Genomic DNA, 72,089 nt, shown 5'->3' on the forward strand with positions numbered 1-72,089 from the left:
TTTTTTTCCGAGACACGGTTTCCCTGTGGCTTTGTAGGCTGTCCTAGTACTAGCTCTTGTAGACCAGGCTGGTCTTGAACTCACAGAGATCTGCCTACCTCTGCCTCCCGAGTGCTAGGACTCAAGGCATGTGCCACCACTGCCCAGCTAGAAGTAATTTATGTAAGAAAAAGTTCTGGGTATTTATCCTAAACACTAAATAGTAAGTGCATACGTGGTCCAACTCCCATCTTTTACTATAGCCAATTACATTGTAGAGTCATTGATTGTGCCATTATTTCTAAAAAAAAAGGACTTTAAATAAACTGTTGCTAAAATATTTGTATCTAGAGAGCTACTGAGCTCTAGATATACCATCTTGTGAAAGTATTCATAAAAATACTAGCCAGTGCTAAAACTGATAATTGGGTAAACTGGTCTCTTGTCCCTTGGAGCAGCCATAAATTCCTATACAATGTGTTCCTTCAATGCTATGAGAAAAGCCTGACTACTGAACTGCTAACTCTCAGCTTCTGTAAACAAAGCTTGCTTGCTGCAGATATCCACAGCTGTCTTTTTGTATGTGTCAGTTATAGCTTTTGCCTTTAAATACTCAAAAAAAAATGGAGGTCTTTGATGCTGCTTCCCACTATACTGCCTAGAACAGCCCCAGTGGTGGTAAATAAATGCTCCATATCACTTAGCCAGGCATCTCAGGAGTTTTTCTCTTCCGGTATCCCATCACATTATCACTTTTGCCTTAAATTAACTGAAACAAACTTTTTTTTCTTGGTTTTTGAAACAGGGTTTCTCTGTATTGTTTTGGAGACTGTCGGTCCAGCCTGGCCTCGAACTCACAGAGATCCGCCTGCCACTGCCTCCCAAGTGCTGGGATTAAAGGCGTGCACCACCACCGCCCGGCAACTGAAACAAACTTGAGCCCTGAAGCAAAATTTAAAATCAGTTAAAAGGTTTAGATATGTTGTCCTATGCTTGTCTATATGTGTTTCTCTGTGTGTGTTTGTACCTGTGTTTTTGTGTCTCTGTCTGTGCTTTTGTAAGTCTGTGGGTAACAAAAAATAGGATCTTTATATATCATACCCAAAAACTGTGTGTGAATCTAAAATTGTCTTAGGAATTTCAATTGCAATTATTAATTGGAGAAAAAACATTAATATTTGAAGGGTCGTTTCAGCAAAGACTCGGGGGTTAACCCATGTAAAGATGCTCTTTGACTGTATCCTTTGAGCAAAGCAAGTTACTGTCTAACTGAAATACCACTGTGTAGGACCAATGTGAATACAATTCCAAAAAGACAAACAGCAAAAAGTGGGGATTAGGGCATGTAGAAAATGTGGCTTTCATGCAATATTGGCAGGGATGCAAAATGAGAAAACAATCCCCTCCAAAAATAGTTTGGCATTATTTTATAAGCTATAAAATTCATATCATGTAATATAGTCCACCTCACATTTGGGTTGTGTCCAATGGGAATGGAAATAGGCTTGTATACAGAGACAAACATACGTATTTGGCAATTATTTGGCAATTTGGATACTACTTAGAATAATCCAAAAGTGGAAACAATTAAATGCCCATAAAATGACAAATGATGAATAAATAGCACTGGATATAAGCATAGAATAGGAAACTATGAAGTAATAAAAATGATAGGGTGGTATTTTTAGTATTGAAGTTCCTGAAAGTAACCCTTTTATATTCCTGTTTGAGACCACTGTAAAAACTCATTGGTTTACCAAGCAATTATTACTTTGGTCTATAATGGGTTCCTTTCTCTGATGAATAGGGTATGTGTTATTTGTCCGGAAAATACCTCTAAAGAATTCATATATCTATTTTTATGTTTCAGCTTTTGACATTCAAGAAAACATGTCAAACATTAGCTGTCAGGGTTGGACAGATGACTCAGCCATCAAGGTGGGTTTCCCCAGAAGCATGAAGACCTGAGTTTGCATGTCCAGAACCCATGTAAAGAGCTACATATGACAGTATGTACCTATAATCTCAGCACTGGGGAGGCAGGATGATCATGGAAGCACTCCAAGTTCAATGAGGGATCCTGTCCAAAACATAACATGGAGAGTGACTGAAGAAGATCCCGCATAACACTTGCTGGTTTATATACACACGTTTACACAGAGACACATATACACAAATAAACATTAGCTGGCAGGCAAAACACAGCTCAGGTCTTTACAATAATGAAATAAAGACAATTTTCAATTGAATCCACAGTGATATTATCAATGGTGTATTTGTACATAGCTACTATAATGGCCAGTTTTGCCTTTTTCAAACATCTGCTTTCTCAGTTAGTTTCAGATTAAATAATTTTGCAGTTCTTCCAAACACTAGGTCTAACATTTTTGCTTCTGTGGAAATGAAATCATTTAGTTTTGCTAGTTTTCACTATTTTATTCTAGGCATGGTATTAAGCCTAATATATAATGAACAAAACATAACCCCTCACACACACCCTTCATGTTCATAAAGTGATGGAGTCATGTTACTTCATAACAGAAGTACCATGGAGGGTAATGTACAACTCAGTCTGGCTTTGATGGAGCTTACAGAAAGTTCTCATCCATATTGGGAATGAGTCTGAAGCAAAGAGAAGTTAACTTCAGAGGAAGGGGTTCACTCATTTGGATATGAAAATTTCAGCAAAGACTGTGTCTTAGTTACTATTATATTGCTGTGAAGAGACATCATGACCATGGCAATTCTAATAAAAGAAAACATTTAATTGGGGGCTTGCTTACAGTTCCAGAGGCCTAGTCCATGATCATCATGGCACTAGAGAAGTAGCTGAGAATTTTACCTCCTGACCCACAGAGACACGGGATTTTAAAATCTCAAAGTCAACTCACAGCGACACACCTCCACCAACATGGTCATACCTACTCCAGCAAGGCACCACCAGCTAATCCTTCTTAAAACAGTTTCACTCTGTTGTGACAAAGAAGTTAAACACATGAGTCTATGGCGGCATTCTTATTCAAGCCCCCACATCCTAAGTGTCAGGCAGAGGAGGCAGAAGAGGCTTAGGCAGAAGGAGATGCTGCTGTCTTCCAAACACATGTTTCTCAATACATTGTTTCTACTCCCCCTCCCAGCTGTATCTCCAAAGACACAAAATGGATTTGGTAGGCAATTGGTCAAGAGGACCCTGAAACAACTTGAAGTTTTATATACAAACACACACACACACACACACACACACATATACATGCATATACATATATGCATATATATATATATCCATTAAGAAGGAGAAGGGGAATTTTTCTACCATGCAAGCAATGTAATAAGTTGCCACCCAAGGCCAAGGCATCAGTAATTTAAACAACAAATATAAGAACAATAATAGGCTGCCAAAAATATCCTCTGCTAACTACATGTTATTGAGTACTAAAAGGATAATATTCATTGCATTAAGTGCTTCTAAATATTAGGCAGGTAGTCAATGACTTATCCTTGTGTTCCATCCCAGGAAACACACTAGAAGTTGAAAATATCATAAATTTAAAATGTTATGCAATTAACCTACTCTACATTGTAGCTTAAACATACTCAGAATCTAGATGAGCAAAGTCATCTAACAGAAAACCCAATTTTTCATGGAGGTTGACTACCCCACATGATTTAATGAATACAATGAACATAGAGTACTGGTTATCTGCCCCTGTGACGATAGAAGCCATGGCTCTCTCTGCTGCTGGCCATCCTGAAAGAATGTCTTGTGACTCATGAGTAACCCCTGGAAATAGCCAAGTTAGAAATTGAAAGCTCTGCTGAGAATGAATGCTTTCATGTCATTGTAAAACTTATAAGTATTGAAGCACATCTGAATCGCAAGTTGCCGACAGAGAGAGAACAAGACTAGGCCAGGGGTGGGCTTTTGAAACCTCCTCCAACATAGCCATATCTCTTAATCCTTCCTATAGAGTCTACCAACTGGAGAACAAGCATTCAAATGTATGAGTCTATGCGGGTGATTCTCACTTAAACCACCATGCTGGAGAAGGTTCACAAAGAAAGACACTCCCAAATCTTTGTCTAGGCCTTACAGAATCACTCTTGTACAACTCCTAAAGCATCCTGTGATTATAATATTCACTGAGGCTTAAAAGGATTGGTCAGTTGCAATTGAAAATGTGGTAATCTAAATCTTACAAGAGAGTCAAGCTAAAGGCATATGGGAAGCCCAGTAAGTTATGGACTTGTGGGAAAGGGGTAGACAGAATCTCACTAATGCACCTGGATTAATATTCTCATCATTTTCAAATGTTCACTTCAAGTCATAGCCATCGATTCTAAAAGAAGTTGATTTTTTTGTGTGTAATATAAGAGCTTCTGATGCCTCTTACCCATGAATGCTGTGGGTGGCAAGGTTAGCTACTTGAAGTTTGCTGAGGACAACGATCCAGCAAGTCTCACAATCTCTGCTGTGTGAACAAAATGTCCCATCCTCCAAGAACCATGTGTCAGTCATGAAGACATGTCTGTGCTACCCTGAAAATCTGCATGTGTAGAGATATGCCTTGTCCTCCCCAGCACTGAAAGTAAGAGGCTAAACAGGGCCTTCATCTGGATTTATTTTCCTGTTAAGGATAAGTAATTGTTTAGGGCATGGCACTATATATCATTTATTCCACATATTCTCAGTTCCTAGAGCACTGTTTGGGATGTAAAAGGTGCATAGAAATTGTGTGATAACTGAACAAATGATTTGTAATTCAGAACTGCTTTCCGACTCCTAAGTCTGGAATTGATCTTCCACTGATGTGTTTCCCTTGCTCCAGGTATGAACACACACTCTCAGGAAAGTAGAGAAGAGGTAAATAGTGAAAACAAAAGACAAATGTGTGTCACAAAGATGCTGGAACAGAAGTTCATGTGCAACGTCATTCTCTCATTTTCTGGTCAGACAATGGAGCTCACAGAACTGGGCAGATGAGGACATGTCTGCCCAGAGCTAGACTCAATACATCAGTAGTTGTCATTTTCAAGTGGTGCTCTTTGTCATGAAGGACAGTTTCTCTGCCAGGTTTAAAAAACAAAACAAAACAACAACAACAACAAAAACCCACTTTCAAGGTCACTGTCACTGTCACTACTGAGATCTATATCCTGTCATGCCTAGCTTCTCAAGTTAATTAAGTCCCCTAGCCCCACCTCCCCTAGAGTGTGAGCCCTGGCTGCACTCTGGATTCTTAGCCCTAAGTCCTGGTGATGTTCCCTGAGTACAGTCACTTTTCCTGTCTCTCTGGACCTGAGTCACATGCTCTGACCTTATGCCCCATGAACTGGCACACTGCTTCAGACACTGAATTCCTGATGACTGCCCTGCTGCAACTGAGCTATTTGTGTCATTACCTTAAAGAACACTCCAGAAGGAAAACTGTGAACTAACCTGTGGCCAAAGTCCAGAATCGGACATTGATTTGTGCCTATCAAAAATAAGACAACAAATGAATGAATGGACCCCACTTAAAAACTGAGGGATTATATCAAATTGCATGCCTGTCTTCTGCCAGTTCCTTTAAAATGCCCTTCCTGAGTTCAAAGGAGGTCAGTTCCAGAAACACAATTAGCTGACCACAAACCTTAGATGTGACAAGGGTCCACACAAGCCTCTGCCTTGCCTTCACTACTGTCAGGACTGGACTGAGCTTTCTTACCTAGGTAAGGCAGCTGGGGGAAGTTGTTTTCACAGAGAACAAAGGAACAAGGGATGTGTACATTTGAAAGACCCCCCACTAAGTCTAGCCTAGGATGGGAGCTGATCTGCAGCTTGGCCTAGAGAGGTGGACACAGTTCATCTCATTACCTATCCTATGCACTGTTTCACTGTTTAATAGACTGGCTTGGAGGAATGTAGAAAGTACATGGCCCCAGGGCTGAGACTTGGTGGCTTTCAATCTTTTATTCTTTTACTTATACCCTCTCTGTAACAACCCTCTCATGACACGCATACACTTAGAACGATGTCCAGATATCTCTGTCTGCAATATGCACAGCCATTACAAGATAAAGCCATTTACAGACAGGTACAACAGACATAAAAGCAATCCAGTCACAAACTACCAGATGGATCCGTGTGCGCTACAGCTGCAGATGTGTTTGAAGTAATAGGCTGGGTGCTTTTGTAAAGCTAGAATAGAATGTTTCTTTTTTAAATTAATTTTTTCGTAAATTAAAAACAATCTTATTTTACATGCCAATCCCAGTTCACTCTCTCTCCTCTCCTCCCATCCTCCACCCCAACCACCACCACCAACAGCTCCTCATAAAATAGAATATTTACTCAAACAAGCAACTGGTTTGCTTGGTTAGGATCGATGTTACCAGTGTCTACACACCAACTTTGTTTTAAACAACTATGCAACTATAAGAGACTCTTGTTGTAATCCCTTTTTTTTTTTTAATGGAGTATGAAAAGAAAACAAAAAGGAAAGCGCTAACTACTCTAAACTGTCAGAACATGTCCTCTACATGAAATCCATCAACAAGGGCTTGGAATCACCCCCACGGAGTCCCACCAGTGATGGGGGATTCTGGCCAGAACAGAGTTTTCATGGAGACACCCGAAGGTGGGTCTGGGAAATCCTGAGTCCATTGCTGTCTTTTGCACACTATGGGGATGGGAAGAGCGGGGGCAGTTAAACTTGGGAATGAGCTTAGGGTCAGGAGCCCTTCATTCTAAGGCAGCAGCAGGTGACTTAGGATGGGAACATGGACTTGGACAAGTGTTGGCTCTGAGCCCTTGCACCCAGCTCCACTCTAGGGCACCGTCCGCGGCTCCCGCCCAGCGCCGCTTTGCTCTGACGTCCATCTCCTGAGCTCTGACGATCGCCCCCGCCCGTCGCTCTTATAAAGAGACTTTTCCCAATACCCCAATCGATCGCCTTGCCCCACGCAGCCCTCGGCGTGCTCCCCACCGAGCCCCTCCACTCACCCCGCGCCTCCCTCCCTCGTTGCCCCGCACAGCGGCAGGATCAGGGAGCGCCTGGACCCCCAGAGCAGCTCCGGGGTGACGCCCAGGTAAGAGCCAGGAGCGCGAGCTGTGTCAGAGCCCTCGGGGGCTCTGGGAGGAGGGACGGACTCTGCCTGGTGGGGATGCACCCTCCGCAAGGTTGAAAAGCACTTGTGGCTGCAGATTCTGGGTTCTGGAGACTCAGGACAAGGGGAAGCCGGGGCAGCTGAGCGCCTGGGAGCTTGGGCTGAGGGGGAATTTGTTGACTCTGTGTTCCCGTAGGCGGGGCCCACCAGGTCCAGGCTCCCCAGAGCTCCCTGGTATCCCGGAGGTGAGTGCTTGTACTCAGCGCCTCAACACCCAATTTGCAAAGCACAGACTCCCACAGAAACTTAAGCATGTGAATTGGGTGCAGGAAATAGCTCAGGTAGTGCGAGACAGGAAAGACCAAGAATTCCGTAGGATGAAGCTTTAACTCAGAATTTGACACCAGTCCTCTTGGTTTCACTCTTAGTATCTGTGACTGTGGTTTATACACTGCCTGATTTAAATTCCTTTTCTCAAAGAGACCAGGAAGAGGCAACAAGGCAAAGGGTGGGGACATGATAGGAACTAAGGACAAAGGAAGATTGAGAGGGTGGAGGGTCATTCATTTAAACAATGAAAACATATTTGGTTGTCACAGTAAATTAAACCACAACTGATGTATTTTAAATGGGTTACTTTTGGACCTGTTCCCTGAAGTCCTCTGAAAGGATAAGTAGATGTTGAATAGTGAACACACACACACACACACACACACACACACACACACACACACATTCTTGGAGTATTCCTTTAGGATACACTTAAATTAACAAACAGTTATGAAATAACGACTTGGTTTCAAAGGGCAAATACAGGAATACTCGTTGCCAACGATCTCTTGACAGAAGAACTTAGTTATAATACAAATCAGACTTAATTTCAACTTGAAAGAATTTATACAATAGAAAAATTATTATAATTGTGTTTGTGTTCACTCCTTTTTTTCTGTTTCTTCAGAATTCAAAGCATTAACTTGTTAAGCAGAAGCAGACCCATGTAGTGGACACTTGTTGGCCACGACTAGTTTAAGGGAATTTCAATGCAAGCTTTTTTTTTAAGGGATGTCTGGAGCCAGCTGCTTATACTTGGCAGCCTGTGTAGGCATAGAGCTTGGCTGCTTAATAATGCATTGCTGTATTTTCTCCAGAAGGCTTGATGAAGTAGCCCACTGCGGAAGGATCTGCACGTTACCTTAAATAAAAATGGCTTTCCATGTAGAAGGACTGGTAGCTATCATCCTGTTCTACCTCCTTATATTTCTGGTTGGAATATGGGCAGCATGGAAAACCAAAAACAGCGGCAATGCAGGAGAGCGCAGCGAAGCCATCATAGTTGGGGGTCGAGACATTGGTTTGTTGGTTGGTGGTTTTACCATGACAGGTAGGTGTTCCCATGCTTCCTTCTCATGCTGGCTTGTGTTCTGGATGAGAAAGCAAACATTGCTTTTTGTTCTTTGGAGTTCTTTCAGCCAACTACTTATGTATTTTAAAGTAACTTCATGCTTAATTTAAATGAAAAAGGTTTAATCTTAGTGGTACTCGACAAAAATGAATTTAAAATAAATCACTGGACTAAATATTAGCAAAGCAATTCAGTCCCTCTTGACTAGCTAGTGGTAAAACAAAGGGGTGTAGGAATGCAGAGTCATAGGCTTTCAAGTTGTGAATCTGTTATTTAATGTCATGGTGTCTCAATACATCCATTAATACAAGCATGAGGTTGTGACTGAGTTCGCTTAAATGACAAGGGAATACTAACTAGTTGTGATTTTTAGCCTGAATAAATCATTTTGGAGTCACTACAATTCCAGTCTAATTAATGCCTGTTAGAAGCCTACCTTCTCACTCAATAACCATTTTCCTTAAAAGAAGCAATCTACAACACTAAAAGTAAGGTTTCCAGGATCCTTGATATCAAAAGAAAAAGGTCAGGGTGTGTCCTCAAAGAAAACTCCCAGATCAGCATCTGCATTTCTCTTCCTTTATAATTTTCTTTGTGTTAGGAGAGGCCTTTGATCTTTCTTCCTTTGATCTCAGAGTGATTTCTTTGGTTTTTCAAATTTGTCTTGGTCATTGAAAATAATTGTGAAAACAATATAAACTTGTAAAGGACTGGCAACACTTACGTCTGAGCCTCAATTAGTGAATATTTAACACTTGCAAGAATCTGCTTTAACTGGAACTCTTGACATCTCATGAGGAAAATATCTTACTAGAAATCATATCCAAATGAAATATCCCTTTCTGTGTAGAAGTGTCGTTTAAAGACAGTCACACTCTGTGTCAGCTAGGGACCTAAGTATCCCATGAAACTGGTCCCCATGTTTGGAACACCTTCATTTTGGCCATCTGAAATCTACAGCATCCTGTATGGACAGTAGATTTTTATCTGTCAAGTAAAAATGCATTGTGAATTCAGGCATTCACTCACCACCTATTCATGTGATCTTTACCGTGGACACTATGCAAGGGCTGCAGAGTTAAAGGGAGTCTCCCGAGTTGATTAGTTAGCTAAGATCAGGGCCAAGTCTGGCTGGCCATGCTCTGGATCCCTCCATGCTGTGCTGTGTCCAGCTCTCTCACTGGTATGCTCTGTCTCTTTAAAAAAAAGCACTTTGTTTCCAAAAAAATTGTGAGAATAAGAAGCTGTTGAATGACCAATCATTTTATTCATTGCTGATTGCTACAATATTCTACTACTTTATAATCTATTTCATAGAGTCATACAATATTGAAGAATTTGTTCTTACATGACATACAGAATTTTTAAAAATATGACAGAATTAAAGACTATAAAAATCACCAAATGAGGCTGTTTCTTGTAAAGTGTTATCATAGTCTAGCTGATGTGCTAACAATTCTTTCTCCAAGTTCAGAAGACCCTTAGTCAATATGACCATTCATTTCAAATCTGAACCATATTATTTGAGCCTCACTAGATTCACTTATTATGTGCATTCCATAAGAAATAGAGAGTGAAATGTAGATTCCTTTAAAATATATATCTTATATGTTCTTGCTCATTATTTGAAACAAATATACGTAAACGTGGAACCAAATTGTGGCCTAGAAAGGACTAACCCCATAACAAATGGGAAAGACTGTTTGACATCATGGTGAGTGACCATGTTTTCAGTTCTATAATAAGGGCAATCTCTCAGGCACAGATTTGATTTTTTGGATGAGGGACTGCAAAGTCATGAATTGAAAAGTCATTGCTAAGAAGCTCTGTGCTCCTAAGATCTTGGAGCCATTTTCAATCTGTGCCAAGGTATGGCTGGCATGTTATTGGTTTCAGCCATTTTAGCTCGAAGATGAAATCTCAGATTCTGAACCTTGTAAGCGTACATTTCTCTGGATCCTTGTTACTAACTCTGTGTGCCTGGTAGAGAATAAAAACTCTAAAATTTTAACAGGATCTAGAATGAGAAAATGAACAAATGGCAGTGTTTATTTGCCTGCACTATAGGTCTGGAAGCTTATGTGAAGATGGGAGTGGCTGCTATACATTTCCTGCTCTCTTCAGGGTTTAGTACCTAAACTTCATGTTAAATGTGCCTAAAGTTTCTCACCAGAAAAGTCTTCTCAAGCTAATAATTATTTCTTTCATTTATGAAATTGTAATACAGTTGTATAATTATATCATTTCTCACTTCATTTTCCTCACTCCAAACGTTCCCATGTATCCTTGCTTGTTCTCTTTGATATTCAAGGCTTCTTTTTCCTTTAAGTGCTGTTTTATGTACACGAACACACACAGTCTCTCTCTCTCTCTCTCTCTCTCTCTCTCTCTCTCTCTCTCTCTCTCTCTCTCTCTCTCTCTCCTCACCCTTTTTTGCCTCTTGGATTAAAAGGGAGACAAAATCTGGCATGAAAACAGCCAATCACATCTCAGTGGTATGGACAAGATTTCTATACATAGAGATGTATTCTTTTCTGTTGCATTCTTTCTGTGATGACTCAGTCTCCTGTCTGATGAGAGTATTAAGAGCTTGGGACCTTCATCATCCCACATACATTGTGCACAGTGGTCACTTTGAATCTTTCTGTTATACTCTTAGAAGTACAGAAATTACAAAATATTGGAGTTCTGATGACTCTGATTTTCCCAGTACGAATAAAGTATTATGGGTCTAGGAGGCATTAGGGGAAGGTGTGGGGCTGAATATGATAAAAATTCATTATATGAAATTCTGGAAGAATTAATAAAACATTATATTGAAAAATGCATGATCAGATTTGTTAGGAGAATTAGTAAAGCTTGTCTGTCAGTCTTGGCTTGCGTTTGCTTAGCAAAAGTCTGCATTTCCTTGCCTGCTTTAATATAGCTGAAAAAACATATCTAACAGAATACTGCATTGCAGAGTCTATATGGCCACATGAAGCCAGTGGCCACTGTGTTGGACGGTTAGGCCCAGGGCACAGCAAGTGAAGAGAGCATTATAACCCTGCTGTTTGTTCTATTTCAGCCACCTGGGTTGGAGGAGGTTACATCAATGGGACAGCTGAAGCAGTTTATGGACCAGGCTGTGGTCTAGCATGGGCTCAGGCACCCATTGGATATTCTCTGAGTCTGATTTTAGGTAAGTGGGTGTTGAGATCCCAGTGACACATTCAGTGCTCAGCACAAAGTGTAAATAATAAGTCAAATGATGTGAACAACTATTGTGGAGAAAATTCCTAAGTAGCAATTACCGGAAATTGTTATGTAGCAGAACACCACTGATGCTAGGATTATTAATCTCCTGATTACGAACTGTATAGAAACCTCTTTGATCCTGTGGCTACTAGAACAGCTTAAGAATTTCTTGAACAACTGTGATTTATTTCTTTCAAAAAAGTACTATGGATATGTCATTAAAACCTAATCAACTCTATTGTTCCTTTGTTCCTTTCAGTAAGTTAAACTACTAAAATTTTGAATATTATATAAGAGAGGTCCCCATTTTGCTACACAAAATGCTTTTATTGGAGTTTGTACTGACACAAAGTGTCTAAATGTTGAATTGTGTGACACAAATTCATCTAAGTATTTTAATGCACATGAACCTGGTCCATGTCTTTCAATTCACATGCTTCATTTATGTCATCCAATTGCCCATTGGACACTGAACTGTTTGATGCACTAAGGAATTTACATTAGGTTGCTAAATATTTCTTGGTAAAATATTTGTAAGACATGTAAAAAAGGTTTCTTAGTACATAAAGATACCTTAAAAATTCATTGTCTTAGAGGGAAACAGATATATAGTAAAAGGTATGTATCATGCCTTTGGTCTCACAAGCACTTGTTTGATTTGTTTTAGGTGGTCTCTTCTTTGCAAAACCTATGCGTTCCAAGGGGTATGTGACCATGTTAGACCCATTTCAACAGATTTACGGAAAGCGCATGGGTGGCCTGCTATTCATCCCTGCACTGATGGGAGAGATGTTCTGGGCTGCAGCAATTTTCTCTGCGTTAGGTAAGAAGATATATCTACTGAGTATCCAGTGCCTGAACATAGGGTTTGGCCTCTTAGAATCTCTTTGAAGCCATATCCAAATTGTATTTATTCTTGTGAAATCTCAATAGAAGTTCTATACTTAGTGAAGTATTGCTGTAGAGGTGAAGCCTGATCTCAGCTTTATTTGTTTTGAGTATGAATCACATCATTACAGTGTGGCCAGGTGTTATAAAGTTGCTTTTGTAGGATATTTATGATCTAGAAAGCAATTGAGCTCAACTTAATTAAATTAATTAAACACAACTAAAAGGTACAGTTTGGATTAGAACTTTAAAATATCGCCCATGAGTCAAAGACTAAGGGGAATCTGTGGTATTAAATAAATTTAAATAAACTATTATCTTTATTCACCTGGTAACTATCTTAATTTTGTCTCTTCCCATTTTCCCTATTAGTGACTGTCATGCTAAAACTGATAAACATAGGTAAAACTAAACTCCTTAAACATTTTTTTAAAATTAGTAACAGTGTTAGGTAATGTTTGTCCTATTAAAGGCAAGTACAAAATAATGTGTGACTCCCAACACTAAGTAACATTTGTAGAGAAATGGGACCTCACAGCCTGTGGACAGAACAGACAAGGCATTCAAGCAAAGCCATCCAACTTGACACATCAATGTCAGTTTTTGTGAAAGCAAAATACTATGGCCAATTAATGACAAAACTGAGACTAACAGAACACAGCGAGGATTCTCTCATGAGTTTAAGTGGTTTTTATGTTTGCTTGTTTGTTTGTTTTTGCTTTTTATAGTTAGCTTATGAAAAGTTTCCAGTCCCCAGCTTCTTTTGACCCCAGTCTACTCTTGAAGATGCAGATTTAGAGGTGAAAACAATCATGGCCAGTTGCTAACACATGAACAGCCTAAGGCTCTCGAGGGAACTGGAGATGCAAACCCTGGAGAAGCTGTGCACAATATCAAGTGCATTCTGCCAGTCAAATCAGCTCTCAGATCATTCTTAGCTGTTCACTTCTCCTTCTGGCTGTCACTCACCCTCCTGGCCTCTGTCCACCTCTCCCTCTTCCTTGCCTCAGCCACGCCTTCCTCACAGGAGCCAGTGCAGAGGTCTTTCTGCTTTCAGTTCTGTCCTCCTCTGGTAGCCAACTCTCTAAATTCAGGCTTCTTGACTCTCTTCTCTTTTGAAACCAAAAATCTCAACAGGATCTACAGACATGTTAGTGCCTTTGCTCTCTCTTCTCATTACGTCCCTGTGTATTTCTCCTCCAGAATTGTGACCCTTCCATCTTGCCTCTGACACTTTACAAACCCACTTGCCAGGACTTTGGATTCACCTCCCACGTTTTCAGTGGGACTATGGAAGATCTTCAATGTCACTCCACTGCCTTTATATCCAAAGCAGGCCTGTTCTAGGCTACCCTGTGTGGAGCTGGTGAACCGCTGAGGAGCTGGACCCCCACAGCCCTATTCAATGGGTCAGGTGGCCATATCCAGGCACTGTCCTAAACAGGGTTCCCCATCTCTTCTCCAAGGCTTAAGTCCACAGCCAGGCACTAGGTGATTAGAGAAAAGGGAATGATCTTCTATGTTATGTGTGACAGACCACAAGCTTGTCTCCTGGCTCCAGTATTATCTTATGTAGCCTCTGTACCATCAGAGATTAGTTCATACCAACTGTCTCCCTGTCCTCTCAACTTCCTATACACCCTAAGATCATGGTCTTGGTCTCTAACTACGGAAGGAAAGAAGCAATAGTGAGATAAAAAAGACTATTTGTTAGTTTATAAAATACTCCAATAACTCAGTAAAAATGGCACTCCCCTATGCTAGACAACAGTCCTCAACTAAAAGCCTAATGACATAATGTATAAAAAGAACAGTCTCCCCCAACCTCATTCTCATTAGCTGAGAAACAAGTGGAGTTTGTTTGCCACCAGTTTTGACACCAGAAATTCCAGGTTAAAGAAAAGACTACCTGCTGAGGTATGACAGAAAGGAGTGGGCTAAATAACAGAATAGAAAATGCTTGTTCTGGCTGAACAAAGTTCCGAACAAAAGTCCTGAAAGTAGAATAGAATTAATGAGCTGAAGTTTCTATGGCATTTTATGCAAAATACAGCAGATAAACTCTGTACTTTGATATAATGATATAATTACTACTGCTGATATGTGTCTATGTCAGTACCTATATTTCAGGTATATGAAAATATGTTAACAATCTCTGGCTACATACACACAGTTACGAAGTAACACACATACACTTATATTATAATCAACAACTATATACATGCATACATACATACATACATACATGCATAGATACATACACACATACTACTGCCCTCAGTAGAAATCTATGCTCTAGCAGTACATGTGTACTATAACCTTATTGCCTTTGTTCTTTAATTGCTGGATGTGTTTCAAAAGTAGTGATTGTAAGAAATAATCTTGGGACACTAAAGAACAAGTATAAAATCTACCTGCATTCATTTTTGCCTCAGTATGAATGAGCATGGGAACTGAAAGCATAGGAAAATCGTTCCTCTGTAATCACAACAGATATTGACTTAAGGTAACACAGCTACGAAAGAGATCATTCTCACTGTGCATTCTGGGTAGGAGCAGCTTCACAGAGGCCCTCGAGGATGTTTGCAGTCACAGGCTTATGTGCACCGTCACTTCTACATCTGGTCTTCTCTCACTTTTCTCTCCTGAATAACCTCTTCCAGGCATGACTCAAGCGTTTATCCTTCCCATGTTTTGTCCCCTGCATTAAGCAAAACTATGTTGCCTTGACGCAATCCATCAGTCGCTAATGGGTAACACTGACATCCTGAAAGTTCCCGAAACCTTTGGCTTTTATTACTTCTTCTTCCTTACTTATTGTGTCCTCTCACCTGACACCAAATTGCTGAATCATGCTGCATTGTGATACCAACCAATTCCAGTGAGGACCAGTTAATACCAGCCTAGTGCTGCCAGGCTATGTCTGATTATCATTTTTAGCCAGGAACCTGAGGATGCTTGAATGGAATGTGTGCTTATATTTCTAGTAGCTAATTTCAATAATTTGTTTCATAACTTCACACCAGGAGGTTGGAAGATGCAGTTTTTCCTCACTACAATTAATGTAATCATATAGAAAATATTTTCGTAAAAAATTGAACCCAAATGTAGTTGTGATAGAAAGGAAGGTAACTTCTCTAAAGTCACAGAGTTGCCACCAATGTAATATCTCCAAAGACAAGTGCTATGAAATTTGCCTGTGATTAAATTGCTTATAATTCATGGTATTATTACTTGGAAATGTTATAAAAGCACAACACTTTGTCCAAAAAAATAAATAACAAGAGATTTGCAACTAAAATTCCAGCATGAAAAACAAGCCTTAGAAAAAGAAAAAAAAATACCCTGTTAAAGGTCCATACAGTAACTCTACCATTTATTAAAAGCACTGATAATTGGCCTCTTTTGCATTTAAATCATACTTCTTTATAATATTGCTCTTTCCATTCAAGGAAAGTGTCCTATTAGCATAGTTAAAGCAAAAAAATTATATTGCTGTTTTAGAACAATGTGAGTTGCCCTTTACATAATAAATGTTTCTCCCTGGTAGGTGGTATACACAGTGAGCATGCCTGTTAAGGAGTAGAAAGAGACAGCAGTGTTTCAAACTGCCCATTCATAAAATTCTCAGTGGAAAGATGAGCACCAGCAAACAATGCCATAAGGCAAGAAAGCAAAAATATTGAAGATGGAAGATACTAAAAGTATAATTTTCTTTTTTTTAATTTATAATTGTTTATTTGTGTTTTTGAATATTTTGCTTGCATATATGTATGTGCACGGTGTGCCTGGTGCTGATGGAGGTCAGAAGAGGATGTAAGATCTCCTAGACCTGGAGTTATGGATGGTTGTTAGCCAGCATTTGGGTGCTGTGAACTGATTCAGGGTCCTCTGCAAGATCAATCTGTGTTCTTACCCACTGACCCATCTTTCCAGTCCCAAAACTATGATTTTTCAGAGCCAAGATTATTCAGCATGCTCTGGGTAGAAGCCACACATTTACCAACTAAACAATTTAAAGATACCTCTGGAGTCTTCGAGAGAGAAAAGAAGTTGATAACCCAATTTATCAAATTTATTAGTTTCTCCTATAAATCTGATTCAGTTATTTGGTATCTTGTAGGGTTTGCTCATTATTGTGGGCTAGCAGAAGGCAAAATAGAAATAAATATTCATTGTAAATTATGGAAATGGGTGTTCATGCCTCTCAGAAAGACTTCTTTATGGCTGTAAAGAAGTCTGTTGTACATGTTTAATTAAGTCACAATTTCATACAGTTAAAACATTACAAGTTCTGGCAATGGAGCTGTTTTTATCCATATTTCTAGTTGTGCTGTTGTTATGTGTTTTAGATATGTCTTACACAGATTAACTAGCAAAACACCAACATTAAGAACATTTTTGACACCTGCTCTATGTAAATATAAACATACTTCATTTACTAAGACATAAATTTTCTAACATAATAGTCCTTTTCCACGTTGTTATTCTGTACACCTTACAAGGCCCTGGGACAAATCTGCTGGGATTTCACTTTGGAAGCAGAAGTGTCCCTTCATCACTGAGATGCCTGGTCATTTTCTTCTAGGAGCCACCATCAGCGTGATCATAGATGTGGATGTGAACGCATCGGTCATTGTCTCTGCACTCATTGCCATTCTTTACACCCTAGTGGGCGGGCTCTACTCTGTGGCATATACTGATGTTGTACAACTCTTCTGCATTTTTATTGGACTGGTAAGTGACACCACCTAATTTTTTTTATCTCCTCCCTTCTTTCCTCCCTCCCTCTCTTCCTCCCTTCCTCTCTCCCTCCCTGTCTTATCCTTCTAAAAAAATATTTACTGTAACTCAGAAAAACATCAGTGTATATATGAGTTTTCCATCTTCAAAAATACACAGTAGATATAATACTACTTGAAATACTGATTTTTCTATGAACTAGTTAAATAAAAAATCCTGGATATTTTTGTGTTTGACAGAAAGGTATGCTCTAGTTCTAACTCTAACTACTACAAATTCCTGGATCCTGCTTCCCACCACTATTAGTTTAAATCAAAATACCCTTTTGGTATTCATCAGCAACACTGTCATCTCCTGATCAAAATTAATTCAGTGGCAATGTGGGCAAAGTATGTCTCCTTGTCTTCTGTTAGTTACTACAGGGTGACTGACAGGACATAGAAACTATAACAGGGATCTAAAGATGAGGGGCTTATTTACATAAGCGATTAGCAAGATTTACTATTTCTGTTATTCCCAGCTAAATCAGATCACACATGTGTCTTATTAAGTAAGGAATACTATCACCATGAAGCATGAGTAGTATTAGGATGACAGTGAAAGCACTTGTGAGCATGTTCAATACATCCTAGTCTACTTTTGAAACTTTGCATCCTCAAGTCTTAAAGTGCAAAATAACAATTGCATTTATGACAGTGTACAGCACCCAATTCATATAAAAGAGACATAAATGGGAAGGTGTGTCCATTCTGTTTCATGGGCCCATGTGCACAGTCTCATTTAAATGAAAGCATCATGCCAGCTGTCCTTGTACAGAGCCACAGAGAAAGCATGCATACTCATTTTCCCAATAAGGATCAAAATAGGTTTGATTTTCTTCTGTTATTTACTTTTCTGATAGCAAAAATATCCACTATTTTAAATTTTATCATCCATGTTTGGAAATGAAAAAAAATGACTCTCACAACTTCTTATTGTAACTTTATGTCGTCAGCAATAATATCCCAGAGTAATTCATTAACTGCAAACTGTAAATGTTAATTCCCATATATTCACAAAACCCGCATTTCCCATTCTTCTCCTAGACACTGTTTGTGTTATGAAATATCATTCACACATTACAAATTTAACAAAATTTCATTTGCTCAAGAATTCCCACTTTTTATTTTTAAACTGCCCAAACTAAGCAGATGTGCAGTGTTCTGGTTTTTACCCCACATCATCATAGCCATCCATAAAGGAAGCAGACAACACAAAAGCAGTTCTCAGGAGTGTCAGAGGCGAGGTCAGTGAGGCAATGGCAACTCTCATAATTGATGCTCTTGTTATCCCAAGAAGCCCAACCCCAGGGGAGAGTCTGTCTACCAACGAAGTATATCCTGCCGCATTGCTTTACATGAGACCAGAACTTATGGCATACAGACTTATGAGTCAAGTGTGTTGCTATAGGAACAGAAAAGCAAATTATTTAGGGATATATTTTGGAAATTTTGGCCATAAAGCATGACTAAGCGGATAATTTATGGGAGTTAACTAGTCTTTTTATTCCTAGACTAAATTTGATCATGTGTGTATTATTTAGTAAGGAATACTACTTAATTATGGGTTTCTTAATTAAACCACTATAGAATTGGCTGTCTAAATATAATTTTCCCAGATTTAGTTCCTATACACACATACATAATCAATCTATACCTTAACGATACCTTCTCAGACTCTGTAATTCTGTGGGTTTTACAATAATCCTTGGAGATCTGAACCTGAACACTTGGTTTACTTAGTTTTCCCTTTCTGACTCCTGTTGCCTGCTCAGGAATTCCTGCTCAGGAATTCTAACACAGAGACGGCTGACTCTGCCACCCTGTTCTTACTAAACATCATTCAACTCCCAACATCACTGCTGGTTGTCAGAACTTTGTCAGGAGGCATAGGAGACCTGCTGCACTCCCATTTGTTCTTGTTTTGAAATATCCATGACATTAAATCGAAATATTTGCCAAACTTCAGAGAATGTCATCTGGCTTTGATTTATCTACAAAAAAATTAAAATCCTTTAGCATGAAACTCAAGATTTTCTTCTTGAGTCTGTCTTCGTCTCTAATTTCCAGAATTCACTCCTCTGCCAGCAAGCTCTGTTGCCCAACACACACACACACACACACACACACACACACACACACACACATACACACACACGGAGCATATGTAAATGATCCTTTAACTGAGATACTTCCATTTAGGATATTTGATTTTACAATGGTTCAAAAGCCAACCACAATCAAGAGAAGCATCTATTTGAAGTTTCGTTTTGCCTCTTTTCCTGTGCTTGCCAAGTTGAGTTCAATCCTCCCTGATGCTCAGCAGTGGCAGACAACTGCAGATCCGTGTTAGCCATACAATTACACAAGGAAATGACCAACACATTTCTGCACACTTTGCTGCCCAGCAGTGGTATTTGGTAGGTTCTGTGACTTAAAAGCATTTTCATCTTACAGTGACTTCACTCCACGTAACCTGCTGTAAGTTGAATAGTCTCTGTGTGCTTCTTTTTGTCCCATTTCCCCCTAAATCCTTCAGCTCTGGCCCTGTCTACCAGTGTGGGGCACATCTTTCAAAAACCTCTTTCCCTAAGATATTAATGGATATATATCTTTGACCAATTCACTGAAAACAAAAGTGAGTGGTGTGTGTGTGTGTGTGTGTGTGTGTGTGTGTGTGTGTGTGTGTGTGTGTGTGTGTGTGTATGTGATGGAATGGTTCTTTCCCCAAATTTTCAGCTGACTGCTTCTATGGTATATATGATGCAACATAGTCAAACCCATGAGTACTCAATGTGTGTTTTCACTGTTTTCTAAGTCCATGTTTCATGGCTTCCTATAAACAACATAATTTCTGGCCTTCTCTGTCTGAGAAAGAGCAACTTATCAAGCTGTGTCACTTCTGAGAAAGATGAACTAGGAACATGCATATCCTGGTCAGTTAAGCTCATAACCAATGCTCTAATGTCACTCTTTGTTCCAGTGGATCAGTGTCCCCTTTGCCCTGTCACATCCTGCAGTCACAGACATTGGATTCACTGCTGTACATGCCAAATACCAGAGTCCCTGGCTGGGAACCATTGAACCAATTGAAATCTACACCTGGCTTGATAATTTTCTGCTGTTGGTAAGTCACACTGTGATTCGAGAAATGCGGCCTAATTGTTCATAAAAATCAAAGACATGTTTAAGATTTCACATGTGTATTTAGAGCTTCACCTGCTGGTTCATAGCCATATCTGAATTGACTCCCATCTTGGAAGACTGGAGTCACATGTCTTGGCCCTCAGTGCATGAGGTAAGTTGGAAAACATTAATAGGGAATGATTCCAAAGGAAGAGACCTCAAAAGGTAGAGGTGGCTCAAAAAACATGAAACCTTGGTGTGACTGTCAGAGAAGTTCATAGAGGAAATCATGGCAGAGAGCAGGTCAAGGAAGAAGGAAGAACCATGCAAACCCAACCAGATTTTATGATCCTGCTAACTAAAGAGATTATATATGGAGATAGCACGTTGCATCTGATTTCAAGGCAAGAAATTGGTTATAGTGAAGGGAAAATTGGTTATTTTTGTTTCCTCGTTAGAGGGTTTGTAATATTTTATGAGTTTATGTGTTTGCCACTTTACTGAATATTAACAATTCCTCAACACCCAAACTGCTTTTGTCTTTCCCAATAAAGAATTTCCCAGTAAGAAGCAGGAAAACTTGGGGGAAAGCATGCTTACAATAGTGGTTTCACTCATAAGGATTGCTAAGAAATCCCTTGGCTTTCTTTCTACTGGGATACATTGTAACTATGAATATAAAAAGTGAGTTGTGACATGGCACCTGCCTTCCAGTGTGTTTATAGTTACATGGAGATAATAAAAGGCAAAAGCAGACAACTTGTTGTCTGTCAACCTTGTGCCTGTGCTAGGAATTAAAGCAGAGCATCGGAGTCTCAAGGTCCTTTCCCCCATACCACATTGAAGTCCTCATAAGACACATCTGTAAAATAAAACATTATATTCAGTTCTTTAATCAGACTTATGATCCCAATTGTTGGACATCAAATACCATGTGTTCAGTGAAAGGAGAAACCATAGAACTCAGCTTTGCATTGTAGCCCTGATGGTCTTTGGTCTTCTGATTATTTTCCACATATCTATTTGAACATGATTCTTAAGTCTGACCAATGGCACTAGAGGCCTTTCTCAGTCCTACCATCCCTACCTGGCTCTACATTAGGCCTAAAGCCTCCTTACCTTGGTTTCCCTACTGTCATTCTTCCACACTCATTTTTCAAATTGCCCTGTCTTCATCAGTAGGGCTACCACAACAAAGTAACCACTTACAGAGATTTATTTCTCAAGAATCTAGAAGTAGACCCTAAGGTCAGGGCACCAGGTGGGTTCTGTCAAATGTTCTTCTCAAGTTCTGGGCTGCTTACTTCTCACCATGCCTTGCCATGGTGTAAAGAATAAGTAAATAATTCAGGGGTCACCAATCTCTTTTGGAATAGCTCCACTCTTACCATCTGATTATGTCTGCCAAATCTCAATTCAGTTCCAAATACCAACAAATTGGCATTAGGTTTTCAGTGTATAAATTTGTCTCTTTGAAAACACAGCTAGATTTTACTTTACTTAGAAACTATGAATGTTCAGGGTGGTATGTTCCTAAAAGTGCATAAATTCCTATCACTTGTGGACTTAGGGGCTGCTAATGACATATTAACCTATAGGTTTAAAAAGAAAGAAAAATATTTTTAGAAGAATATAGATTTGAGGAATAGAATTATGGATTTGGGAATTTATTTTCAACTGTTTGTTTTTAATTTTTAAAAGTGTGACTTGTACAGGAAGGGAAATTACTCTAGATTCAGTATATCATGAACTGTTCTTGACAAGACTAAGATAAATAAGACAGCCACACCAGAGTTAAATCCCTGAAGGAAAGATACAAGGTCACATAGCAAGCTCCTTCATCTATTCCCTTATTTTTATACTACTTTGTGAATATCAACTTTCTACCATTCTAACAATAGAAGAAGTGTCAATACTTCAGGGGAAAGTCAATTACCTTCCATGTTTTTCTCTGACCACTACTCTGTACCCTGAACACTACTAATTTCTTATATACAGTGATCCCACAGCTGCCTGAGTATCATGGTGATGTAGGCAGTGGTCCCACAGTGCCTGGTTATCATGGTGTTTTTACTTTTTTCATATTATCATCTCTTCAAGAGACTCCCATTTTCCTACATGTCCAACTCAGATGTCACTTCAGCGGACTTAACTGATTTCTATGTAGGCATCCACATATCACCTTTTCTCATAACCCCAAATAATTGTTTCTCAGTTTTGTTTCCATGCATGTGTCTTGTAGCCAATTACACAGCAGCTCAACACCATCAATCTTTTTTATTTTGTGTCTTCAATTTTAAGCATACTTCTTGTGTATCTATGTACATTTACCAGTTGTTTACATATTCTTTGTTAACATAAATGCTATTTAATTGAAAAATCATATCACCATAAGGTATTCATTAAAAATGAATATAGACAAAAGTTGTGATACTCTCTTTAAAGTTTCTGAGCTTTCTATACACCCCCCTTAGTAAAATACCACAATGCATTGACTCTCCTAGAAGAGTGTGAAAACAGTGTCTTTCCACACAATTCTCTTGTGATTAATGTCTATAGATATTCATTGGGCTACATTACATATTTTCAGACTCTCAATTAGTTTTTTTATTATGACGGTTGGAATTTCTGACTCAATATAAACTGAAGACTTCTGGGTAATTTTAAGGCAGCTAAGAACAGGTAAACTAAGGAAAAGAAAAGACTGTCTAGTGTAGTCATAAAGAGAAACAATGCAAGGAGTCCAGTGTTTAAAAAAATCACCATTAGATGGGCAGTGGTAGCCCACACCTTTACTTCAGGAAGAAGGGACAAGCAGATCTCTGTGAGTCTGAGGGCAGCTTGGTCTACAGAGTGAATTCCGGGACAGCTAGGACTGTTTCAGAGAGAAACCGTGACAGAGGGGAAAAAGTCACCAGTGACGTGCATTGAGATCCTCTGGCTGCTTTAACAAGCTGGCTTGAAACCAACAAAATTTTTTTTCACAGTCTGAATATGAAGTCCAGGACCGAGGCACTGGCAGGCTGTGTTTTGTGTGGGCTGACCCTTCATAGACAGAACATTCTTGCTGTGTCCTTACTTGATAGAAAAGGCAATCAACCTCCCTTATGTTTTTTTTTATTGCTCTTCTGTTTGTTTTATTAACAAGGACACTAACTAGACTCATGCTGACTCCATTTTCATGCTACAATGAATTCACCCAGAGCCGATAATGACATGGATTCCTTTGCCCAGAAGACCAGAATTTAAGCTGACAAACGTGGAAGTGGCCACAACTTCACAATTCAGCAAACACAGTTACAGCAGTTAGGATTTGTGGTCTGTGGAGGGCATTGCACAGTTCACAACTCTGCTAAAACTGTTTGAAATACAATTGGTTGATGCAGTGTTTAAAGCTCCTGGAAAATAATCCTTCTATTCGCCTCCTCCTTCATTTGACTTACTCTGAATCCCTGGGTTCTCATGCAGATGCTGGGTGGAATTCCATGGCAAGCCTACTTCCAGAGGGTTCTCTCTTCATCCTCAGCCACCTATGCTCAGGTGCTGTCCTTCCTCGCAGCTTTTGGGTGCCTGGTGATGGCTCTGCCGTCCATATGCATTGGAGCCATTGGAGCCTCCACAGGTAAACCTCTTGCACTTTTGTCACATTTGCAAGGTAGGGTGTGTCAAGCCCCTAAAAGGCTGTCTCTATCTCATATCCCATTCCCCCCACACACATTAAACTAATTCTTTCTGCATGACCCTACTATGCCTTGGCTATAGCATTCAACAAATGGAGTTCTAGTTCCAAGATCTTTACCTGGTCCTTGTTACTCACTCGATAATGAAACATTTGGAAACACCCAACTTTGGTCTATTGGCCACCATATTCAGGTCAAACAGGAGATTAATTGCGATTCACAAAGTAGAACCTGAGGGGAGGGGTGGGACTTAAAAATACCATTCCATTTGGCTCCTCCTTGGTGAGTTTAACTATAAATGGTAGAAATGGACACTGAAAACTTTCTATATGCTCCCCAAAGCCCCTGCCTGATGAGTCAAAGAAAAGTAAAAATTGTAAGCCACCGGATTAAGAGACAATCCTCCCACTCTCATCCTGGTCTCCATGGACCACTGTGAACCTGAGAGTTTAGGCTTTTCTTTTTGTTTTTTTGCAATAGTTTGCTAACCAAGAGGGATATTTACTTTTCCTGCAGAAACTAAGCAATACATATATTGGTTAAGATAAACCAAATGCTAAGACAACAAAAAAGAGAAACATAAAATATTTATTTCCCCTTTGGCCTCTATGAAACATTTCAGAAGTCTTGCCTTTATTTTTCTTGAACTTAATCATTCCTGTCTCTCATGTTTCTCCCATGGAAGAAAGGGGGAGCAAGATTCCCTGTAAGAGCACTGACCATGGTTAGGAGGGCTCTACTTTCCTTCCTAGTCACCTCCCTGCCTGATATCAATAACATTACCTTGAGGATTGAGGATTCAAAGACCCAGAGGAGGTATAAACATAAGATCATAAAAGTGGAATGGCAGAAACTGAGATCTGTGGTCAGTAGAGCATTTTATGAACTGCAGAACTAAGTTACAGCTGTCTTAAGTGTGATTATGAGGCAGTTTTTAACACATGGGATAAAATATGTAATATTAACCCATCCTGGGAAGCATTCTCTATGTAGAGATAATTAAAATAGATTAGGAAGGGTTTACCATCCACCCAATTGTCTCTTAAAAAGTAATGCCAGTTTTTGAATTATTTTTATTTATTTTCATTTCAGTTTTTAAAACAGGAGTCATGATTTTTCACATAATCTTCCCCTTCCATGTTCCTACATGGCATAAAATAAACTAAATAACAAAAACATTGGCAAACTGTCTCGTCAGTGTCTGCTTCTGTAAAAAGAAAATATGGTTTGCTTTACAAGGGCAGATGGACCCACTGCCTCGTGTGTGTGTATGTGTGTGTGTGTGTGTGTGTGTGTGTGTGTGTGTGTGTGTGTGTGTGTAAGCTGGGTAACAGAAACCAGCAAACAGCTTCCTGTTTTCTTGGATTGAGTGTACATTCCTGGTTATGATTTCTAGAGACTTAATTTCTCAGTTGAAGTTTTAGCCCTGTCAGCAAGTAGGCATGGCTTTAATGGTGACGGTAACCAGAAGTGGGGGAATGACAGCATCCAAGAAAACCACTACTGCTTAGCTCTGACATTACAACATCAAGGAAGATCACCAAATATCAAAGAAGCCAACTAATTTATAAGTGTACAAATCCAGGTCCCTTGTTTTCTTCAACACAGGGTGCAACCAAACCAAACAACACAGGGACAGTGACATAGCCCAAGGGTAAAGACAGTTGCCAGTGAACTTTATAACCCAAGTTCCATCCTTGGAACAAATGGTAGAAAGAGTGAACTGAACTCTGCAAACTGTCTTTTGACCTCCATTCTCATATGCTGTAGCACTTGAGGGATATACATGTATGGGTACACGTACACACACACACACACACACACACACACACACACAATAACAAAGTGGAAGCAGTATATTCGAAGATAAACTTACCTTTCAAGTCATTATATTAGACCAAGTTCAAAGACCTCCAAGAAACCTGAACCTCATGAATGAAAAGAGGCAGTCTTTAGCATGACCTGCCCTCCTTTCTCCTAAAGAAAATCCTATGCAAGACAGAATTGCTTAGGAGAAAACTAACTCAAACGCAGCACCAAGGCTGTTACATTATCTTCAGAGGTTGCTATAATATCTTCCAGAAAAGGATGAGGGGGGGTGGTTATGTTCTCTTTGTGTGCACAGGTCCCTAAAGCTCACATAATGAGCTTCAGGCATCCACTCAGCTCCAAGTGGTCTGAAGGAGATATTCAGTTTAGGGAAGTTTGTTGTTTGTGATTCTGAATACACACCAACTGCACGCAAAGAATATCTGCATGCCAGGGCCCCACAGGTGTGACTAAGTCTGAATGCTAACAACCCTCGAAGGAGCCAGGCAGTGCAGACATCTTACATTAGCAGCATAGGGATTTCCCACCTCAGTGGACCACACAGGGACTCTCAATTGTGATGGTTGTTTCTGTTCCACAGACTGGAACCAGACTGCCTATGGGTTTCCAGATCCCAAGACCAAGGAGGAAGGAGACATGATTCTCCCAATTGTTCTGCAGTACCTCTGCCCTGGGTACATTTCTTTCTTTGGTCTCGGGGCTGTTTCTGCTGCTGTTATGTCCTCAGCCGACTCTTCCATCCTGTCAGCGAGTTCCATGTTTGCTCGGAATATCTACCAGCTGTCCTTCAGACAAAATGTAAGACCAGCCCTTTAATCTGTCATTATTATTTTGTCATTGCCACTATATTTGCTTATTTATTATGTATATACTATTATGGGTTGAATCTCCATCAGCTGAAATGGTAAATTTGGTATTGTCCAATCTCCAAAACTTTTTCAAAATCAGCAAGTGGGTGGTCCCATATTCTGAAACCTGGTTTCAGTCTCAAAATTACAAAATTACTTTCATGCCATACCTGCAAGGTATGTATGAAATGTGAATTAATTTCCATTTAAACTTGAGTTTCATTCCCAAGTACCTTATTAGGAACATATAAATATTCCAAAATGCAAAAATAAACCTGTCTGGATATAAAACACATCTGCTCTCAAGCACTTTGGATAAAGGATACTCAATCTGTGCATGCACATTGAATATATATTGCAATCCAGCCCTTATATGGGTTAAATACACATATTACACATATTTAAAGGTAGTGAATTCATTTATCCAGCAAAGGAATCACAGCAGTGTATGCTGTTGTTTGTTTTCACACTAAAACGAATGTATTAGTGTAACTATTTCCTGAGAAACTGCCATGTTACTGTAGCTTAAATTTATTGTTTTTCTGGTAAAAGAAAATGCAGCTTCCAAAATTTTAGGAAAACATTTAATCTGATTAAATATGTTAGAATCATAGAGAGTTCTGGCAGCCATAAGTCATGGTGAGCTACTTCACACTATTTTTTTTAATCACTGCTGCGGTCTTTGAATTCCAAAGGATACTTTCAACATATGGTAGCCTTCCAATTTGATTTTCCTTCTGGATCCAAATGGTTGTAGGATAGTTTGCTACTATGGTCTTTGAAGGACAATGAACCCCGGTCAAGAGCTTTTCTCTATCTATCATGTAAAACTTGGCTTCTCACCAGGTTTCCTAGATCAGAGTCAGCAAAATATACCCACTGGAGCCAATAAGATGGCTCAGGAGAGGAAATGTGCTTCCCACCAAGCTTGATGACCCAAGTTCCATCCCTGGGACCCACATGGTCAGAACTGACTCTTGCAAATTGTCCTTTGACCTCGTCACATGCACCATAGCATGTTTATTTGCACACACATATGTACGTGTACAAATTGTACCGAGAGAATTTCCAAGAGACACCTGGTTTAAGGCACCAAAAAAGTAGTTTATCTTTGAAAATGGTAGGACTCCTACAAAGGCAAGCCTTAAGGGTGTACATACTCTCAGTGTCTCATGTAGGTGAGATCTTACCTTGCTATATTTTATGTATGACATCCATTCTTAGCTCATCTCAGCTTAATCTCCTTACATTCGGAGAAAAGCTCTATGCCTGACATCATATGATATAGGAAGTCCTTGTATCCAAGTCCATAGGTTACATCAGCTTTGGACATGGGCGACTGTGTAAAATCAGTTTTAAGCATGGACTTTTATTCTGTTCATCACTTAAAGAGCCAGCACGGTGTTTGCAAAGTTGACCCTGCATTGATTCCTCACAGGCATCAGACAAAGAAATTGTGTGGATCATGAGGATCACCGTGTTTGTGTTTGGAGCATCTGCAACAGCCATGGCCTTGCTGACCAAGACTGTGTATGGGCTCTGGTACCTGAGTTCTGACCTGGTGTACATCATCATCTTCCCACAGCTGCTCTGTGTACTCTTCATCAAAGGAACCAACACTTATGGGGCTGTTGCAGGTTACATCTTTGGACTTTTCCTGAGAATTACTGGAGGGGAGCCATATCTATATTTGCAGCCCCTAATCTTATACCCTGGTTATTACACTGACAAGAATGGCATATACAATCAGAGATTCCCCTTTAAAACTCTCTCCATGGTTACCTCTTTCTTGACCAACATCTGTGTTTCTTATCTAGCCAAATATCTATTTGAAAGTGGAACCTTGCCTCCAAAACTAGATGTCTTCGATGCCGTCGTTTCGAGGCACAGTGAAGAGAACATGGACAAGACTATTCTAGTCAGAAATGAAAACATCAAGTTAAATGAACTTGCACCTGTGAAACCTCGACAGAGCCTAACTCTCAGCTCAACTTTCACCAATAAAGAGGCTCTCCTTGATGTTGATTCCAGTCCAGAGGGATCTGGGACTGAAGATAACTTACAATGACCCCATCTAAACTATATAGAGCAGAGCACTGCTGTAGGGTAGGCCTGGAAAGAAGGTTCGGAGCATATCTAACACCTATTAAAATATAAATGTTTAAGGGGGAAAGCTTTGCAGGAATAAAATAAGTTATAATGGACGAGTTCAGGAAAAGTATCAATTGCACAGTGAAAAGGAAGTGAGTGTGAAAGCAACAGCTTTATTTCTCATCATAGCACTTTTAATTTTGAATAGCTTTGTTAAGCATATAAAGATTAATAATCCCCAGCCAAAGAAAGTGGCCAAATATTACTTTTGTCTGTTATGGAAAGAGAAAGTGTATATTAATGAGCCTATCAAAAGGAGACTAGTGCACTGGGTGCCAGTTTAATTACTGCAACATGTAGGCTGTGCGTTTATTCACTATCAGTACTGTAAATTAAGGAGTTAACCAGTTCACTTCTCTCCATGTGTGGATTAACCTGCTCTTCCATGATCTGAATGTGGCATTTGCTCAATTTTCAATGTGTGCTCTCTTACCCTTTCTTGTTCTTCCGTGTGCACACTATCTTCATCCATTTTTCCATGCTCCCCTCCCTCTCTCTGCCCCCTTCTCCATTTTCCTCTCTCCTTCCCTCACTCCACTCTCCCCTTACTCTCCCTCTCTCCCATCCCTTTCTCTCTTCAGATTTTATTTTGCGTGGTGCTGGAGCTCCGTGGCAGGGCCTTGCGCATGCTAGGTAAGGGCTCACCTTCTGAACAACACCCCTAGCCCCACAATCTGTTTTTTTTTCCCAGTGATGCCATATATTATTCTAAGCACAAGCAACAGAAACAAAAATTTACTTAATAGTGAGATTTTTAGGTGTCAATGATGGAAAATAGAGTTCATGTTGGGATGGGAAAACAAAAGCACTTAGCTCTTTGGGGATGTCCACAATTGCCATATGCTCAAGGAAAGGTGTCCAAGGCAAAGCATGGAAGGTTATTGGGAAGTATTACAGCAATAAGTCAAGAAGAAAATTAAGAAAAGGGGAAGAGGAAAAACAGATTTCTATCTCCAACTCTAGTATATTAAGTGTTGTCAAACCTTACAAATATAATATCTTGGCTTATTTTCTATGTCAGAATTGGAAGCCAAGTTGAGCCATCTGTAAAGAAAGATCATTGTCTAACACCTGTTGCAGGTGGTAATTGCTGCAACAGCATGCATTCACTGCATATTTATTACCAGCACTTCCCAAACAACTCACCAAGAGACTGGACAACAAGCCCCACTCATTTTTGGACATTCATTAGTAGAATAGTTTATAGTGTTAAGGATCTACTCTGGGTTCTTTTCCACATAAGCCATTTTTAGGGACTAGACAGTTCCCCCACAAGTGTATATATTAAACTTCAAGATGTAATAGAAAACAAAAAGGAGACACAAGTCCTAAAGAGAAGAAGCCATTGTTTTTAATATCTGGTGTGTACATGTCTTTCAAGAAGTCCATTATTAAATATAATTTTGCCCCTGTTGGTAGTATTCTGCATTAAGTACAAACCTTGTGCTCTGGGCCCTAGAATTCTTGGTTGCAATTGGAACTTTCTCAAAGCATCAACAGGTGTACCTCCTTTATCTAATGTGGATTAAAATCCCAGTGCAATTTTCAAAATGTAAAGTTAGATGATTTTACATATTGTAATGTTCTATTGTTCAGTGTTGTATCGATACTTGAACCACTATATCTAATCATGTACATACCTGAGGAACAGAGAATTCCTTCATCCATCAGTTTTTCTTAAAATAAATTCAGTAACTGCAGAGTACTTGCAAGTAAGGAGTCAGAGATTCTCAAATATGGGGTGAGAGAAGAGTCAAGGAAAACACAGACAAAAAAAGAGATGACTTGGCGTGAAAATGTATTAATGACAGGGATGCAATTTCTGGCGAACACACTATCTCAGACCCATCAGGTCGCCCAACACAGATGAAAGAGTGGATTTTTTACACCTCATCATCGTGTGTCCTCCCCTCAGATGGTTGAGGTGTGTGCTTCCGTTATGCACTTCATGAAGTCTCATTCATTCTGTAGAGGCCACAGCAAATCAGGCTCCTGTCACAAGCATTACAGTTTATAATGTTCTCAGTCAACAATTGTCCAAATAACCTAATTTAATTACTGTGAAAAAATAATATTAGTGGTAAGTAGGAGATAAACATTTGCCTTACCCAAAATATTAAACCTAACTAAAGAGCTTAAACTAATAAACAGGGCATTTTGTTTTGTTTTTGAAGATCTTAAATACACTGTCAAAAGTTACCAAAAATCACATACCCATAAAATTTGCTAAAGATAAGCAAGATGATATTTAAAGTATTAAAATCCCAAATGAATGAGTGAAGAATCCCAAGACATTCATCATACACTCTGTCATGAATTCTCCCTGATTTCCAAGCAAGGGAAAAAGCTTCAAGGTGCAGAATGTCTGCTCTGTTTTGGCATGAAGATGTCTGTAAGTTATTCCAGACTCAAGCAATGGACCTCATTTTCAAATCCGGAAATGAAAATAACCCAGGTGTTTCACTCCCACTTAGATAGGAGTTTCACTCCCATACTTTACCAATGATTGTACCATGTTCCTTAGGTAAATTGTGTCCCCCTCCACATGTTCAGAGTGATATGTCCACAAGCTGTCAAATGCTCAGTGCCAAATCCAATTTCATTGCTAAACTTAAGTAATGAATTTTCTGTGAATATCATATGAATGTAAGCTTGACATGAGTGAATTTAATATAATGTGTATAGAAATTTTTATTTGTAAATAATGAATTAGCATTATATTTTAAACATAAATCATCATTTTCCTTTTTAATCCTTCTACAAAATTTAATCTAGTATCATATGTAATTCATTATTAGTTCGCCATAATGTATGTTTGCTACTGCATAGACAAATACATATAATGGTTCAAAAACCTATATTTTTATCTGTTAAAATATTATATAAAGTTGTACTCAAAATAAGTAGATTTACAAGTATATATGTATGTATTTAAATGTAATGATATTGTATTAAATTATACCATTGCAATTAAGGATATCATGTCTAGATTTGATGTTGGGTGGAACTTTCTTTAGATATGAATGGTGCTTGAAGACAATTACACAATGGAAGTGAAATAAACAATACATAGAAAGATACTTAAATGTCAAGTGGGAAAACTGTAATCCGTAAACTTTTGGGGAAACCTATGCATCTTATCTCATAAGAAGATGCACATTTTCTTAGATTAAGCATTTTACACAGGTCCTTCCTTTGAGTTTAATAGATCAATAAACTGTCCATTCTATTAATATAAAAATACATATTTAAAGAAAGGCTGTCTGATCACTGTTGATGCAGGACAAACAGCCAATACACAATGACAAACCTGTTCTCAATATGCCCCATGGCCATTCTCCAGTTTCTTGTCTAACCCTTTCAGGGATTTTTTAAAATTGAGATTATACCTAGCCTCAGAAGAACTTTGATCTCTTAGGCCTTAAATATAAGTATTATGTCTGTAGACATGTATAAGGTGGTAGTATATAAATGTTTATGGAAGAATGAAAGGTATGTCTGACAGGGAAATAGGACATGTTTATCCACCAGTGCAAGATATTTTTCCATGCATCCATAATTGGCTTATAATTCTGCTTTATCTCAAACATGCTTCAATGGGAAATATTAGAAATTAAAATACAGAAAGCAGAACAGAAAAGACAAACTGGTGACACAGTCCTGAAAGCCCAGGAGGCTAAGGCAGAAAATTGGAAATAAAAGGCCTGCCTAGGCTACAGAGTGAGCCCAAGGCCACCCTGGGCAGTTTAGTGAGTCTTTATCTAAATCGCTGGTTTTCAGCCTTCTTAATGCTGAGGCCCTTTAATACAGTTCTTCATATTGTGGTGACAGCCAAACACAAAATTGATTTTCCTTGCTACTTCATAACTGTATTTTGCTCTGTTAATCATAATATAAATATTTGTGCTTTCAGATGATCTTAGGCAACCCCTGTGAAAGGATAGTCTGATCCCAAAGGGGTCGTGACCCACACGAGGATTTAAAAAAGATGGCTGGGGATATAGTTCACTAGGAAGCATGATTGCCTAGCCTGTATGAAATCCCAGGTTCAGTCACTATTCTTGTGGGTGGGAGTGGAAATTCTAGAGAAACCTAAGAAGCTAGAGGAAAGTAATGTTTCTCCCAAGACTATACCATCAGCAAATGAAGTTCACACAGTGCAGTGAAAATAACCATACTGACTTATGTTATTTGTAGAATCTCAAATAAGATTTAGATTCTCCAAAATAAATAATAAATCATGATGATTGCGTTTTGATTTTTAGTTGTAAGACTATAGTGACCTGTTTTTCAAAGGTACTGTGTGATGTATCTTAGAGCCAAACATTGATTTAACCGTTTGTTATCTGGAAGCAACAAAACACATAAACCAAGGACAATTTGAATGTAATGACAGATTTTGTAGTAGTAGATACAGTGAAAGAAGTAACTTCAAGCAAACTCCAACAGCACAGGATGCAGCTGAACTAACTCACAGGAAACAAAACCTAGGAATCTTGCTTACTGTCACAAGGAAATTCTTAGAATTATTGACATTCTAGAGGACTGTTTCAGCTATGTAGTACTTTTGATTTGAGCATCTTTATGTTCTAGAAGTCTCTCTCTGGTTCGGTTATGCTCTATTCAATTGGATACAACATAACATGATAGGCAGCTATTATGATAAGCACCACAGAAGAAAGCATATGCTTTGACAGCTGTGTGCTTTTTACCACTTACACACTTGTGTGGGTCTCCATCTTGCTGAAAAGCATATGTGCGGTAGGGGTGGGAACATGTACCTCTTATTAGTAAGCTATAAGATATACACAAGTTCATATGGTAGACAAATCTTAAAACAGGAAGATAGAGAACCATGAGCTCTGCTCTCCAACTGAGAAAACTGTGACAAAATACATCCAGCTACTTTGTCCCCATTGTCTTTATGGAATCTACAAATGGACGAAGAAGCTAGAGTCCCATTTCAGTGTTCATTGGCTTACAGGTCATATTTGCTTTGCAGACACAGCTGAACAGAGCTTTCTGGCCCCATATTCACCCAAATTGAACTCTGTGCATAAAGTAAGAAGGCTGAGTTCACCCCACTGTGGATGGTGGCTTTTTGGTCAATACCATCTGTTGAGTCAAGAGTACTTTGGGTGAAAAGGAAGAAAGCAAACCTGGAAAAGGCCCTTGGAGCTTTGGGGGTGGCAGTGAAAAACGTTTAGTTTAATTGCCATACGTGTTGCTGATTGTTTGAATGAGAGCATGAAATGCTTTAAAATTTCTTTTTTATTTGAGGCATGGGTCTCACATAGCCCAGGCTGACAATGTAGCTGAGGATGTCCTCCTGCTTCCCTCTTCCCAATGCTAGGATTATAGGTATGTATCTCCATATCCTACTTACAGAATTGTTAAAAGAAGTAAAAGTGATATGAGATTGATAAAATTTAAATTTGGTAGCTAACCAAATATAGCCTTGAAAGCGTATGTGTGGTGGGGGTGGGGACAAGTGCTGATGGCCACCAAACAATTACTTGAAATTAAAAACAAAAATCACGGTCAAGAAAATATTGTGAATTGTCTAATTCTATGTAGGTTAAAATGTCCCGGACACAGATAGCCATCGGCATCAACTGTGAGCTCTGCCTAAGTGCAGAGAACAATGGAGGCTGAGCCAATGAGAGAATGTTGCTGTCCCAAACCATTTGTGTTCACAGAGCCAAAGTGCATAGCGGATACCATGTGTCTGAGTCAACCTCAAGTTCACATTCAGCCCTGAGGAGAAACCTAACCTATATAGGCCCATTTTATAGCAGATTTCTCATCATTTTACTCCATCCCATATAGTTAAATGTTTAGCAAAGATTTGCCTCTAGGAGAAACTGTAGCCAGCCTGCCCAAGCCACAGTCGCCCAGTCCCTGGTCCCCAGGTTAGCCCACATGCGCATGTGCATGCGATGTTCAGCATGCAAGTCTGAACGAAGCCATCAAACCTGTCTCAAGGCCCAGAGACTGCTGACAGAGAGACACCTGACCCAGAGATACCAATGAGGAAAAGATAGGCCTGAACAACAGGACCTTGGGAGGGAGTAAAAAGGCAGGCCCAACTTCTTTAACAAAGGAGTCTGTAGCACACTCACTGACTCCCTGTGCTTAAGTCCTTGGGGCTTAATCTTCTCACCCCTCCTCCAAGAGGTATCCAAGTAGGGTAACCTGAAATATTTGGCACCTAAACGTGGAACTTGTGGATCCTGTTCCATCGCCGAGGCTGTTTTTTGTTTGTTTGTTTGTTTGGACCCTGATCTTTCCCTTTTGTTGCTGGTGGTGTGTCTTCGAATCCTATATCAGTACACATTCACTTTTTCTATCTGTACCCTTTCGGACTCCTCTTCATTCTCGCAGTGCATTTTAGCATCCCCTCTTTGGTGACTTGTTCTGGGAAGCATGCCCAGGTGGAAGAAATGCCTGTTAAACTGATGCCTCGGGAGTTTCTGTGAGCTAGGCCCAAGAGATCTCCCAAAGAGTGCCACATTCTGGATTTCAAAATGCCAGGAGAACCAGGAAACACACTGTAGGAAACGCTTAAAGAGAATGATCAGTAATAAGGCAATACTCCAATCAAAGCATAGGAAAAAGGGGGTGACTCCTGAGCCGACCTCACACTTCCAGGCAAGAAAGAGCACATGAATCCAGAGGTCAGGCTCCCACATGTTTTCGGGAAAAATCCAGGAGGCCAGCACCATGGCCTCATCCCCCAAATACTCCAGATCTGAAGTCTTAGCCTTAAGGTACCTGGTGACCAATATTGATTTTAATGCCTTCACCTGAGGCTCCTTTCAATGGCATGGTAATTTCCCCCATTCTCTTAATGGCAGGAGACATAGACAAGAACAAAGTTTAAAACAGACCAAGACAGACTCAAACAAACACAGCAAGTGTGTCTGACCTAAGTGTAGAGGATGTTCCTACCTAATGCACCAGGGGAACCAGACAGAAAAGGAGATTCCCTATGCTCACCTTCTCGAGGACAAAGGACATGAAATACACAGGGACCAAATCACCAGAACAAGTATCAAAAGTTCAAAGCCAGCCAGAACCCTCTCCCCTCTCATATTTGGCTCAACCTCTTCTTCCTTCCTTCCTTTCTTAAATTTTATTTTTTGGGGGGGGGGATAGGTGAGATATGGAACATGATGTGAAAGACATAAAGGATAAATAAAAAGGAAGTTGAAAAAGATGAGTGGGCACTTTTATGGATACATTCTTATATCTCTAGTATTATAAGTGGACATTCTGGATTGTTGAATTTCTCTCCAAAAAGTAAAATTTGGGAAGATGTTATGAGATACCCTGCTCGGACACCCTTTGGGAGGTGGGGAGCAACTGTGGTTTGGGTAGACTGGCTGCCCTTTATGTCTTTCCTTCCTTCCTTCTTTTTTTTTTTGTCTATTACATGCAAAACAATTCAGATACCACAGTTATTCAGAAACATAACTATCAAAAGGAAAAAACACTAAAATCCATCATTTGAATGCACTCTACTTCCTAATTCAAGACTTAATAGTTAAAAGCTTTAAAAACAACATCCAATATGAAAGCAGGTTTATTATTCATCTGACTAGCCCATTAGCAGGTTCTGTAGAGACTAATTCTGTTATTTTAGCTCCTGTATTAGGAGATACTGCTCTCAATTATTCTTTGTCTCTTAACTATTTGATATTGAGTGATGAATTGATGCTTCTTGATTTCATATCATTTTCTGTAAATATTAATAAATAAGCTTTACAATGTTTCTGCCTTGAAATTGAACAAATGCACTGGTCAATATCTCTCCATGTCTGCCCAGACACATTGTTATTCATGTCTGCCATCTCACATTGAGTATTGCTGTGACTTGAAGTGTTCTCATCCTCATTTTTTAACAACTGTTTAATGAAGATTCATTAGTCCTTCAATGAGAGGACTGGTATCACTAAGAAAATATCACCAACCCCTTCTTTTCACATCCCATCATCAGAGATGAATAGTCTGGTTATATGTTCAGACTATCTGCTGATGCTAGCAGCATATAGCTAAGACCTTCTAAAACTGTACCTTCATCTGACCTAGTCAGTTTTAAAAAATGTAAGGTATTGAACAATTCCAGGCTATACAATTGATGTTTGTAAAACATGACAAAAGTTCCCTTTTGTTTAGTGCAGATAATGTTTTTTCCATGTTTTTCATTCACAGTCAGTTGAACTCACAGATGCAGAAATTGAAGATTCAGAGAGCTGACTACATTCAGTTTGAACTGATTATGTAGCTTCCAGGTAGTAGAATCTAGTAACCATTAGGATCTGTGGTTCATGTGCTTAAGGCCACATAAATAATTAAGACTAATTATTTATGAAAACAGTCTAGTTAAGGTTCCTATTGCTGTGATAAAATGTAATGACCAGAGCAACTTTGGAAGGAAGAGGTTAATTTCAGCTTTCAACACTCAGGTCACACTTCAACACTGAGGCAAGTCAGGACAGGAACTGAAACTAAGGGCTAGAGGGGTTGCTGCTTATTGCCTTAATCATTGTAATCTAAAATCCCACAAACCTTATGCTGAGCTCTGAGCTCTAACAGCCAGCCTGAAGTTCAGAAGTGCCCCTATCACCACCCTCTCATAATCAGGTCTGTCACAGGAATGCCCCAATCCTGGTACCAATTTCTGTCTTAGTTAAAGTTGTTATTGCTATGATAAAACACCATGACCAAAAGTGACTTGTGAAAGAAGGGTTTTGCTGTGTGTGTGCGTATGTTTTGTTTTCAGCTAATGGATCCACATCAAACTCTATCACTGAGAAAAGTCAAAGCAGGAACTCAAACAGGGAAAGAATCAGAAGGAGGTCACACATGAGTACTACATACTGTATTGCTCCTTCTGGCTCATGTAGCTTGCTTTCTTATACACCCAGGATTACCTTCAAAGGAGTGGTCTCATGTACAATGGGCTGGGACCTCCTCTCCCCCATCAATCACTAATGAAGGAAATGCCCCCACTTGCCCTGAAGCTCCTTATCTCTGGAATTGTACAGGTTGGGTATATCCGTTATGATCCTGGTACATTTGGTCATTTACAGATGTAGAAGATTGTCTTAGTTATTGTTTCTGTTTCTGTGAAAAAACACTATGGTCACAGAACTCTTATAAATGAAAGCATTTAATTTGGGCTTCTCTTGTAAATCAACAAATGAAATAAAAGGAGGACATGACTACTCCTAAAGTTAGGAGAAGATATTAATTACAGATATAAAGGAGAAAGCAGACAGAGGGAAGATTCCAGGCTGAATCTGGCTGGCAAACAAAACCAAACCATGAGAGGAGAGAACAGGAGGTGGGGAGGGGAGGGGAGAAGAGATATGGACCAAGAAAGGTGGCCAAGGTCAAGAGGCCAAGAAACCAGGGTAGCCAGTAGCCAAAATGACTGGATTGTATAAGGATCACACAGGGGGAAGTGAAGCAGAAACCTGACCCCTGGGAGGGAGAAGTTTAGGGTAGTGAATCGGGTGAGATGTGCTAGGAGAAGCCTCAGATACTGAGGATCCTGGTAGAGTTGGACAGCATCGCTTTGATATGTTAATAGGCACCTCAGTTATCCACCTGTCCAGGATTTCTGAGACTTAACGCCCTGCAATCTACCGAAGTCATTTCCACCTCTCTATAAAAGGGCTCCTCCCATATTCCTCTTTAGGCATTTTAGACATCTGCATAAGTGTGTGACAAAATGCCCCTTCACTGAGAAGATGATGGGGGAAAGTTTAACGGTGGGCATTATCTAATTAATATTTAGAGATAATTTGAGGTATTATATGGAACATTGGATGATTATATGTAATGATAAACTTTTACTTTTCTTTTAGAAAGGGGTACTTTTATTCTGAATATTAAAGAGATTAACAAAAAAATGCCCCTCCACCATAAATAAACTTAAGATCAGACCAAGACTCTTCCTGCCTTTAATCTCTACAATTGCTTCCTTTTAAATTAATCTTATAGCTGTTACCTGTGAACCTTAAAGGATTAGCTTTGTTTGTTGGTTGCCAGTGTTGGTGACACTTGGCAGGAAAACTTTTAGGTCCTCTTTAGTAGGCAGCAAATGTGTCATGTAGAAACTGTATCAAAATGAAAACTTTAAAATTAAAAACTAAACACTTGGAAATCTGATCTTTTTTTTAGTCCAATATAAAAGGGGTGTGGTGATCCCCAGGAGACTCAGTGGGATCATGAAATTTTATTGGGTGCTGACATTTTGGTTTGTACCATGTGGTAATATTAGCCAAGATGGTAGTGAAGCCACATGATACTTTCAGCCTTTCTTATGATATCATTAGCAAAGATGATAGCCAGGTCACATGGTTGCATCCATCTCAATGACCTCCCTTAGCCAAGATGACAGCAAACCACATGTATTCTGCTCTGGGTGAATTCAGTCCCATAATAAAGTAAGCCCTTCCTCCCCATCAGGTATTTCCAAATCCTTATGTAATTTACCATTTACTAGATCCAATATAGATTGTTATACTCTTTATTTTAAAAGACATTTTAAAGTGGGTTTATATGAATATAGAAGGAGAGGGTACCTATGGCCTAAGCAGGTAGGCCTAAAATGGCAAAATGAAGAAATGGGGAGGAATTTCATTATCTTAATTTACAGAGATGAGTCTGTATGGAACTGATACAGTAGAATCACAGGAGGAAATTTCTCAGAGTTGCAGAAGAATAACTTCCTGAGGAATGTTATCAATCCAATTCCCGGATGGGGAGAGAACTAAACCGTTTTGTTCTCTTTCTCCCAGTCACAGTGTTAGGGGCCAGCCTGACCCAAAACAGGGATTTGGAGGCCAAACATACTATTCTGGAATTGGAAGCAGAAATCCTGTTTAGAGACAGTATCTCAATTAAGTAACACAGGCAATTTTTATAACATAATTTTATATGTTCTGCTTTGAATAGGGAGGAGCTACATCAGCCAGATTGGCATCTGAGAGACAGACAGAGACAGAGACAGAGACAGAAATAGAAACAGAGACAGAGACAGAGACAGAGTTTATAGAATTAGGTTTAGAAGTTTGAGTTGGTTAATGAACCATCTTGCCTACATTTTAGGCTTTAAAGCCATCTTATAGTAAAAACAAACTAGACTCATTCGTGTTTATGGTTAAACCTCTGTTTCTCAAGGATTGAGTTATGACCCACAAATAACCTTATTACAAATGATTCTATATTGCCTGTTCCAGGAAATGGCAACCATGTATTTATTTCAAAACCATCTTGCAACCCTTCCTTTGTTTTAAAAGGTTGTTATGACTACCTTGTTTTGACTACTTGTTATTATAACTACCTTGTTACAATCACCTTGCATTCAATCTTGTCTTAGTTTCAGGAAGTCATCATGACTAATTTGTTATGCTTATGTTCTGTTCCTGTAACTCTATTTTGTTCACTAAATCCCCAATTTGCAAACCCCCTAACCCTGAGCCATACAACCCTGTTTTCTCACATCCAAGGCTGATCTCTTGAACCCAACTTTTAGGGAGAAACAGCCCATGTGCAGGGATAAAAAGCTTGCTTTAATAAATTTGACCATGATGATTAGGGTGTGTGGTCTTTCTCCTGGACTCTTTGGGATTAACATGGTAAAACTTGATGTGCTGAAATTGAGGAATGCAGCATAGGACAGGAGTGAAAATAGAAAAAAAATAAAACTGGAGACTTCAGACCTTTTGCTATTTTAACTAGTCCAGTTATCTAAGTCCGTGAAGAATTGAAGGTCGAAAATACCAAACACAGACCAGGTGTGTGGTCATCATCTAATTGATGTTGGAACTAGATCTGAATAGAGAGCCTTCTGCTTTTAGGAATGTCTATCTTTCTTTTATTTTCATGACACCTCCATCATCTTCAATCTAACAAAAGCCTATAACTCTTAAGCAGATATTGTGATTTTTATATTCAGTACAAGGACTCTTGCTTTCCAAAGATAATGGTAAAAAAGAGTATTGCCTAAGTATCATCTTTAAAAATTTATTGTGGAAAGTCTTTCACAAAGATAAGGATTGGAAAATTTGCAAATATCCTTAAATGAAAAATCCTGCTAATTAGTTTGGGGCTTACACAGGGGACTTAAGGTTACAAATTATTTGCTTTTTCCTAATATTTCAATGATCTTCTTCACACAATGTGTAATTCAGTGACATTTACAGAATTTTCACACCATCTTCACTATGCAATCACAGGACTTTCCTATCATCTTAAAAAGCAATCTTAACACCCTGACTGGCTGTCCTTACCAGTCTCAAACCTGCTCTCTAGACCTTTCTGCCATCACAGAAATGGAATTGTGAAGAGCTCCACTTCCTATGAGTGATGAGTTACTACTATTTGTTCTAAGTGTTCTTAAAACACGGCCTAGAAAATAAAAACTAAAATAAAATATCTATAGCTATGAGATAGCACATTTCCTATGAGTTGAATTTTTAATATTTTTTAAATAAATTAATCTTTCGTTTTTAATCTTTCTTATAATTTATTTCAATTTTGTCTTTTGGCAGTGAATATATACATATATGTACATATATACATATATTCACTGCCAAAAGACATAAGTGTCTGAGCCTATTTCCACTAGCCCTAAAATGTGACATTGTAAGGATAAAATATTTTAAATAAAGGGTTCCACAATGTATAAAGAGCTATATAGTTTGAAGTTCTTTTTTTTCTTCTCTATTTTTTCTCCTGAAGAAAACAAAAAATACATTTTTTTGTTTTAAAGGAAAAATGAGTTTTAAGCTCTGTTGCTGTGATGAGCAGTAGAGCAAACTGGAAAGCAGGAATTGCTGGATGCACACCATCTATGTTAAGGGTTATAACTCAACCCCATCACACACTGCCATCCAAGGCACTATGACTCAGCACCAACTGCTCAAACACAGGCAAAGGCTGCTTAGGTAAACTGAGGACTGAATTGATCAACTTTATGTGCTACACTCAGGCTTTTCTTTTCCTTCACGAATCTAACTTACAGGTATCAACTGGATATTTATTGTATTAAAGGTTGCCAGCCCTACTTTTGGGGCCTAGTGATGTGGATATGTTTAACACTTGTCTTGCTTGATACCCAGTTATTGGGAAAATTTGGAGCATATTACCCAGTTCTGCTTATAAGGTTATTTACCAATTCTAATAATTATACTATTCAAAGTTCCGTCATAGAAAAAAAGGAAATAGGGAGAGGAGGCTGGGCGCACAGGGAAGTAGCTGTCCCTCTGGCATCATCAGGTAAACAGGCCAGCTTCCCGGCCTGTGTTCCAGAGCCTGCAGATCGCCTGGGAACTGCACAGAGCTCCCAATCCCGGCGGGAGCCAAGCACCCCAGACTTCAGATCTTCTCTCCCACCAACGATTCCAGGAAAGGAGAGGAGGCTGGGAGTACAGGGAAGTAGCTGTCCCTCTGGCATCATCAGGTAAACAGGCCAGCTTCCCGGCCTGTGTTCCAGAGCCTGCAGATCGCCTGGGAACTGCACAGAGCTCCCAAGCCCGGCGGGAGCCAAGCACCCCAGACTCCAGATCTTCTCTCCCACCAAAGAGACCAGGAAACTACAGGAGCCAGGGAGACCAGGGGAGTAGCTGTTCCGGATCAGGTACAACAGGACCCAGCATAGGGTCCAGGGGACCAGGTAGGAGGCTAAGCGCCCCAGATTCCTGTTCTTCTTCTCTACCCACGGACCAGCATTTGGACAAGGCATAGAAGAACCACCAGATTACTGGACTTGCTAGCACCCACCAAAAGGGAACTCTGGTCCCCAGACCAGGAAGGGGCTCTTTCTGCACCCACTAAAAGAAGAGATGGGAAAGAGACAATACAAAAACACAGTCAGCAACAGAAAAACAAATATGACACCGCCAGATTCTAGAGTCTCCACACCAGCAAGACCCCAATATTCCAACGCGAAGGAAGCAGAAGAGAACGACCTTAAAAGCACTTTCATGAAAATGATAGAGGCCCTAAAAGAGGATATTGGAAAATCCCTCAAAGAAATGGAAGAAAAAACAAACCAAAAAATGCAAGAAATGGAAGAAAAAACAAACCAAAAAATGCAAGAATTGGAAGAAAAAACAAACCAAAAAAGGCACGAAATGGAAGAAGAAATGAAGCAAAAAATGCAAGAAATGGAAGAAAAAGCAAAGCAAAAAATGCAAGAATTAGAAGAAGAAACATACCAAATAAGGCAGGAAATGGAAGAAGAAACAAAGCAAAAAATGCAAGAAATGGTAGAAAAAACAAAGCAAAAAATGAAAAAAATGGAGGAAGAAACAAACCAAAACAGGCAGGAAATGGAAGAAGAAATGAAGCAAAAAATGCAAGAAATGGAACAAAAAGCAAACCAAAAAATGCAAGAAATGGAAGAAAGAACAAACCAAAATATTCATAAAAGGCAACAAACAGACGAACAGATAAACAGAAAATTGCAAGAAGCAATGCAAACGCTGCAAGGGTTGAAAACTGAAATAGAGACACTAAAAAAACACAATCTGAAGAAAGGCAGAAAATAGAAAAGCTGGACAAACAGTCAGGCACTACCAATACAAGCATTACCAACAGAATAGCAGAGATGGAAGAGAGAAATCTCAAGTGTTGAAGATACATTAGGAGAAATGGATTTATCAACCAAAGAAAACCTTAAATCCAACAAATCCTTAACACAAAACATCCAGGAATTATGGGACACCATGAAAAGACCAAACCTAAGAATAATAGGTATAGAAGAAGGAGAAGAAATCCACCTCAAAGGGGCAGAAGGCATATTCAACAAAATCATAGAAGAAAACTTTCTCAACCTTAAGAAAGACATGCCAATGAAGGTACAAGAAGCCTACAGAACACCATATAGAGTGGACCACAAAAAAAAAATCCCCTCACCACATAATAATCAAGACCCCAAACATACAGAATAAAGAAAGAATATTAAGAGCAGCTAAGGATAAAGGTCAAGTAACATATAAAGGCAGACCTATCAGAATTACACCTGATTTCTCCATGGAAACTCTGAAAGCCAGAAGGTCCTGGATAGATATTCTACCTACACTAAGAGACCATGGATGCCAGCCCAGACTACTATACCCGGCAAAGCTCTCAATCACTATAGACGGAGAAAACAAGATATTCCATGACAAAACTAGATTCAACCAATATGTGTCCACTAACCCAGCCTTACAGAAAATTTTGGAAGGAAAACTCCAACCCAAGGAAGCTAACTACAACCAGAAAAACATAAGCATTAGAGAATCCCTCTCTACCAACAGCCAAAAGAACAAAGGGGCGAAATTCCACCCATAATTCCACCAACAACAACCATGGCAAATCGAAGAAGGATGAGCAATCAATGGTCATTAATATCCCTCAATATTAACGGCCTTAACTCACCCATAAAAAGACACAGACTAGCAGAATGGATTCGAAGACAGAACCCTTCCTTCTGCTGCATACAAGAAACACACCTCACCCTCAAAGACAGACATTACTTGAGAGTTAAAGGTTGGGAAAAAATTTTTCAATCAAATGGACCCAAGAAACAAGCAGGGGTAGCAATCCTAATATCTAACAAACTAGACTTTAAAATAAAATCAATCAAAAGAGGTGAAGGAGGTCATTACATACTCATCACAGGTGAAACCCACCAAGATGAAGTGTCTATCCTGAACATCTATGCCCCCAATACAAAGGCATCCACATTCGTTAAAGAAACATTATTAGAACTTAAATCTCATCTAAAGGCCCACACAGTTATAGTGGGAGATTTCAACACACCACTCTCACCACTAGACAAGAATACCAGACAGAAACTCAACAAAGAAGCAAAGGGTCTAATAGAAGTAATGACCCAACTGGGATTAACAGATATCTATAGAACATTTCATCCACATAAAAAGAATATACCTTCTTCTCAACACCACATGGAACCTTCTCAAAAATTGACCACATACTTGGCAACATATCAAACCTCAGCAGCTACAAAAAAATTGGAATAACTCCATGCATCTTATCAGACCACCATGCCTTAAAATTAGAATTCAACAACAACACAAATTGCAGAAAACCTACAAACTCATGGAAATTGAATAATGCTCAACTGCACCATCCCTGGGTCAAAGAGGAAATAAAAAAAGAAATTAAAGACTTCCTCGAATTCAATGAGAATGAAGACACAACATACCCAAACCTATGGGACACTTTGAAAGCAGTGCTACGGGGGAAGTTCATAGCACTAAGTGCTCACATGAAGAAACAGGAAAACAGTTATATCAGAGAATTAACATCACAGCTAAAAGCTCTAGAACACAAAGAAGCAAACTCCCCCAGGAGGAGTAGACGCCAGGAAATAATCAAATTGTGGGCTGAAATCAACAAAGTAGAAACCAGGAAAACAATACAAAGAATCAATGCAACGAAGAGTTGGTTCTTTGAGAAAATCAACAAGATAGACAAACCTTTGTCCAAACTTACCAAACAGCAGAGAGTGAACACGCAAATTAACAAAATCAGAAATGAAAAGGGGGACATAACAACAGACTCTGAGGAAATCCAGAGAATCATTAGGTCATACTTTGAAAACCTGTACTCCACAAAATTCGAAAATTTAAAGGAAATGGATGACTTCCTGGACAGCTGTCATTTGCCAAAACTAAATCAAGAACAGATAAGCAATTTAAATAGACCTATAACCCCTATGGAAATAGAAGCTGTCATCAAAAGTCTCCCAACCAAAAAAAGTCCAGGTCCAGATGGCCTCAGTGCAGAATTCTACCACAAATTCAAAGAACAGCTTATACCAATTATTCTCAAAGTGTTCCACACAATAGAAGCCAAACTCTTTCTATGAGGCTTCAATAACCTTGATCCCCAAGCCATACAAAGATACAACCAAGAAAGAGAACTTCAGACCAATATCCCTCATGAACATTGATGCAAAAATACTCAATAAAATACTGGCAAATCGGATCCAAGAACACATCAAAACAATCATTCACCACGATCAAGTAGGTTTCATCCCAGGGATGCAGGGATGGTTCAACATACGAAAATCCATCAATGTAATCCACCATATAAACAAGCTGAAAAACAAAAATCACATGATCATCTCACTAGATGCTGAAAAAGCCTTTGACAAAATCCAACACCCCTTCATGATAAAGGTCTTGGAGTGATCTGGGATAACAGGGACATACTTAAACATAATAAAAGCCATATACAGTAAACCAACAGCCAACATCAAACTAAATGGACAGAAACTCAACGCAATTCCTCTAAAATCAGGAACAAAACAAGGCTGTCCACTCTCTCCATACCTTTTCAACATGGTACTTGAAGTTCTAGCTATTGCCATACGACAACAAAGGGGGATCAAGGGGATACAAATTGGGAAGGAAGAAGTCAAACTTTCACTGTTTGCAGACGATATGATAGTTTACCTCAATGACCCAAAGAACTCTACCAGGGAACTCTTACAGCTGATTAACACCTTCAGCAAAGTGGCAGGTTACAAGATCAACTCAAGAAAGTCAGTAGCCCTACTATATACAGATGATAAAAGCGCTGAAAGAGAAATCAGAGAAACATCACCCTTTACAATTGCCACAAACAACATAAAATACCTTGGGGTAACCCTAACCAAACAAGTGAAAGACCTGTATCATAAGAACTTTGAATCTTTAAAGAAAGAAATGAAAGAAGCCCTCAGAAAATGGAAAGATCTCCCATGCTCTTGGATAGGTAGGATCAATGTAGTAAAAATGGCAATCCTGCCAAAAGCAATCTACAGATTCGATGCTATCCCCATTAAAATCCCAGCACAATTCTTCACAGACCTTGAAAGAACAATAATCAATTTTGTATGGAAAAACAAAAGACCCAGGATAGCCAAAACAACCCTGTTCAACAAGGCAACGTCCGGAGGCATCACTATCCCTGACCTCAAGCTCTATTATAGAGCTATAGTCCTGAAAACAGCTTGGTATTGGCACAAAAATAGACAGGCAGACCAATGGAATCGAATTGAAAATCCGGGTATCAACCCACACACGTACGAACATCTGATCTTTGACAAAGAAGCTAAAAATATACAATGGAATAAAGAAAGCATCTTCAACAAATGGTGCTGGCATAATTGGAGACTGGCATGTAGAAAAATGCGGATCGATCCATGTTTATCACCATGCACAAAACTTAAGTCCAAATGGATCAAAGACCTCAATATAAATCCAGCCACACTGAACCTCTTAGAAGAGAAAGTAGGTGGTACCCTTGAAAGAATTGGTACAGGAGACAGCTTCCTGAACATAACACCAGTAGCACAGACAGTGAGATCAACCATTAATAAATGGGACCTACTGAAACTGAGAAGCTTCTGTAAGGCAAAGGACACAGTCAGCAAGACAAAAAGGCAGCCCACAGAATGGGAAAAAATATTCACTAATCCCACATCTGACAGAGGGTTGATCTCCAAAATTTACAAAGAACTCAAGAAGCAAGTCTCCAAAACAGCAAAGGACCCAATTAAGAAGTGGGCTGCAGAACTAAATAGAGAGTTTTCAATAGAGGAGTCTAAAATGGCTGAGAGGCACTTGAGAAAGTGCTCAACATCCTTAGCCATCCGGGAAATGCAAATCAAAGCAACTCTGAGATACCATCTCACTCCTGTCAGAATGGCTAAAATCAAAAACACCAATGACAATTTATGCTGGAGAGGATGTGGTGAAAGGGGGACACTCCTCCATTGCTGGTGGGAATGCCAGCTGGTTCAGCCACTTTGGAAAGCAGTATGGAGATTCCTCAGAAAAATGGGAATAAACCTACCAGAAGACCCAGCAACTCCACTCTTAGGCATATATCCAAAAGATGCCCATTCATATAACAAAGATGTCTGTTCCACTATGTTCATAGCAGCTTTATTTGTAATAGCCAGAACTTGGAAGCAACCTAGATGTCCCTCACCCGAAGAATGGATAGAGAAAATGTGGTACATCTACACAATGGAGTACTATTCAGCAGAAAAAAATAATGGAATCATGAGATTCGCAGGCAAATGGATGACACTAGAAGAAACCATCCTGAGTGAGGTAACCCAGTCACAAAAAGAGAAACATGGCATGTACTCTCTCATATATGGATTTTAGACATAGATCTGGGGAGTGCCAGCCTACAATCCTATTGCCATAGAGTCTGGGAAACAGAAACTTCATTTACTGGCTGGTTAAGTACTGAGCTGAACTCAAGAAAGCCAGTATCAGAGAGGGAAGACTGATGATCAAAGGGATTAAGACTGGGCTGGTTGAACCCCCAGAAACAGCTGACCAGACAAAGGTTAACTCTTGAATCCCAAGCATCAGCCTGGGAACCCAGCATGGGACTGATCAAGACCCCCTGAATCTGGGTGTCAGTGAGGAGGCCTAGGTAATCTATTGAGCCTTGGACAGCAGATCAGTACCCATCCCAAGTATACACACGGTCTCTGGACTCCCATAGAACAATGTGAGGTGCACTCTCACCCTGAACTCTTGGGGAAGGGTCTAGGCCCTGCCCTATATGAAATGACAGACTATGGACACCCCCATGGAGGGCCTCACCCTCCCTGGGGGAATGAGGGGATAACGGGGGGGGATGGGGGGGAGGGCACGGGAGGAGGGGAGGGAAAGGGAGAGGGACCTCGTACTGACTTGTGAAGCAACCTTGTTTCTTATCTAAATTTAAAATGGAAAAAAAATATTAATAAAAAAAAGGAAAAAAAAAAAGAAAAAAAGGAAATATGTATACTATAATATATGATAAATGTTTTTATACAAAATGTATTATGTGTGTAAAATATGGATGAAAAAATATACTTACATGTGTGATTATACACACATATGTCTGTCTAATGTCTAGAATGATAATTTCATGGAAGAATGTTCTACTAACTTAATCTGAAGGGTCTCATACAGTGCTTCTATCCTGACATTCACATTAAAATTTCACAGGAGTGTTTTTTTAGGCCCAGTTCTTTTTCCAAGCTTCGCTAACCAGAGTGCTCTATCCTGTGTCCAAACATCAGGATCCCTTGGTCTCAGTTACTTTTCATTAACACAATTACTCATCTTTGTTAAATTTGTCAACTAGATTATAGTTTCCCTATCAACAAACCTGCTTCAGGAATCAGGAAAGATTTTTCTTCAGATAAATAATTGTACTAAAGCCCTTTTTATGTAAATACATTCTCTGTCTGAAGCCATTTGAGTGACACAGAGTGGCTCTGGGTGAATTTTGAATGGCATGTTTACTCCTAGAATAGCCAACCTCCGATGAACTACTCTGCAGGTCCCTCACGCTGGACAAGGAAGGAGTATGCAGAAGAAGGCAGCAGGGCATGGCCTTTAGTCAGGCAGCAGGCACAAGGAATCCTCTTCACCAGAAGACACCATTTCCTGTTTGTCATCCCATAGGAGGAGAGAGGAGAAATCACAATTAAAAATCAAGACAGAAGAGGAACTTTACCAAACCAGGAGAGGCACAGTTAGCATATTGAATTTATGAGGAATTGTAACCCTGACCAGGAAGGTATACTATGTCCACATCTGCCCTTGACTGCAGACCTCCAGACCTCCAGGACAGGTAGCATACTGAACCAAGACTTGGTAGCTCAGCAGCTTATCAGACTCTGGTCTTATTCCCTTTTCACTGAGGATAAGCTGTCCTTCATCCTCTTGGTTGCGAGGCTTAATTCTCAATTCTAACAGTAGTTTCTTCACAAAGAAAATTTCACTATCCTGCAATACATCAGCCCCAGTGGCTGTCATGTCAGTCCCTACATTCCTTGCCTTTTTTTCAGAACACCAATTTAAAACTGTTTGAATCTGTGTTTTCTGAATTGTAATTCCTAAGAGCGCCAAGTAAACACCATTACACAAAATTTAACTTGGTCAGTAGCTATATGAAAATACACATATCTTCAAGTTATTGAAAAATGGAAATAGTTTTTTAAACTTGTGCTACAGTATGGCCCCTCCTCTTATTCCAGACTTGTATGGCTGCTTCTGTTGCCAAGGAGCTTTTGAAATTCCCTGAGCAAGCTTAGTAGAACTAGTTACTATTAAGTCAACTCTTTGAGTCTGTATCTCATTGTTTTGTTGGAAAGGGGTCAAGTTGGGGAGTTAACTCTACATCTTCAGTGGCTATAGGTTTCTGCTGCCAGTTCCTCAAATTCAATCATTTGAAACAGATAACAAGATTCTTACAAACTCCTCCAAATTCAGATGCTAAGAGGATGAGGTTGCATGGCCAATTTTCTATCTAACTTGACCAGTTCTTTTGGTTGTAACTACTCTTAATTTTCAGCCCTGTGTTAATTTTCTGTCATATTATAAAACTATTCACTTGGAAATCCCATTTTGCCATAAACGTTGCACAGCAATGCTTTCAATGACATAATTATAACTAGAAAACTTTAAAATATAATGTGCATGAAAATAAATACAAAAATCCTTCAGTAACTGTGTGTAAGCATGCTGCCACATGTCTATGTATTTTCAGTATTCCAGAACTATAAACCTATGGAAACAAACCTGTAGTCATTTGCATAGCGTCATCCACCATCTCTTCTTAGACTGTAGATCTAAGAAGAGGTACTAAACCTCTATCCCACAAAGGCAACTTACTGAAGATTGGAATATTACACTGAAGAAGAATGTGCTGGTGATCTACTTCATCTGTGCCCCAGTTTCCATTTTGTCAACATGGCATGTATTGTTTTGTTAATTTTTGTCACATTTCAGAAAATTTATGAAGCAGCTAGGACCAGTCTCGTAAACTGAGAATAACTTTAGACATTCATAGCTTGGGTTTGATATCAAAGGAAGATCAACTTTTGAAGCCAACTATCTGCTGTGAAGACTGAGAACTCCAGAGCTATAGCAGGCAGCTTGACACCCACAGCTGCATCCCTCTGACAGGGGGATCAATGTCTCATAAATTTCAGAAGTATGGGGACAGGTCCAAGTGTACCAGTTGGAGTACTGCGTTTTTGCATCTCCCATTACCAATGCCCTTGAGAGACAGCCCCCCACCTTCTGCCAGCTAGAACTTTAGCCACTCCAGGGTTGATGAACTGGAAGGACCAGGAAGGTAGCCAAGCCCACAGATTGCCAAGCTAAGTGTGATCCGTAGAAGCTCCTGGGACACAAAGAACTACTAAAGTGAAGGCAGGTCTGGTAGATAGCTGACACTTGTCAGTCAAGACTCAACAACAGCAAAAATCACAGAAAAGACACAAATTCAAGAGCTCCTCTGACGCCGAATCCTTGTAAACACCATTCCTCAAGGACCAGGAAAGAATCACGCTAACACATAATTGTCTAACACCCACCACCCTTTTGTGATTTTTACTATACTTTCAGGACACATTTCTTTTATATTTTTAAAGAAAAGCTATTATGGTTTAGGTTTCCATTCATTCTCTTCTATTTTCTTTTTAACTTTGTGCTCTTTCTTTGTCTAATGTATGATATCCTCTCTTCTTCCTTCTTTTCCTCTTGTCCTTTCCTTTAGGTAACCTTGCTTGTCCTTTATTTTCACTTCATCCTGTTCTCTTCCTTTATCTCATTCGTTGAGGACAAGGCTGAGAAAATAACACATTCATAACTACATAAATTAAAATGTATTTATATATATTAACATGACTAATACTTCTAGGTATGCTGGAATATGACCAAAACGCCATTTACTAACAGGAGTGTGACTTGCACATTGAACCAACAGCTTCTGTCTCTGACTCTTGATTTTTTAACCTTCGGAGATAAAAATGAATGTGGGGTCTTCTGCATACAGGGTATGTTACTCAGATTCTCGTGGCTGTGACCATAAAACATGATATAAGTATTTATCAGAGAAATGATTTCATTACACTCACAGTTTGGAGGGATCCATGTTCTTGGGAAGGTGTTATAGTCCCAGGAGCTTATAGTCATGGAGTCACCTCATTGCCTACAGGATGCCAAGAGAGACAGAAAGGTGAAAGAATCCATATAACTCCAAGAGCCTTTCTTTCCCCAGTGATCTAGTAGCTTTGAATAGGCCCTCTAAAGTTTCCAAAACTTTACACACACGCATCAATAACTGGGATATAATCCTTTGGTACTTAAACCATAACACTAGGCAAGTATTCTATCACAGAGCTATACTCTCAACCCTACCTACTTCAAGGGACATGTTAATAACCCAACATGGCAGATAAACTACAAAAAAAGACACAACTCAACACCATAGGCAGGTGGTTAAAACAACGTCTGCTCAGCTGTACTATTCTTAGCATGACACAATACAGAAAGAGAATATTTTCGGGGGAGATTAAAATAGCATAAACCTAATAAACTCATCTCCCACAGAGTCTAAGCACTTTCCTTAGACACAAAGGAATGACAGCGACATTTATTGGCAGAGATCTTATGAACACAGATCTTTGCCTGTGTAAGTTCCCATAATTGAGGCCAAATTCTTTTAGTGAGTGCTACCCAGGAGGCAAGGTTAGGTGGTAAGGGGGAGTGGTGGTAGTGTCAATAATGACATCTTCTATTAAGAAAGCCTAAGATGCAGAAGGCACATTGCTCATGGGAAGAAAGAAGAAAGTGCCCTTTTTTATGGGGACACATCACTCCAGGGCGATGAAAATAATGCTTCTCTTCTAAATGCAATTTCTTCAGCAAAATGTATTTTTATACACTTTCTACATACTCTCGTAAGTGTGCATGGTCACACACACACAAGTACACACAAGCACACAGACACACACAGGAGGCAATCAGCACATAAGCACAGAGATCTAGAATTCAGCAAGTTTTCTTCAAGTGGCTCTCCCTTTGCAGGTGCTGAGCAGTGTAGCTTCTCAGTTTTGAAAATTATCTTTGAAATTTGTTTAGCCTATTAGTAAGAGAAAGAATGAGAAGAAACAGATTTGTTATTGTCACTGTTGATTTATTTTTTAGTTTTCAGACCATAAAATCAATACACAAAAGTAAAATTATGATTCATAAGTGCTGACAGTAGGTCTGAAGAAATGAGTTTCTCTAGGAGAAAGCTGTAAATATAAGCCTATTGTGTTCAAGAAAAAATACTATTCACATCTTCAAATATAATGTAGTTAATTACATTTTGGAAATGTTACTTGGTTCATGTAATTTTGGAGTATTTGTGATCTCCAAGTATAACAACAATCCCCAGACAGATGGCAAGGAAGGGTGGCATTTGGTAAAACAATTTGCCTTGCATTGTTTCCATGTAAAGGCCAAGGTTCAACATACACCAATGTTCCAGACCAGGATAAAATCAAAAGGCATTAATGAGAAATAAAGCTCACACACAAATGAATAAAAAATATAACTTTCAGAATTTTAAAATGGTGTTTCTAGAGCCTTTGTTTCAGCTTGGACGAAAGGACTAGAGATAACTAGGTCTAAGAACAGAGTACTCTGTGCTTTCCTCGGGAGAGTCAGAGTGAATATGGGAGTCACAGGGAGACTGGAAAGCATGAAGCTTTGAATTCATTCCATCATGGAGAGATTTACATGGGGTGAAGTGGTTATTTTATGGCAGAGGACTCATTTCTGACCTTTGCCCAAAGCAGAGCCTAAGGAATATTCATTTTTGTCCAGAATGAGAAAAATGACCAAAGTAGTTTAACAAACACATGAAAATTCTATGGTGATGTCCACGACTAAAAGTATTTATGAGCAGAAGGGTAGGGCATTGGCAAGAAAACAAACTGAGTTTCTGTGGTCACAGTAATCACAGTAGCAGAAGAACCAAAATCATATGTTCCTGTGCGCTTCATCATGGTAGAGTAAGCTTATATTCTGAGGCAGTGTTCCTGAGAAATAGCAGGGCCCAACACCTGATCTAGAGGCCAGAAGAAGAATGAAAATTTAAGGGTAGTGTGTTTCTGGCCCTGGTGACCAATCACTTCCACATGCTGGAAAAAATATGATGGTAAACACTGTCCAAGGCAAAGGAAGACAAAGCAAAGATTAGGTCCCAGATGCTGGGCAATTGTCAGGGAAGCCTTTGCTTTTCAACAAGTGGCTTTGGATCAGCAGTGTTACCAATGCTGGGAGCTTGTTAGAAGTGAAACATCTGGGATGTGGGCATGGCTCGGGTGGCAAAGTTCTTGCTTTACAAGCTTGCAGACTGCACTGGATATCAGCACCCACATTAAAAAAATGAGGCACAACAGTACCAACTCATAACCCTACCATTGGAGGGTAAGGAACAAACAGAACCCTGATGCTCACTGGCCAGGAAGTCTACCTAACTGGCAAGCTCCAGACTAGTAAGAGACTGTCTCAAAAATCAATATAGACAGCTCTGGAGGAAAGACACCCAAGGCTGCCCTCTGGCCTCCATAGACACATCTACAGTTATGCACCTATTCACGCATGAATACATAGAGAGGGAAAGAGAGAGGGGAAGAAGAAAAGGTTGCTCTTTGAGGGGACACTCAAACTTACTGAAATGGAAACATGCCAGTCCCATGTGATTGTTCTCATTTGAGTTGGAACAGCAATGATCTAACCCGGTGATTTTGCAGCTAAGGTGCACAGCAGAATCATGGTATGAGTCTTTTAAAAATCCTAATTGTAGACTCCGGAGATTCTCCGTAATTGTTCTGGGACACCCAGTGAGGAATTTGATTTTTCAAAACTCCCCAGTTGGCTCTAATGTGCAACCAATTTGATGATGGTGCTTCAGACAGATGACCCTTTGCGTGAGCCAGAGGAAAAGCACAGGTGGCCAGAGTTGAGGCAGTATTTTCCTATTCAAGGAGGTAGGCAGATAGGTGTCAGGCATCAGCTCCTAGAACTGTGAGGGCCTCAGGTGCAGAACAATGGCTCAGGGGCATGCAGCAAACGTGGTTACTGGTGCAAGATCAAAGCCTGAGAGTTGATGAAAATGTGGAGGGACAGACAAGGAATGAGGCAGCACCTTTAGGACGAGTAGATAGGATAGGGGAGGTCCATTCAGCTTTGCTATAGCTCAGAAAATACACATCTGACCTGACCTGAGTAAGTGGGAGCTCACGGACCCCAGTCTGACAGCTGGGGAGCCAGCATAGGGCCAAACCAGGCCCCTTGAACATGGATGTCAGTCAGGAGGTCTGGGCAGTCTATGGGCTCTCTAGCAGTGGAACCAGCATTTATCCCTAGTGCACAAATGAATTTTAGGAGCCCATACCCCATGAAGGGATACTCTCTCAGCCTAGCCTAGATATGGGGGTGGGGGAACTAGGCCCTGCCCCTAATGACTTGACAGACGTTGATGATCCCCCATGGAAGGCCTCACCCTCCCTAGAAGTAGATGAGGGATGGAATGGGGGAATCAATGGGAGGCATGAGAGGGAGAAGGAAGTAGGATGACATGCAAAATAAGATTGTTTCTAAATTAAATTTAAAAAAAAGAAACAAGGGGAAATGAAAGGAAACACACATCTGTTCTAGAGTAACTGCTACTTGGAGAGCAATATCAGCATAATACAAATTGTATGTCTTACATTATTTGTGATTTCATTCACTAAATTCACTAAGTAAATGCAGGATAATACACCCAGTTACACAGTGTTGAAACACCATAGTGTCTGGACACATACCCAAGGCACACTGTTACCTCTGCTACTGCGTCCTCTTCTCATGTCAACTTTCTGTTCAATTTCTGTTCCTATTTCTTCTTCTACTTTATTATGACAGTCTGTAAGCAAAGCTTCTTTTCCAAATATAATTTTCTATTTATTGTAGGAAGTATGCATTTCCTGAATGTTAATATAACACAGTATTTCTATAATTTTTAAGTTCTTACTTACTCACGTATCATAGATAAATTTTGAATATTTTCTGCAACCCCACTTTTCCCAGGTTGGTGGTATTGTATTCAGTATGTAATTTTTGCATAGCACAGTTATTTTTGAAATAACCATTATGGAAGATTTAAATGTAAATCCAAGTAGATCTGAGATCATTCACTGAACTTCTAAGCCAGTGCTCTAAAAATTCCTATCAAGGATAGGATTTAAAAAAAATGAAGTAATGGGCCCGTCTCAGCAAGGGAAAGAGAACAACGTAATGACACAGAATAGGGAGCACTGGAGCTCTTACAGATGTCCCTGGAATAGAATAAGTGGAGGGAAGAAGACACCAGCCAGTCAGAAGATGGAAGCAGGTCTTGATGATGGCCAGAGAACCTACAAGAAGTCTACAGAGGAAGAGTACAGCTGAGGTCAGTGTTTGAGCTTTCACTATGACTTCTCTCCCAGAGGTTCATGTTTAGAAAAGCTGGTCCCAGTGAGGGTGAGGGACAGTAGATCTTTACAAATGCATGTCCACTGGGAGGTCACTGTTGCAATGGGTCTTGGAGAATGGGTTAGTTCCTGTGAGAACACACCCCCATCCTTCACCTGCCTGCTCTAGTCACCAGTCATATTTGCTCCCACTGTGATGCTACACACCATCTTGTCATAAAAGCAGATGCTCCTTAAAAGCTGAGCAGCCAGCTAACTGTTCTAAAGCTCCAAAGTTCCTGGGAATCAACAACCAAGAATTCGTCACAGTCAGGAAATGTGTCACACAATGACTCTCTTGACTACCATCCTCCTAGGACATCTCAAGGCATTAATTACTCTAAAGACATCATAGAAGGCTGAGTGGACAGCCACATACCTGTAATTTCAGCACTCCACAGCTGAGAAAGGAGAACTACTGTGATCTAGTTTCTGCCCTCAGTGTCACCACACAGTCCAAAGCCGTACGCAGCCTCCTCTTCCAATAGAATGGGCTTCTTCAAGTTTTACTAGATGCACACAGGAAAAGATCTTCTGAATCATTTGCCAAGGGCCCCTAGTGGTTAGGAAAATATTTGTCAATCTAAAGTAGTTGCAAGGATGAGGATAAGTAATTTTAATTGGAGTGTTAGCTCACTTTATCTGATCCCTACAATTCTCCCTTGGTAATTACTAATTTTATAGGTTCAAGATCCCACATTTAAGCTTTTTCTTCTAACTATTATCTCAGGATGACCTGAAGTTATCAGTCACTAGCTGTATAAAGTGTAATTATGACTGAAAACCTAAGGCTGTCTGGCATTCAATATAGCACCAGCAGCAAGTCAATAAAATGCCTTTTCTCATTACCTGCAAGTTGTCTTCCTTTTTATTAACAAGAATAAATCTGGCATCTAAATCACAATGACATAGAACTCTGGTTGCATTCTATTACAAAAAATGTCCACAGAAATCAGGCCTAGGGCACTTTAATAAAACAGAACTCAGGGTGGCAATGAATGGGAGACCTGGGGCAGATGAAGTCTCCAGGAAAAGGTGACTCTTTCATTACTGCTGCTTGCTTATATTTCACTGTTTTATCTTCACGGAAACTATTCTTGCCATGAAGAGTGCGCACAGTACAGTACAATAGCTTCTCCTTTGTTCCTCTGATAGGAGTAAGGGTTAAATTCAAATTCATACATTAACATACATTAGATTTGCAATTCCTTGAAAGAGTCCCATTTTTTTAATGATTTGTAACAAATGCCAAAAATAATGTCAATATCAGTTTTTTGGGCTATAATCGGCCTGTTAATAACTTTCAAGACGTGCAACAAACAGCTAGTGCAAAAAAACAAAAAGCAAAAAAAATGGAACTTTGGCTAGTGAGATGTTTCAGTGGGGAAAGGGGCTTTCTGACAAGTCTGAGGACCTGAATGGAATCTCTGGAACCCATGCAGTGGAAGGAGAGACATGACCAAGCTGTCCTCTGACTTCTACGTGGGCACTGGGGGCATGCAGTCCTACTCACAATAAAAAAAAATAAATACTTAAAATCTCATTTGAAATGATGTTTTTGCCCAGTGGGGTGTTTTCCATTGAATTAAAAGGTTCAGCACTTCAGCATCCATTAGATTTACTAATTGAAGTTAATCTAATGCTCTAGGAGGCTTAAAAGCATACGCAGAGCAACTGGGGAATTAAAAAGATTTCTCTGACTGATTAGCAGTGTGTTCCTGTAAACAGGTGGTGCAGTGATTGGCCTGTCCAGAAGCAGAGCTTGATGCAAAACATTAATTCTCATTTGCATTAATAGCCTTTGACATCAGCACCTCACATGCTGCTTGCTGTCCTGCTCAGTGGGGACTGAAGCCTTGCTCCCCAGGATGGCTGACCATTTTCATTAAGAATTCATCAGAGATGTAAACAGAGCCCTGCCCTACATGGCTTTGGAGAAATCCAAGCTGGTGCCAGAACAGAATATGGAGGCTTTTGCTTTCACAGGGTTCCATGGTGTCTTCAGAGCTTCAGATGACACCTCTACAGAGAGCCCTGTGTGTTCATACCAGGTTGCAAGATTCCCCTTGATGGGATGGCAACTCCCAAGGCAACTTTGAAGAAAATACTCTGAGGTTATTTCTAACTCTAGTGGAAAGAAGCAGGTGATAAATACATACCTCGAGACTGGTTTTAATGTCAGGGAGAAAAATCTCCTATGCCTTTTTGCCTCTCAGTGACAGGCTCAGTCACAGGATGCCAAGAGTTCTCTGTGGATGAGCTCTGCATGGAACATAGAAGAGAACACTGGTAAACTCCTCAACAGAACCAATTGGAAAAGGGAAGAAAAGCAACACAAAATAGAATCAAGAAAAAATGAAAACAAAAGTGAGGTGAAGGCATTATCTAGCTCCAAAGTAACACAGACTAGAGTTACCTGGGAAGGGGAAAACCTCAACTACAGAATTGCCTCCATCAAATTAGCCTGTGGCCATGTTTTCAATTCCTAATTAATATAAAAGATCCCAGCCCACTGTGGACAGGACATCTCTAGGCAAGCAAAATAGGGCTATAAAAAAAGCTAGCTTAGTAAGCCTGGAATACCATGTAACTGAGGCTGTTCTCAAGTGTTGTAAATGTGTGGTAAGCTTCCATGAGTACCAGGACTACAGATATGAACCTACATTCTATGCCTCAACTTCCCAGTTAAAAGAAATTCATTTGGGGGTTAGAGAGATGTCTCAGCAGAGAAAACATCATACTGCTCCTGGGGAATGGAGTGGAGCTTGCACAGCTCAGATGCAGGGTCTGAACCCTGGGCCTATAGCTCCACGTTCTCTTTGATCCACTTATAGAGTATTTATGCAGCAGCTCAATAGAATCTACATGGAGGATGTAGGCATCTCCTTGTTGAGAAATCTCTACAGGTTCCTGATGTTCATGTCCTTAGCGACCCTCAGAACATTGCCAAAAAGACATCTTAGTTACTGGGGTCATGAAAACTTTCTGGATGCCACTGTTTCCCCCTTCTGACACTCATTTCAAACGGCATCAGAGATGATGAGAGTGTAACGATCTCCATGGTGATGATTGGGGGCTCCCTGAGTGGCTGGGCCTTAGCAGCAGGTGCTGATTGTTCATCACACAGCTGGTCTTCTTTCTGCTGGTAGCCTCCTTCTGCACTGTGCTCATCTTCCCGGGGAGGTTGGCAGCTGATGGAGTAAACAAACTGCCTCACACCCTGATTGCAAAACTTTCGAAAATATAAACATCTCTCCCAAGGGCCAAGACAGGAAGCTTTCGAATGTTGTTTTGGTTCTACAAATGTATTCCAGTCTTCAGAGTCTCATAACTCTCCATGAGTTTGCCTGTGGTGATAAAAGGGCTGGAGTCGAATTCATGATGTGACAACCATATGGACAGTGATGGAGGAAATGAGTAGAGTTCTGTTTTGGAAAATTTCAAAGAATGTTCCAATTGAAAAACGTATGAAATCTTTAAGAGAACCTTTAATCTACTTAAGATTTGGTAAACATCCAGTTTTGAAGTGGTTCCCTTCTGACACAAGTATTTGTCCACTCATCTAGCCAGGGGCTGGTAATTTTATCCCCGACTTCTTTATTCCTTAATTAAATTTAAAGAAGAAAGAAAAGTGGCATTGGGGAGAGGGGCATTCTGACCTACAGCTAGGTCAGGCAGAAGCGCAACTCCATTTAATAAGATTCCTTCTCCTTCAGTTCTGTTTTAACCTTCTTGAGGCTACACAACACACAGTTTGTTGTTGTATGAAATCTTTTTGCTGCTGGTTGAAAATCATATTTCAAGGGCTGTTAGGACTTCATGGGTTACAAAAAAAGCAAATGCAACCGATTCAAATAAATTATCATCTTGTCACTTCCAATTTTTACTTTAATATTTTCCTTCTTTTTACGTCAACAATCTCGAGTGCTTTGATTATTTTATCTGGTGATTTATTTTATGGAATAATTCTTCCCTTTTCTGAACTACAGCACAGCTTTGTTGGGGGAAGTCCTGTGCATTTGTCAATAAAGTACTGTTGAGCCTATAGGAAACCAAGATAGGAGAGACTAGGAGTCCAGGAGAACTCTGGGAAGGAGAAACACAGCGAGTCGAGATGTAACGCCATTGGGGTAGGAAGCCCGGAAACCTCTCCGGTAAGAGAAATACTTAGATTAACAATTATGGGGTAATTACTTAAGTCAGAGCTAGCCAGTAAGAAACAAGCAAGGCCAACAGCTTCATAATGAATATAGCCTCCTGTGTGTTTATTTGGGACTGATGCGAATCTGGAACCAGGCGGGCAGGAAGGCTTCTCTCAAAGAAAAAGCTTCTCTTAACACAGCTTGTTCACTTTAAAAGATACCTTTGGGAGTCTGGACGTGGAGCTCAGCAATAATGCATTAGCAAGGTCTTGACATCAATGCTAACACCAGAAAAATATAAACAGAAAGGAAGGCGTGCACTTTGTGAGACAACAATTTCTTTTGCAATACTTTCATTTTAAGTTGAAACACTCAGGCTTGGACAGAAGTGGTGTCCCTATACTTTCCAGTGTTATCTTTCACTGATACCAGCACACGGTCTTCATAAGTGCCTGATTCCTCTTTTTGAAAATCAGCAGTTAATAATAGGAGAATTGAGGCAAGTTTTGAGGCTGTAGCAATACATAAAAAATGTCATGAATATTTCCCAAAATTCATTAATATTTTGTGGCTTATTACAATCATAGCTCTTATCTTACACTTGTCTTCAGAGGTATTTTAAATGATTAGTCCCTTTGGATGTTCTATAAATCACCATTGGAAAATATTGTATACCACACATGTATGGTTTAATAAGTTGCATCCAAAATTCAAACATTGAGTTTGTTTGCTTCATGCTGCAGACTATGAGTATATGTTTATTCATGCCATCTGAATTCCTACTTGTCCTCCTTGTTCTTTATCATATGCCGTGCACATCCTAGAAGGCAAAGTGGGCTTACACAGTGGCTCTACAGTTGTGTATGTGGTATAAAGAAGCCAAGAGTAAGTGTTTCCACCTCTTGCCTCAAGCCCATTTTCACATTTCTAAGGCATCCTTTAGCAATTCTCCATTAGCCCAAACTGTTAGAGAGTTCTGTTCTTACTAAAGACACAAATGGATCTTAGTCATATTAGACCCACCCCAGAGCAAGACATTTCATCAAAATGCCAATGTGCAGTCATTCCCTCCCCCCAACCCAGGAATAGAGCCTTATTTTAAACAATATTCTGCAGGGTTTGGAAGCTACCACTCACTGAGTAAAGTTTTTCAAGTTTGCAATTGGAAGCTCCTGGAATGGGAATTGGTGTCTATCACTTCTTATCTAATAAAACTACCCTGACAAGTTACAGAGATGTATAGTCTGTCTTCACTCCATAAAACATGTCATAAAGCAGACATAAAATTATGACCTGGAGTCTTAAGAACAAGACTGAAGACAAGAGAATCTTCAAGGCCAAAGTTCTGCCTTGACTTATACCCTGCCATCCTGGCTGATTACTTTAAAAATTAAAAGATGCTTATGTGACTAAATAGAGAATCCACAAAACATCTTGCTATCCTCGATCTCATTTTCATCTTGTTATTGGACATCTGTCATCTATGGCATGAAGGCAAGTCAAAATCATATAGGAAGAAGTATTTGAAGAATCAGAAATGCAGAGGAAAATTAAGAAAAAACCCATGAGTCTTGCATGCTACTATTTGGGGGTGATAATTGAATCTGAGAATGTCTGCAGTCACTAATCATTATGATAATATAACAGTCTGGAATGAGCAAATCTTGATTCTTCTATTTAAGAGCAGGGGAATCCCAAGGCTGCAGGCTGGGTGTGTACACAGTGGGTAGAAATAGATGTTTGGTGAAGGCTGAAGTTGCCTTCCTTAAAGTTTCCATAATTCTGCTTTTTTTTTTTGTTTTTTTTTTATGAGACAGGTTTTCTCTGAATTGTTTTGGAGGCTGTTGGTCCAGCCCAGCCTCGAACTCACAGAGATCCGCCTGCCTCTGCCTCCCCAGTACTGGGACTAAAGGCGTGCACCACCACTGCCGGGCAATCCATAATTCTGCTTTTATATTAACATAGAGATCACTTAATTCCTAACTATGTGATCCTTTAGTGTTGGGTCCCAGCCCCCACGGATTTCTGTGCATTGCTTGTCAGCTGATAGCCACAGGTGCATCCTGTTTTCAATTCCTGGCTTACAGCCCCGGCCTTGCCCTGACATCAATATCTGGCACGGGGAGAACACGAACTCTTACACCAGGAGTTTCTCCTGTTGGAAGTCTGTATATAAGGCTGCTCACTCCTTACAGCACACACATAGGCAGACATACAGACACAGCACATACACACACACACACACACATTCTCTGGTAATAAAGGCAGCAGACACATTCTCTTAGCACAAATGGCTGGATGTCTTGTCTTTCATTCCCAGATACCTCAGACTTGTTTGTGGCATGGACACCACACGTTAGTGCTACTGATAACTCTGTTCATCCAGGTGGAAGACAGTTGCATAGGGAGGCAGAGGCTACAGTCATTTGTAGCCAATGGGCACAGCTGTCTCAGAGTTTCCTTTGCTATGATTAAACACTATGGCCATAGAAACTTGGGGAGGAAAGGGTTTATTTTGCTTAGCTTGTATACAATAGTCTATCACCAAAGGAAGTTATGGCAGGAGCTCAAGCGGGGAAGAAACCTAGAGGCAGGAACTGATGCACATGCCATGGAGGAACAATGTCTACTGGCTTGCACTGCATAGCTTGCTCAGTTTGCATTATTATAGAACTCAGGACCACCAGCACAGAGGTAGCATCATGCTTGTGAGCTGGACTCTCTTACATCAATCATCAATCAAGAAAATGAATCATAGGACAATTTGGTGGGGGCATTTTCTCAATTTAGTTTCCTTATTCCATGATGACCTAACATTGTATCAAGGTACCATAAAAATAGTCAGCACACCAGCTAATGCTGCTCAATGGAATTAATGGAGACAATTATTTCTGGTTGCACGGACTGCTGCCTGTCCTAAATTATAAACATAGCTTCAGCTCATATTGGTCATATATTAATTGTAACTGCCTCTAAAAGAAATTGCCATGAACACAGAGATGAGGAAGGCTTTTCTTAATAGAAGTACATTTCATAGTGCACTAATTAATCATCCCTTTTATTAAAGGGCAAACCATCTATTTTATATAGAACAACAAAGCTTCATATGCAATTTCTTTAGAGAGGTCACTTAATTAAAGTCCACGCCAGCTTTTAAATCCCTTACTCTCCAATCTTGTTTTCATTGGCCAGCAAGTGTAAAGTTTCTTCCCTAACAAGTAGTAAGTCCCTGACCAGCACCACAATACCCTGACTAAGTGCACCAATCTCAGGGAGCTGACAGGAAACTCCAGGAAGGTTGCATAGCCTGTGCACCAGCACAGCTTGATGAGATCCTCAGAACCATGTATATACAGAATATTCCCCCAAACACCAAAAATGTACACATTGTATTCAGCATCTCATGCACATTTCTCTAAAGCATACCTCAAGTTGTGATGCCAATCAAATGTCAACAAATACAAATACAGAACAATGAAATAATTCTTTGCATCCTATCTGGCCATAATGAACTATAAAATCAACACCAAAAAAATCTCTAGTGGTTACTGTTGGAACTCCAGTATTATACTGACCCTGCATATGGGACTGCATAAGGACTCAGTACAGAAGCATCCCCTTTTAAGTGAGCATCTCCATGTGGTTGCTCTCTCCACATTCCTACTCCTCTTACTTTTCTCTCTCTCCTCCTGCTCTGCTCTTACCTCCTCTTGTCTCTCCCATGTCTGTCTCCCCACGTCTCCCTCTAACACGCTGTAATAAAGTATGGTTAATGTACTTTCCAGTCCCAGTTTGTTCTTGCGCCCCTTCTAATTTTAATCTTTAACAAAAAAAGCAACAGTTACAGAAACTCACAGATACTAAACAATGCATTACTGCAAGATTAATGGGTCAAAAATAAGAGGGGGAAGAGGAGGAAAGCCTTGAGGAAAGGGCTACAACATTGAATTACAAAGCCCAGTAATTATAACATTATACCTCTGTTGAGTGACAGATTTTCCCTAGAAAGACACCTCCACACACACACACACACACACACACACACACACACAGACAGACAGACAGACAGACACACACACACCATATACACATCAATTCACCCTAGAAAGGGAACCCACAATAGAGGAAAAGATCAATTGCACCAAAGTCCAATTTGCAGGAACAATGCATTTTTTCTTGGTGTTACTAACAGTCCTGTTGGTGAGGTGTTACAAGAAGCATGGACAATTCAGCAGGAGCTGTGTCACTATACAGTCATTTTAGAAATCCTGTAATTACATAAAAGTGAAAACACACACACACATACCTCAGGAAACATTAAAAGCAATCCTGAGAGGGAAATTTTTTAACACTATGTGCGTACATTTTGAAAATCACAAAAAGGAGCTGGAGAGATGCCTCAGCAGTTAGGAGCACTGACTGCTCTTCCAGAGGACCTTGGTTCAACTCACAGCACCTACATGACAGCTCACAACTGTCAGTAATTCCAGTGACCTGACAACCTCACACAGATATACATGTAAGCAAAAAAAATCCCAAAATAATGCACATAAAATAAAAATAAATTATTTTTAAAAATCATAAAGTACCAATAAATGGCTTAACTCTGCAATTCAATAGTTAGGAAAAACAACAGCAAACCAAACCTAAATCCACTAGACAGAAATAAACAATAAGATACAGAGCAGAAAATAATGAAATCAAAACAAAGAAAAATACAAAGAATGAAGGAGTCTGAGAACTGGTTCTTTGAAAATATATACAAGATTGAGAGCTGTTTAGATAACAAAAAAAGAAAAAAGGAAGGAAGAAAGGAGGGAAGGAAGAAAGGAAGGCAGGAAGGAAATAAGGAAGGAAGGAGGGAAGGAAGGAAGGGAAGGAAGGAGAATATAAAAAGAAGAGACCAAAATTAAGAAAGTCACAGATGAACATAAAATTATATAACAGATGCAGATGGAATTCATAACATTCTAAGAGAATACTTTAAAAAAACTACACACTATCAAGAAAATGTAAAAGAAATTGGTGAATTTCTAGACTCATCTGAACCTTCAAATTTAAGCCAAGATGTCAGCAGCTTAAGCCAACCCATAAGAAATATAACATGGAAACCATGATAAAAATCCCTGTGACTAAATGAAGCATGGATCCAAATGGATTCGCTATAGAATTCTACCAAACTTCCAGAGAACTGCAACCAATATTTCTCAAATTATTCAAAACAATAGAAACAGAAGGTACATTCCCAGTGCATTGAAGAAATCATTATTATCCTAATACCCAAACCACACAAAGGTACAACTGCAAAATTTGCTGACTGAGGTCATACAGAACTAGAAAGACAAATGACACATGTCCCATCTCATTTGTGGCTCCTAGCTCTAAATCTCCAGATGTGAGAAAATAACATGGGGTAATAACAGAAACCAAAGAACTGAAAAGGGGACCATAAGGGTAAAAGGAGTTCTGGGAGAGGGGGTGATTAATTGATCAAGAACATATGTGCTTTAAAAGAAGAAATGGGAAAATTGGGGGAGGGTGCTTTAACTGGAGAAAGTATAGAAAGGATAATACAGAGGAAGAGGGAGAAATTGCAAACTAACACTAAGGATGGTTGGAACAGGCAGAATAAATGTATTATTTTATAATTCAAAAATATTTATGCACATGTGTATGTATGTGTCTATATATGGTTTAAACGTAGTTGTTCCACAGGTGACAGTGTCCTTCCAAGAAATATAGAGTCCAATATCCTAGTGCCAGGCACAGGGAAATTCTCTTGCAGTTGTGAGTCAGGAGAGTCCCGGGAGACTCCCCCAAACAATACATGTTTTGGCCATTGCCCTTGGTTAACTCCCAGAATTGGGAGACACTGTCAGCAAAGATAACACATACTTCAGACATGGGACTCAGAGGAATCAAGCTCTAACTAGACCCAAGCCCAATATGTCTCCAGTGCACTGAAGCAATACCAGCTCAGTACATCTGACCAAGCCCTGATGTATCTAAAGTGAGTTAACTTTCCTTCTTAGCCTGTCCACATGCTAACATTTCAAAGTGTCTAGTACCCAAACTCATCTGTGTCCAAATATCACTTCCTTATCAATGTTACCTAGATATCTGAAGCTTCTCCATCCCTAATTACTTCATCATGGTTATTGAAAATGGCTGTCCACCTGAAAAAATGTTATCATGGCATACAACCCTCTACATTAAGCTCTTAATAAGTATGCTGCTCAGCATTTCAAAGACTTCTGGTGGAGTTTTCTTTCATGAAATCTGTTCAACCTGGAAGTGATTGCAGAATATTAAAAGTTGGAAGTCAGGGATGGCAGGAAGGAGTATAAAAACTCCTCAGCTGAGAGAGGCCTTGTGGTCTCTAGGATATGAAAATGTATGACAAACTCATATGCATGTTAAGAGCAATGTTAAAAAAGATTGAAGTACGAGGAATTGGGTAAACTTGAACTTCAATCTCAATTAAGCAATTTAACTTGGTGAGCTTGATTTCCTAATCCATTACAGTTTTCTCTCCAAATCCAGTGAGAGTAAATGTGAACAAGTTTAACTATACAAAGAATATTTTTTTTTATTTTTCAGTTTAAATTTAGATAAGAAACAAGGTTGCTTCACAAGTCAGTTCCAGGTCCCTCTCCCTTTCCCTCCCCTCCTCCCGTGCCCTCCCCCAACCCCCCCCATTATCCCCTCCTTTCCCCAGGGAAGGTGAGGCCCTCCATGGAGGTGTCCATAGTCTGTCATTTCATATAGGGCAGGGCCTAGAACCTTCCCCAAGAGTTCAGGGTGAGAGTGCACCTCACATTGTTGGATGGGAGTCCAAAGTCCATGTGTATACTCGAAATGGGTACTCATCTACTGCCCAAGGCTCAGTAGATTACCTAGGCCTCCTCACTGACACCCACATTCAGGGGTCTTGATCAGTCCCATTCTGGATTCCCAGGCTGATGCCTGGGATTCAAGAGTTAACCTTTGTCAGGTCAGCTGTTTCTGGGGGTTAAACCAGCCCAGTCTTAATCCCTTTGGTCATCAGTCCTCCCACTCTATTACTGGCTTTCTTGAGTTCAGCTCAGTTTTTTAAGATGTAATTTTTACCCATAACCTCTCCTACCTATAATTTTTCTATTTTCTGCAATATGGAGCTGTAGAACCCTCAGTCAAGTGATTAAATGAGTTAATCTGAACACTAGGGTAGCAAGTAAAGGCAAAAGGCCATTGAGAATCTCTCATAAGCAAGTTGACACCATAAAAATAACTCATGAGTCATTTACCACATACATAGTATCCCACTTAATAGGCTGCAAGGGATCATTTAGCTTAACATTGACACCCTGATGATATCTCCCTACCCACATCCTCTGTCTTTGACTAGCAGTGTTTAAGAGAGGTAGTGCTTGGACTGCCAATGCCTTTTTCTATTGGAAGAGGTAACTGGGCAGACCTAACAGAAATAATACAGTAAAGGAAATGCTCCAGGAAAATACTATAGGTAGACTTGATCTATATACACAGCGTCTCCTGACAATGCCTCAGCTTTATGACTTGGTAGTAGAAGCCATTTTGACACAAGGTCTTTAAAAACATCCCTGTTCTTCCTGGACTATTTGATACACACAATTAATATATTCTGCAGATGATCTGTCACCCTGAGAGGCTGCTAAATGAATCAGACTCATTAAGTCCTCCCTTTTTATTAATAGCACAAGTCACACTGCTGTGATGTACATGAGTTATTAGTAGAGGTGGCTTTTGCCTCTTGTTTGGACACATCTTATAAATAAGCCAATACAGAGAGGAATATGAATCACTGTTACTGGAGCCTGACACATAACCCAAGGCCATAGGACTCCATGACTTGGAAATCTCATACAAACTAGTTCACATGACAGAGGATTGTCCTGAGTACCTGAGCAAATGCATGAAACCAGCACCAAACAAGAACAATAGAAAATAAAGACAAAAAAATCACCAATCTACTCCCCCTAGTAAACAGATTTTTAACATCCTCCACATAATATCAGTAAAGTAAACCCACAAAAAAACATGATTGTAATAATCTTCTCTTGCCAAGTACCAACTAAACAAAAAGGTGGGAGGGGTTGATACGGTTGTCTTAGAGCATGTAGAGACACAAAAGTATCTGACATTAAATATCCTTTTGTGTTAAAAATTTCTCAAGTTCTTAGCATGGTAGAAATGGAAGAAAATACCTTCAACTTCATAAAAGAGTATCCTCAAGAAAATGACAATTGGGGTCTAGTTAAAAGTCACAATTTAGTTCTTTTCAGTAAAGCTGATGCCAATTAGGAATCTAGTCTGACAAATCAGTAAGAACTTCTCTATGAAGCCCAGGCTAGAAAAAGCAGTGGACTGTAGCCTAAATGGCCACCACATGCCTCTCAGAGTCCCTTTGGGAGAGTGGGTTTGAAAGAAATGCCATCAATGGTGTATTGTCAGCACCCACCATTCAGGGCAAAGCACCTGGAATATCAAGGTGTCCCTTGGTCTTGTACACAGCTGCAAAATGCCTAGCCTACATGAAGCTAGATCAACGGACCTGCCCACTACTGATGTATCTGAAGGGAGTAGGTAGGTTTAGGAGAATGAGGTAACTTCAAGAGTGAAATTCAGATCCTTAGTCTAACTGAGGTCAGTGAAAGGATTGTGTAAGAACAACAGAATGGAGGGTGAGTCAGGAAAGAAGGAGGGGTGAGTTGGGGAAAAATAAGAGGGAGGGATAGACAGCATAGAAACGCAATAAGGGCAGCTTTCCTTGGTATCTCTGGTATGATTCAGAAAGCCAGTCTAGAGGTATTTGTGGGGTTCAGGTTTATCCCTTACCAAGATGATTTCAGCTGCTGCATCTCCCACAGACTAAACGCAAAAGTGACCTCAGACACAACCTATCACATCTGCTGAGCCAACTAAATTGCTTTGCATATTTAGAGAACATGATGATAACAGAAAAGTCATTCCAGAGCTCTGCAAGCAGTTTTTTTCTAGAGATGTAGCCAAGCCTCCTCCTCTAAATGAGGTTAACTTGAAACTATACTACCTTAATTCTGTAGTTGGTAAGGACCATCTACCCTTCCAGGGCTTAAAAGTCTCAAAAGAAGTGAGGTCAGTTTGTCCCACTGAGGTTTTTTAAATATATAAATCAGGATTTCAGGCATAAAAATCTTTTTGAATTTTTTTATTTCTGTGTTATTGTTGTTACCTTGGTTGAGTGTCTTGTGTGAGCTCATAGTTTTCCTAAGGGCAATCAGATTAAGAGACTAGTTCAGTTGGTTTATGAGACCACAGGGATTGGCAGAGCCCATCGATAGGTAAAATCACTCGCTAATTAAACAAATGATGTTCTCCTGTTTGTCTTGATTTCCCTGGGGCTCCTAGAAGATGCTGCCTGCAGCCCCATTACCAATGTAGGGAAGGACCTCCGGCACTCAGGGATACATCTGTCTGAGTCAGACTCAAACAGTCTTTATGGATCACTATGGATTGTGGATGAAAAGGAAGCATGTTCCTTGGGATGTCCTGTGTGGTCTTTCTGCAAAATGTGCATTTTAATTTTAACTTTAGGATTTGGCTTCATAATATTAGTAGAAATTATTTGCAGTCTGTCTTTTATTCCCTGGGAATCTGCAACAGATAACACCATGTCTTTAAAGTTTTAGGAAATTTCTACCAATAATGGCATTATACTGCATTTAGACTTCTTCAAATACATAACACTGACATGGTGTTGGGCATAGTTTATAACATGTTTGCCTTTTTTATATGCTTTGCTTTTTTGGAACTAATAAAAATATTTCATATGTTTTAATTCTTATACTAATTGTACGGCTTGGTGAAATAGGTTCTAATGTTTCCATACATGTGTAGTGATCAATTCAGGCTATAGATTTTTCTTTTTAATTTTCATTAGGCATTTCAAAATTCCGTTCATGTTCTTATTTTTAGGTGATTTACAATAAACATACGTATTTCTGGAGTATACTGCAGAGGCTGTGATTTCAAAACAAGTGCACAAAATAAATATCAAACCATTATGATTGTCATGCCCATCGCCTGAAACACTGATAATCTTTGTGTTGGGAACATAGAACTTATCTTAGCAATTTATTTTGACTGTAGAATAACTCATGGCTTAGAAATGACACCGTACTAAATTCTTATTTCCATTGCAACTGATTCCTGAAGCTCAGTTTGAGAGCTAGCTTGTGGGCTTTCCTTGGTACTTGTTCTGAAAGCAATAAGTCTTTTGCTTTCTCACATTAACAAACCAAGAACAATCACAGATGCTCTCAGAACACAGGCCGAAGCCATCCTGCTTCATCTTGTAATCTGACCATCTGCCTGAATGCCTTCCTTGAATGTGGAACTGTCAGTGTGAAAACCATAAGCGTTCCTATATCATGTGGTTAAAAAAAATACGGGGTGGACCTGGGGACCAGCACATTCAGTGGAGAAACTGTATCAAAATAAGAAATATGCCTACTTTTCAAGTCATTTTCCTAGTCTCCCTAACTGCAACTTCTATGGATTCCAGCTTATCGTCATTACATGAAAGGTGTAAGTAGGGTAGTTTCCCCCTAAGCATTAATGGTCTGGTTCCCATCCTTGCTTTACCATTAGCTAACTAAGGATAGTTTGCACTTTTTTGACCTGGCTTGTAAAATGATGTAGAGTAAAACTGATGTTTTGGTTTTGAGTTTTTTAACTTAATTTTTTTGAGAATATGTCTATGTTTGTTGCATTCACATCATTTCTACCCATTACTTCCCTCTCCCCAGTTCCTTCCAAGCCACCAACTCCCTCTAAAATTCCAGACTCTTATTCTTTACTTATTATTGTTACCTACAAAGACGTGTGTGATCTGCTGAGTTTATTTAATACTGCTCATATGCATTTGTGGTTAATGTTGGCTGCTTGAGATTAAGCAACATGTTAGGGAATTCATCCCTGGTGAAGACTGATTCATTCATTCATTCATTCATTCTGTCTGTCTGTCTGTCTGTCTCTCTCTCTCATATTATTAATTGCCTACAAATCTTCATCAGGGTAGGTGAGGTTCTCCCCACCTGTGTAGGCATGTCAACTAATATCATTATGTAGGCCTTGTTTAGTCAACCGTGGTTTGGGGGATTTCATGGGTACAGTTTCCCTGACTTTTATAGAAGACACTGTCTTACAGCAAACATCTGTAATCAGAGATCCTCTGGCTCCTGTAGTCTTTCCAGCTTCACTTCTATTAGTTTTCTATGCTTTAAGTGTAGGGACTGTGTTTAAATGTGTCACCTGGAGTTATGTAACCCACAGTCTGCAATTCTCTGCATTTTGTAAGCTATGGGTCTTTGTAATTGTCTCTTTAATTTTCTTCTTCTTCATCACTTTAAGGAAAGTTAACACATTCATGAGAAGTACTTGACAAAGAATTTATGAATGAATGAATGTGTTATGAATGAATGCATGAATGCTTTCTCCAAAATCAACTTTGAAATCTAGCTATGAAAAGTTGTCTTTATTCAGCCTTCAAACTACTAAAGCATGAGTAAATTTAAAA

General features: G+C 39.6%; 1 protein-coding gene across 1 annotated transcript; it reads left to right on the plus strand.

Annotated features, from left to right (window-relative positions):
• The first annotated feature begins 6,883 nt into the window (after nt 1-6,883).
• Slc5a7 (solute carrier family 5 member 7) lies at nt 6,884-32,100 on the plus strand. The gene is made up of 9 exons (XM_005075354.4): nt 6,884-7,047; nt 8,214-8,446; nt 11,535-11,648; nt 12,372-12,527; nt 17,181-17,329; nt 20,357-20,500; nt 23,968-24,121; nt 26,590-26,807; nt 28,296-32,100. Exons 2-9 carry the CDS (start codon nt 8,269-8,271, stop codon nt 28,923-28,925), a joined length of 1,743 nt encoding a protein of 580 aa, XP_005075411.1. The 5' UTR covers nt 6,884-7,047; nt 8,214-8,268; the 3' UTR covers nt 28,926-32,100.
• The last annotated feature ends 39,989 nt before the right edge of the window (nt 32,101-72,089 follow it).

This window comes from Mesocricetus auratus, unplaced genomic scaffold, assembly GCF_017639785.1.
Source record: "Mesocricetus auratus isolate SY011 unplaced genomic scaffold, BCM_Maur_2.0 Super-Scaffold_100021, whole genome shotgun sequence".
Classification (NCBI taxonomy): Eukaryota; Metazoa; Chordata; class Mammalia; order Rodentia; family Cricetidae; genus Mesocricetus; species Mesocricetus auratus.

Excerpts from the sequence above, each read along its gene's own strand:
- Slc5a7 (XM_005075354.4), top strand. The coding sequence starts at position 8,269 with ATGGCTTTCCATGTAGAAGGACTGGTAGCTATCATCCTGTTCTACCTC. Across the intron at positions 11,649-12,371 it reads TTCTCTGAGTCTGATTTTAG|GTGGTCTCTTCTTTGCAAAA; the intron begins GTAAGTGGGTGT and ends GATTTGTTTTAG. Across the intron at positions 26,808-28,295 it reads AGCTGTCCTTCAGACAAAAT|GCATCAGACAAAGAAATTGT; the intron begins GTAAGACCAGCC and ends GATTCCTCACAG.